Below are 72,089 nucleotides of genomic sequence, written 5' to 3'. Positions count from 1 at the left end.
TTTGAGCGGTTGGAGCAGGAAGATCAGAGATTGAAGAAGCACGACGGCCGTTGGATGGACATCCAACAGTCAGTGCTTGTGCATCAACCTTTTTTAGGAAAGCCTCAAATCTGTGGAAAACAGCATGCATCCCATCTGCCATTATTTCTAATAATTTACAGCCCATTTGCTAATTCTTAAGGTTTTTTTTGGAGCCCATATTCTTTTTGTTAGCATTACAACCCATATTGTGGCCACGGTTAAAAAATTATATGAAATTTTGCATATTTCGGTGCGGTCTGAACTGTTTTTAATCCCGAAATTTCGACTCACATTCAAACTGGTTTTAGAAATAAATGTATATCAATATAAAATCCAACAAATTCTCCACGCATAAAAATTAATGTAATTTAAAATCTTGAAATGAAAAAAAGATATTTGAAACTAATTGCATGTTTGATGTGTTCTAAAAATGCACAGCCCATTTCTCATTACTGATGGGCCATTTTTTCGGCCAGCCGAATGAAAGCTCTCCTCGTCTTGAAAGATTTGCAGCCCAACAGGCCTGACAAAGCGACTTAATTGGCAAATCACAAAAAAACTGGGTTGTGGCCGTGGACCCAGCTATCAGCCTCTCCACATACAGTACTCTTACGATGGAAATCGTTCCTTGACCACGTTGACCATGCTGCGCGGAGAGCACCACGGCGGTGGACGATGGCGAGGCCTAGGAAGGGGACGACACGGAGCCGGGGAAGATGCGGTAGTGGAAGCCCGCGCAGAGAGGAGTATGAGGGTTCACTGGTTCGGCTGCGGTGTGAGGCTACCGTCGCCGCAGGGCCTGGCCAGCGGTGGGAATAGTAGGGGCGGTGAGGCCTCTGCGGCAGCACAGTCAGCCACGGGAGGCAGGAGCATGCGGCACGACCGGCTGCTTTGGGCGGCTGGAGCAAGAAGACCAGAGGTTGAAGAAGCATGATACGTCTCCGTCGTATCTACTTTTCCAAACACTTTTGCCCTTGTTTTGGACTCTAACTTGTATGATTTGAATGGAACTAACCTGGACTGACGCTGTTTTCACCAGAATTACCATGGTGTTGTTTTATGTGCAGAAAAAATATATTCTCGGAATGACCTGAAACTACATGGAACACCTTATAATAAATAATAAAAAATCCTTGCTAAAGATGAAGACCAGGGGGCCCACACCCTTCTCACGAGGGTGGGGGGCGCGCCCCAGGGGGGCGCGCCCCCCTACCTCGTGCTCCCCTGGAAACCCTCCGACGCCAACTCCAACTCTATATATTTGCTTTCGGAGAGAAAAAAATCAGAGAGAAGAAATCATCGCGTTTTACGATATGGAGCCGCCGCCAAGCCCTAAAACCTCTCGGGAGGGCTGATCTGGATTCGTTCGGGGCTCCGGAGAGGGGGATTCGTCGCCGTCGTCATCATCAACCATCCTCCATCACCAATTTCATGATGCTCACCGCCGTGCGTGAGTAATTCCATCATAGGCTTGCTGGACGATGATGGGTTGGATGAGATTTATCATGTAATCGAGTTAGTTTTGTTAGGGTTTGATCCGTAGTATCCATTATGTTCTGAGATTGATGTTGCTATGACTTTGCTATGCTTAATGCTTGTCACTAGAGCCCGAGTGCCATGATTTCAGATCTGAACCTATTATGTTTTCATGAATATATGTGAGTTCTTGATCCTATCTTGCAAGTCTATAGTCACCTACTATGTGTTATGATCCGGCAACCCTGAAGTGACAATAATTGGGACCACTCCCGGTGATGACCATAGTTTGAGGAGTTCATGTATTCACTATGTGCTAATGCTTTGTTCCGGTTATCTATTAAAAGGAGGCCTTAATATCCCTTAGTTTCCAATAGGACCCCGCTGCCACGGGAGGGTAGGACAAAAGATGTCATGCAAGTTCTTTTCCATAAGCACGTAGGACTATATACAGAATACATGCCAACATTACATTGATGAATTGGAGCTAGTTCTGTGTCACCCTATGTTATGACTGCTACATGATGAACCGCATCCGGCATAATTATCCATCACTGATCCGGTGCCTACGAGTTTTCCATATACTGGTTTACGCTTATTTACTTTTCCACTGCTACTGTTACAATCACTACAAAATAGCAAAAAAAATTACTTTTGCTGCCTTTACTTTTGTTACCGTTACCACCACTATCATATTACTTTGCTACTAAACACTTTGCTGCAGATACTAAGTTTCCAGGTGTGGTTGAATTGACAACTCAGCTGCTAATACTTGAGAATATTCTTTGGCTCCCCGTGTGTCGAATCAATAAATTTGGGTTGAATACTCTACCCTCGAAAGCTGTTGCGATCCCCTATACTTGTGGGTTATCAAGACTAATTTCTGGCGCCGTTGCCGGGGAGCATAGCTCTATTATTTGAGTCACTTGGGATTTATATCTGCTTATCATTATGAAGAACTTGAGATATCCAAAAACCAAGATCTATCCCTCAACTACGAGGGGAGGTAAGGAACTGCCATCTAGCTCTACACTTGATTCACCTTCTGTTATGAGTAAGCTAGCGACACCTACACCTGCTTCTGCTATTCGTTCTGATATGTCGCATGTTATTGATGATGCCACTTCTGCTATGCATGATACTTATGATGAAACTGCTTCTATGTCTGATACTACTGTGCCCATTGGTGAATTTCTTGATGAACAAATTGCTAGGGCTAGAGAAAAAGAAACTATTGAATCTGAATACGATGATGATAGTGATGATGAAAATATGCCTGTTATCCCCGAGGGCTATCTTTTTGATATGGAATCGTCTGCAGCTATTTTTTCTTGCAAGGATAGATATGAGCTTAAGAGGTTATTAATTGAATGGAACAAAGAATCACTTAGAGATAAAATGAAACCCGACCCTGCTTTTGCTACTTCACCTATATGTGTTCCTGATAAGGATTATGAATTCTCTGTTGATCCTGATATAATTACTTTGGTGGAATCTGATCCGTTTTATGGCTATGAATCTGAAACTGTTGTGGCACATCTTACTAAGTTAAATGATATAGCTGCCCTGTTCACTAATGATGAGAGATCACGTTACCTCTATATACTCAAAATATTTCCGTTCTCATTAAAGGGTGATGCTAAGATATGGTTTAATTCTCTTGATCCTGGTTGTGTGCGTAGTCCGCAGGATATGATTTATTACTTCTCTGCTAAATATTTCCCTACTCATAAGAAACAAGCTGCTTTGAGGGAAATATACAACTTTGTGCAAATTAAAGAAGAGAGTCTCCCACAAGCTTGGGGGAGGCTTCTCAAGTTACTTAATGCTTTGCCTGATCATCCTCTTAAGAAACCTGAAATACTTGATATCTTTTATAATGGACTAACCGATGCTTCCAAAGATTACCTGGATAGTTGTGATGGTTCTCTTTTCAGGGAAAGAACACCGGATGAAGCTGAAATTCTATTGAATAATATGTTGACAAATGAAAATAATTGGGCACCTCCTGAGCCAGCTTCTGAGCCAGCTCCTGCTTCAATTACTGAGCCTATTCCTAAACCAACTCCGAAGAAGAGAGGTGTTCTATTCCTCAGTCCCGAAGATATGCAAGAGGAAAAGAAATCTATGAAAGAGAAAGGTATTAAAGCTGAAGACATTAAGAATTTACCTCCTATTAAAGAAATACATGGTCTTAATTCACCGCCTGTTGAATAAACTTATGATCTCAATTCTTTATTTATTGAAGAACCTCCTGACCTCGATATCCCGACACAGGTAGTAAAGGTAAATTCTCTATAGATATGATAAAGCTGAAGTTCCTCCTACTAAAATTGCTAGTCAGTGCTTGGATGAGTTTGATAACTCTATGTTTAAGCAAGACGACTTCAATGCTTATTTTGGTAGACAATTAAAATAAAATGCTTATATGATTAGATGCTTGGGTGATTATATGGCTAATATTAAAGGTGAACTTAAACTTGTTAGGAAACATGCTTCTATGGTTACCACTCAAGTAGAACAAGTACTTAAGGCTCAAAAAGAAGTGCTTGATGAAATGAATAGTAAGAAAAATGATTATGCTGTTAGAGTGGCTACTAGAACTGTTAGAATGACTCAGGAACCTTTGTATCCTGAAGGCCACCCTAAGAGAATCGAGCAAGATTCTCAGAGAAATAATATTGATGTTCCTAGTTCTTCTAAAAAGAAGAAAAAGAAACATGATAGAACTGTGCAAACTTCTAGTGAACCTATTGCTAAACCACCTGATAATCCAAATGATATATCTATGTCTGATGCTGAAACACAATCTGGTAATGAACATGAACCTAATAAAAATATTAATGATGATGTTCATGATGATGCTCAACCTAGAAATGACAATGACGTAGAAATTGAACCTGCTGTTGATCTTGATAACCCACAATCAAAGAATCAATGTTATGATAAAAGAGACTTTGTTGCTAGGAAACATGGTAAAGAAAGGGAATCTTGGGTTCAGAAACCCATGCCTTTTCCTCCAAAACCATCCAAGAAAAAGGATGATGAGGATTTTGAGCGCTTTGCTGAAATGATTAGGCCTATCTTTTTGCGTATGCGATTAACTGATGTGCTCAAAACAAATCCTTATGCTAAATATATGAAGGATATCATTACTAATAAAAGAAAGATACCGGAAGCTGAGATTTCCACCATGCTTGCTAATTATACTTTTAAGGGTGGAATACCAAAGAAACTTGGAGATCCCGGAGTACCTACTATACCTTGCTCCATTAAAAGAAATTATATTAAAACTGCTTTATGTGATCTTGGAGCCGGTGTTAGTGTTATGCCTCTCTCTTTATATCGTAGACTTGACTTGAATAAGCTGACACCTACCGAAATATCTTTGCAAATGGCTGATAAATCAACTGCTATACCTGTCAGTATTTGTGAGGATGTGCCTGTTGTGGTTGCAAACGTTACTATTTTAACGGACTTTGTAATTCTTGATATTCCCGAGGATGATAGTATGTCTATTATTCTTGGAAGACCTTTTCTTAATACTGCAGGGGCTGTTATTGATTGCAACAAAGGCAATGTCACTTTTCATGTTAATGGTAATGAGCATATGGCACACTTTCCGAGGAAACAACCTCAAGTTTATAGTATCAACTCCATTGGAAAAATTCCATCAATTATAATTGGAGGTTTTGAATTTCCTCTTCCTACTGTCAAGAAGAAATATGATATACTTATTATAGGGGATGTGCATATCCCCGCTGAGGTAACTTAGTGTTATTCGAAATTTCTCCGGTTTCATGATTATCGGAATGAGTTTGTTAATAAGACTTGATCAACCTTGTTAGTGGATTCTTTTTGATGAGCATGAGATGGATGAAACTAGAAGCACAACCTTCTGTACCCTTTCTATACTTCCTGTTAATTAGTAGAAATAAAGTAAAAATAGTATTTTTCTGTCTGTTTCCTGACTTATCCGTGCAATATAGAAATATCCCAAAAATAAAAGTCCTCAGAATGACATGCCAATTTAATATGATTTTTTCGGGAATATTTGAGGATTTACTGTGCAAAAATTATCGCGGGAGGAGCTGCCACATGGCCACGAGAGTGGTGGGCGCGCCCCCCTGCCTCGTGGGCCCACGGTGGCCCTCCTCCACTTATCCCAGCACCCATCTTCTTCTTCTGTCTCACACAAACCCGAAAAACCAACTCAAGCACGAGTTCCAGCGACTTTTGTTGTGATTTTCGATCTCCTTGCTCAAAGCACCTCTCGCAAAACTGCTTAGGGAGATTGTTCCTTGGTATGTGACTCCTCCATTGGTCCAATTAGTTTTAGTTCTAGTGCTTTATTCTTTGCAAATTTGTGCTGCATAGGTGACCATGTTCTTGAGCTTGCATGTCAAATTTATACGGTTCTAAGTAGTTCTAATGCTTGATATAGGCTCTAGGCACTTGTAGGAGTAGTTGCTATCAGTTTTATTGAAGTTGGTTCACTTTTGTTTGAAGTTACTAAAAATTTCAGATTATTTCAGAAAAATAATGAGGAGATTTTTGAGGGGCTCATCGAGCCAAAGCTCAAAGGAAAAGGCACCCAAGCCTAAGTATAATTTGCCTCGCACCGCGGAGGTTCGGGCGTGTGAATGGCCCTCCGAGGATTTCTTGAGAGCAGCCGGTACCTATGAAGATTTTCATGAATTGGCTCACAATGCAGGCCTCACCGCTTTCCCCCATGACCAATGCAATCAGTATCTCTTACTCACAAATACCTTTGTGCAAAACTTTCATTTTCATTCTAGGAACTCACCACCTACGGTGGAGTTTCATTTATATGATGAGCATAAGGAGATGTCACTTTATGATTTCTGCGGATCTGTTTAGTCCCTTTTGAGGGCAAGACAGAAGAACCACATCATGATGATGTGGAGGGATTTATTAATAATATCACTGTAGGAGAAACCAGGAAGGTTTCCAATGCACGAATCACTAGCATACATTTTCCCGTTTTATGTTACTTTGCATTATTTGCTAACCGTTGTTTAATTGGACGCGGAAACTGTGGAAACCTTAGTATCCCTGATATAATTATTCTACTCCAAGGTTTATACAGTGATAACACTTTTAGTATGGGTGGTATTATTGCTAGACGGTTAAATATGAACCGTACTAAGGGCCCCATCTTTGGAGGCATCTATGCTACAGGCCTAGCCGCACATTTTAACATACCTATTAGGCATGCTGAGAAGGAAGAAAAGGTGCTGCCCCGTGTTTATCTAGATCATAAAAGTATGGTGGCACATGATTTTATTGTTAAGAATAGGGCAGGGGAGCTTAAATATCAATTGTTCTTTAATAAACATCATCCTGAGACTATTACCTTGCCTGCTCCTTCTTTGTTTGATTTGACTGTAGGCACGTATCTTGTTCTGTTGACGGCTATTCACGCCTACCGGAACCCTGCACCAGCCGAGGAGCCAGAACCGGAACCACAATTTGATCCTTCACGACAGTCTAGCTATCAGTGGGATCCGGAGATGAATGCAAGCCAGTGGCAATCGAAGCCTTCTTCTTCCTCATCACAGTACGACCCCAACAACTATTATTATGGATATGAGCCAGGCCAGCCGTGGCCATAGGCCAACTTAGGCCAAAAGCCTAAGCTTGGGGGAGTACGTATTTCTCACCGACATTACATTTATGTTCACACACACTCATTGCTAGATGTCGGTGCTCATACTTTTTCACTGTAGTATCCATGCTAGTTTATTTTCTTTTTCCTTCTTTCTTCTTGTGTGTTTGTTAAACCTTAAGAAAAACAAAAAAAATTAGTAGTAGTTTATTTTTCTACTATAGTAGTAATAATTAAAAAGAAAACCCCCAAAATATTTCCCGTTCTTCTTTTGCTTGTTGGGAGTTTTCCCATGTAAATAGTTTTATTTCTTTTCTTTTCTTTGGGGGGTCAGTAGGAGAAGACCATAATTAAATTGTTGAAGTGGCTCTTATATGCATTATTGTTGATTTGACAAAGAGCCCATATTGCCTTGTCTTCTCCTGTTTATTGAATGCTCGCAGATTCTAGCTTAGTCCAATGCACGTACACTCTTATTATTATTCACACCGTTCGGTCATGCAAGTGAAAGGCAATTATGATGATATATGATGGACTGACTGAGATGAGAAAAGCTGGTATGAACTCGACCTCTTTTGTTTTTGTAAATATGATGAGTCCCTCGTTCTTGATTCAGCTTATTATGAATAAACATGTTTGCAATGACAATTAGAGATCATAGTTGCTTGTGCCATGCTTGATTAGCTATGAGTTATAATGATTTACCTTGTGTGCCAACATGCTATTGCGATGATTATGATGTGGTATGATGGGGTGGTATCTTCGTTTGAATGATTTAAGTGACTTGACTTGGCACATGTTCACGCATGTAGTTGAAACAAATCAACATAGCCTTCACGATATTTATGTTCATGGTGGATTATATCCTACTCATGCTTGCATCCAATGTTTATTAATTTTAATGCATGTACATGGCTGTTGTCGCTCTCTAGTTGGTCGCTTCCCAATCTTTTGCTAGCCTTCACTTGTACTAAGCGGGAATACTGCTTGTGCATCCAATCCCTTAAACCCCAAAGTTATTCCAGATGAGTCCACTATACCTTCCTATATGCGGTATCTACCTGCCGTTCCAAGTAAATTTCTATGTGCCAAACTCTAAACCTTCAAATAAACATTATGTTTTGTATGCTCGAATAGCTCATGTATCAACCAAGGCTGTCCTTATCTTCCGTGTTAGGCGGGTTATTCTCAAGAGGAGTGGACTCCGCTCCTCACTCATGAGAAAATGGCTGGTCACCGGGATGCCCAGTCCCATGCTTTATGCAAACTAAATCAAAATTAATTGCAAACAAAACTCCCCCTGGGACCTGATGTATGTTGGAGGCACTCGTTGTTTCAAGCAAGCCATGGATTGATGTTTGTTGGTGGAGGGGGAGTATAAACTTTACCATTCTGTTTGGGAACTGCCTATAATGTGTTTAACATGGAAGATATCGCCATCTCTTAGTTGCTACGTTGACAATGAAAGTATATCGCTCAAAATACAATTTAGCTCTATTTCAAAACCGAGCTCTGGCACCTCTACAAATCCCTGCTTCCCTCTGCGAAGGGCCTATCCATTTACTTTTATGTTGAGTCATCACCCTCTTATTAAAAAGCACTAGCTGGAGAGCACAACTGTCATTTGCATTCATCACTATTAATTTATGTTGGGTGTGACTATGATTGGATCTCTTTTACCATGAATTACAATGTCTAGTCAGTCCTTGATCTTTAAAGGTGCTCTGCATTTATGTTTTGCGGTCTCAGAAAGGGCTAGCGAGATACCATCTTGTTATATCATATTATGGTTGTTTTGAGAAAGTGTTGTCATTCGAGATTTATTATTATGACTTGCTAGTTGATTATGCTATTGATATGAGTAATTATGAGACCTGAGAATTATTGCAAATGTGGTTAGTTATGATCTATGCTGAAAACTTGAATGCTGGCTTGACATAGTTACAACAACAAGAGCAAACAGAGTTTGTAAAAGTTTTTCTTTCTTTCTTTCAGTTTGTCAACTGAATTGCTTGAGGACAAGCAAGGGTTTAAGCTTGGGGAGTTGATACGTCTCCGTCGTATCTACTTTTCCAAACACTTTTGCCCTTGTTTTGGACTCTAACTTGTATGATTTGAATGGAACTAACCCGGACTGACGCTGTTTTCAGCAGAATTGCCATGGTGTTGTTTTATGTGCAGAAAACAAATATTCTCGGAATGACCTGAAACTCCACGGAACACCTTACAATAAATAGGCCTTAATGTCCCTTAGTTTCCAATAGGACCCCGCTGCCACGGGAGGGTAGGACAAAAGATGTCATGCAAGTTCTTTTCCATAAGCACGTATGACTATATACGGAATACATGCCTACATTACATTGATGAATTGGAGCTAGTTCTGCGTCACCCTATGTTATGACTACTACATGATGAACCGCATCTGGCATAATTATCCATCACTGATCCGGTGCCTACGAGTTTTCCATATACTGGTTTATGCTTATTTACTTTTTCGCTGCTACTGTTACAATCACTACAAAATACCAAAAATATTACTTTTGCTGTCTTTACTTTTGTTACCGTTACCACCACTATCCTATTACTTTGCTACTATACACTTTGCTACAGATACTAAGTTTCCAGGTGTGGTTGAATTGACAACTCAGCTGCTAATACTTGAGAATATTCTTTGGCTCCCCTTGTGTCGAATCAATAAATTTGGATTGAATACTCTACCCTCGAAAGCTGTTGTGATCCGCTATACTTGTGGGTTATCAAAGCACTACGGCCGTTGGCTGGACATCGTACGGTCACTGGAGCTAGAATCGTTCATATTGACTAAGTTGACAAAGCCCTTCATCCCCGTCAACTTAGTAGGCCCACAAGTCAGCCTCCCACCAAGGTGGGTCCCAGCTAGCCGGGGAGTATTCATTTTTTGTGCGGAATAAGGAGGCACTTCCGGTGGGTCCGAGCTGACAGCGGGGGGAACGTTTTTTTCGCGAAATACGGTGGCCCATCCGGTGGGTCCCAGCAGTCAGGGGGAAATGATTTTTTCGCAAAACACTAGTTGCCCGTCCGGTGGGTCCCCGCTGTCAGGTGGAGGAATAATTATTTTCCGCGTAATAAGGAGGCACTTCCTTGCGGCTGCCGTGGACCCAGCTGTCAGCCTCTCCACGTACAGTACTCTTCAGATGGAAGTTGGTCATTGACCACATTGACCACGCCGCGTCAAGAGCACCACGGCGGTGGACGACGGCGAGGCCTAGGAAGGGGACAATGTGGAGCCGGGCAAGACGCGGCAGTGGATGCCCACGCGGAGAGGAGTACGAGCATTCACTGGTTCGGTTGCGGTGTGAGGCTGCCGTCGCCGCAGAATAACAGGGGGTGTGGGTGAGTGGAGGGATGGCCTAGCCAGCGGTGGGAGTAGTATGGGGGCGGTGAGGCCTCCACGGTAGCACAACCGACCACGGGAGGCAGGAGCAGGCGGCACGACTGGCGCTGCTTTGGACGGCTGGAGCAAGAAGACCAGAGGTTGAAGAAGCACTATGGCCGTTGGATGGACACCATACAGTCACTGGAGTATTGACTAAGTTGACAAAGCCCTCCGTCCCCGTCAACTTAGTAGGCCCACAAGTCAGCCCAACAATATGGTGGGTCCCAGCTAGCAGGGGGTATTCATTTTTTGGGCGTAATAAGGAGGCACTTCCTTGCGTGCGAAGATATAGCTGGTGGGTCCGACCTGTCAGCGGGGGGAATGTTTTTTTTCACGAAATACAGAGGCCCTTCCTGTGGGTCCTAGCTGTCAGGTGGAGGAATCATTATTTTGCGCGTAATAAGGAGGCATTTCCTTGCATGCAGCCGTGGACCCAGCTGTCAGCCTCCACATACAGTCCACTTCCGATGGATGTCGTTCATTGACCATGTTGACCAGGCCGTGCCGAGAGCGCCAGGGCGGTGGACGACGGTGAGGACTAGGAAGGGAACGACACGGAGCCAGGGAATACTCCGCAGTTGTTTCCCACACGGAGGAGTACGAGGGTTTACTGGTTCGTCTGCCGTTGCCGGAGAATAACAGCATTTGTGGGTGAGTAGAGGGATGGCTAGGCCAGCGATAGGAGTACGGTGGGGCCGTGAGGCCTGCGCGGCAGCATAGCCGGCCGCAGGAGGAGGGAGCAGGCAGTCCCGCCGGCGCTTGTTTGAGCGGCAGGAGTATGAAGAGCAGAGATTGAAGAAGCACGATAGCCATTGGATGGACATCCAATAGTCACTGCTCTCGTGTGTTGACTAAGTTGACAGGGCGTTGCGTGTGCGTCAACCTTTTTTTATGAAAGCATACGCGTCAACCTGTAGTAGGTGCACAAGTCAGCCTCAAATCTGTGGAAAACATAATACAACCCATCTGCCATTACTTCTAATAATGTACAACCCATATGCTAATTCTTAAGAATTTTTTTGGAGCCCATCTTCTTTTTGTTAGCATTACACCCCATATTGTGTCCACGGTTAAAAAGTATATGAAATTTTGCATATTTCGGTGCGGTCAACTGTATTTAATCTAGAAATATCGATTCACATTCAAACTATTTTGAAAAATAATTTATATAAATATAAAATCCAAATAATTGTCCACGCATAAAAATCAATGGAATTTAAGATCTTGTAATGAAAAAAAATTGAAACTAATTCCTGGTTTGATGTGTTTTAAAAATGTACAACCCATTTCTGGGCAAACCGAATGAAACTCTCCTCGTCTTGAAATATTTGCAGCCCAGCAGGGCCGATAAAGCAAGTAGGCCTTGTTTGGGTATTTATTTAAACAATATAGAACTGGGCTAGCCATTTTCAGCAAGAAAAAAACACAACTGGGCTCATGATGTGGTAAACATAAATAAAACCCTGGCTAGACGGGCCACAGCCCCCGCACAGCCCCGTTGGTACCCTGATCCGTCACTAAAACTAGTATAAATAACAACTGCTTGTTCCTCAAAAAAAAACTGCGTGACTTGCTGGGTCCCTGGTGTCAGCCGCTCGTAGTGTAATTCTCTCGTTTATTGACTACGTTGACAATGGCGTGAGCCCCAGATGTCCAACCATTAGGAGGAACCATATTTTTGGGCTTGTACTATAGAGGCACTTGCTTGCATACTGCCATGACGCTGGTGGGTCCCTACTGTCATCCTCTCCACGTACAGTCATCTCCTTGTTCCTCTTGGTTGTTGACTACATTGACAACGCAAGAGGGCGGCGCACTGCGCATGGCGAGCGAACCAAAGCCGCAAGGCGGAGGACGACGGCGAGGCCTCGGACGGAACGAACAGGAGCCGTTGAAGATGCGCCGGTCCAGTCACAGGCGGAGGGGAGTACGAGGGTTGACTGGTTCGGGCACGGGTGCGTGTTGGGGCTGACGTCGTCGGAGAATAACAGGACGTGTGGGGGAATAGAGGGAGGGACTGGCCAACGTTGGAGGGTACGTACGGTAGGGCGGCGGAGGCGCAGCCAGCCATGGGAGGCGGGAGCAGGCAGAGCCGACGGGGTGGTTTGGTTTGGGCGGCTGGAGGAAGAAGAAGACAAGATATAGAAGATACACGATAGATGTTGGATGTCAATCCAATGGCTGGTAGGCAGAATCGTTTGTTGACTGGCTAGTAAGTCGACACCACCTTGGATAGGCTATTTCCTCGCGGGTCCCAAATTTCAGAATACAAATCTGTCACGGTCATGTAGCCTTTCCTATGAAAATTTACAGCCCATCTGATGTGCTAGTTCGAAATAAGTTTGTGGGTGCTGGTGGGGGCTAATCACTTGGCTTCTATAATGCACAGTGAGCTCAAGCAGCCGGCGAGAGTGATGTTATTTCCCTTGGTTGGGATTTGTTACAATATTTCACTCTAAATTAAACGAATGACAAGCCATTTGCCTTGTTTCAAAGAAAATATGACAGTCGCAGCCGAGTTGAAAAGGGCATGAACATCTAACTCCAACTTACAAACTATACAAAAGCACGAGGGTTAATTGTTCATCAGGTTTACAAAAAAAAACCAGATTGAAAAGGACAAAAACATCTAAATCCAGCACTGTTTTCGGCAGTCACAGTCAAATGGATCGGTCAGGTCCATAGAAAGAACATCCTGGGTCGTAAAATTTACTGGATTATGACCACAATATGTTGTAAATAGAAGCCCAGCACGTTCAGAAGCTCTTTTCCCCACCTGAAACTCCTTTTTTTGCTCTTCGACATACCCATCCGTCAATTCAGTAAATATATGGGCTTTTGAATTGATTTTACTATTTAGTAGTGTGGATGGGCTGTTTTGTCTTGGGCCCAGAGAAACAATTGCTACTAGTACAGTGGAGACAATCTACAGCTACCCAGAAAAACAATTACTACTAGTACAATGGAGACACTCTACCACTTCTGGCTCCTCCTAGGTCATTGAAACGTCTCCCTCTACTGAATGCCGTTATACTTTTGTTCACCGACATGCGGGCCATGCAGCGCACGGGCCCAAATGCCATCCACCAAATTAGAAGGCAGTATGCAGGCAGAGAGTCACCCTAGTCGTAGCGCGGCAGTAACGAGTCGTCGTATCACAAAACCCCACCTCCCCGCAGTCTAAGTTTGACGGACGAAGCAACCATCATTTCACTCTTCGCTGAATCCCCTTCTCCCTCGCCGTCTTCAAGAAATGCAACACTCGCATCTGCCACTGTTCTTCTCTCCGAACGAAGGGAAGGTAAGAGGATCCGTGAAGTTGGTATATTTTTGTTCAGATTAAAAAAAGAACTTTTTCAAAGCAGTAACCGATCCTCACTCTCTTTTTTGTTTCATTGTCATTGCGATTGTGTTTTCCTTTCAGTGGTCTCCTAGTATTCGCCAGTTTCATGATGGGCCAAGGAGAACCAGGCAAAGATCTGCCGATATTGGAGCAGACGTGGGAGGCTGATCCTGTCAGGACCCCGATTTCAAGTCACATCGATCTAGCCAGTAACACTTCATATCACTTTGCGGCCTCACGCACGGTATTCCCACGGGTGTCGCCTTACCATGGCCCGGGACCGTTTGCGCCTTTTGGCTCACGTATATGATAGTGTCGCTAGCATCCATATGACAGGGAACCCAGGCCGACATGGCTAGTCGTGAACCCAAAGCGGCACCAACCTATGGGGACAGGCATACATGGATCACATCGAGCATGTCGGTCAGCAGCGTGTGAATCCGGGCTGTAGCACTGGGCTAACAGGACTCTGGGAACCCGGGCTGTAGCAGGCTAGGCAGGACTCCAGATGTCACCGCGTGACATTTCCCCAAAGGGACAGACACAGGAACAAAGTGAAACACATGCCGGCCAGTCAAGTGTCCTGAGCAGTAGTGTTGGGCTAACAGGACTCCGGTGAACCGGGCTGTAGCGGACTACTATGGCTCATGGAAGCACTAGATTACATTTCCCCATAAGAGAAGCTGCCAAGGATAAACAACTAGATTGTCGGATCCCACACATACCAAGCATTTCAATCATACACACAATATGCTCGATATGTATAAGTACAACATGGCATCACAACATAACTCTACAACTCAAGTATTTATTCATTAGGCTCCGAGGAGCAAGATATTACAAACATGGGTCTCATGACCCAACAATTATAGCATACAAATCAAAGCACATGCGGAAGCTTAACATGTCTGAGTACAGACATCTACAAATGAAAAAGGCTGAGAAGCCTGACTATCTACCAGATCCTGCTGAGGGCACAAGATCGTACCTGAGGTAATAAGCTAAACGTCGAAGTCCACGTGGAACTACTAGCGAGACTGAAGTCTCTCTGCAAAAACATAAATTAAGCAAACGTGAGTACAAATGTACTCAACAAGACTTGCATCAGAACTAACTACATATGCATCGGTATCAACAAGGGGGGTGGTGGAGTTTAACTGCAGCAAGCCAGCTTTGACTCAGTGGCTAACCTGGACTACGACTGCAAGCAACTCTCTTGAGGTGGCGCACACGAGTCCACATATTCACCATATCAATACACCACTATGGATCCGCTCCCGTCTCCCTACGAGAACGCCATCCATAGCACTCACGCTTATCTTGCACATTTTAGAGTATCCACTTCCACTTTTCTATGGACTGTTATAGGCAACCCAGAAGTCCTTTACCGTGGACGCGGCTATTCGAATAGTTTTATACCCTGCAGGGGTGTACTTCGTCACACATGTTTCCACCACTTAGCGTCTGCACACGACATGTGCTCGGCAGACTTCAAGCGAAAGCCGACGTGGGTGTAGACCACGACCTGACTAACCGCACAAGTCTCTAGTCCAGGTTTATCGCCTATTCAGGTTCTATCCGCAAGGAGATCCGGCCAGAGTTTCGCTCACAGCCCCAAACGATGTGTGCAGGGTTCCCGAGACACCAAATGGGCGCCCGGTACACCGTGCCACGGTGTATCTATCGCATGATAGCCCACCCCTAGGGTCAGCGCTATGCACGGCCGCCAACACATATCCTATAAACACCAGAAACTAGTTACAACTCCTGGACAGAGGACGAGATGGGTCAGTAAGTCGAGCGGGGTCATATTTCAGGGCCCAATGTGTGGTAGTAGCTGTTTCATGGATCACAAACATAGAACTCAGTTCCTGAGAACGGTTTCAATGAGACAACCCACCATGTACTCCTACATGGCCTCTCACCGCTACCTTTACCAAATCATGTTCACACATTTAGCTCACACACAGTAGGACATGTTCACAACTTTCCAATTCATCCCCGATGAATCGGACCTGACACAACTCTAAGCAATAGCAGGCATGACAAGCAAACATGAATGAGTAGGCACATCAGGGCTCAAACAACTCCTACTCATGCTAGTGGGTTTCATCTATTTACTGTGGCAATGGCAGGTCATGCAAAGGAAAGGGGTTCAACTATCGCAGCATGTAACAGTTGAATCGTTGTTGTCCTAATGCAGTAAAAGAGAGCAGGAGCGAGAGAGTGGGTTTGTATCGGAATGAACAAGGGGTTTTTGCTTGCCTGGCACTTCTGAAGATAGTATAGTTCTTCATCGGTGTCATTGAATTCATCGCTGAATCAACGTCTACTGAGGGGGGACAAACACCGGCAACTGAGAAAGAACACAATCAACACATGATGATATGCAACAATATGATGCATGCTATGACATGGCAATATGAATGTGTTTTGGGCTAATGCAAGCTAGAACATATTGAAATGAGTCCATTTGAACCAAAGATTCAAATGCAAACCCATTTTATGAAGTCATATTAGTGCATTAACTTGTTTCACCTAAACAGCAAGGTTAAAGTGTTCTAACATGCATGAAACTAGTACAGATGGAAAGATTGGATTTTTCTGATCATTTTTCATATATAATTTATCTTATTTGGAGTTATAGATAATTTTCTATGATTTTTAGAAGTTTTGGGCATTTTTTGGAATTTCCTGAATAAAAATAAATCCAGAAAATAGATTATTGCGTCGGCATGACATCAATGTGACATCAGCAGGTCAACACGCCAGGTCCAGGTCAAACCTGACCAGTGGGTCCCACTGGTCAGTCTCACAGTGATGGCTAGGCTCACAGACATGTGGGCCCGGTCAAAGGCCACGTCAGCACGGTCAATGCTGACGTGTGGGTCCACTGATTTTATTAGTTAACCTAATTATTTTGGTTATCCAGTAAACTAACAAGGCGGGTCCCGCTGGTCAGTGTCTTGTGTTAAATTAACAGGGTTAGTTAGCCCCTAAACTAATGACAGCCACGTTGGCTAACCGGCGATTAGCCACCGACGCTAAGCAGGACACGGCGGAGGTCCTCTTCCGGCCGTTTCCGGCGACGAGAGGTCGTGCGGATGGGCTCATTGGAGAGCCCTTGCCGGCACGCGTCGGATGGTGGTGGTGGCCGGGCCTGTGGTGGCCGGAGTCATCGCCGACGATGACTTTGGCGGTAGCCGGAGCTCGAGTGAGCTCGGGGCCGAGGCTACGGCGAGCGAGGTGGCGCGTGCGAGGCATCAACATGCTCTACGCGGAGCGGGGATCAAGTGGGGCACGACGGCCGGGCCGTTGAGTGGTCGAGGGCACGTCGGCGGCAAGGACAAGCGGCGGTGCGTGCGGGTGGACGCAGTGCGGCAGCTATGGCTTGCGAGAGAGGGAGAGGAGAGGGGAAGCTGGGTCAGGAGCTCACGGCGGTTGCGACGAGGCGAACGGAGAGCTCGGGGAGGTTCTGGAGCGAGCGGGGCGGCGAGAGGGATCTCCGGCGTCCGACAGCGAGGATGAGGATGATGTCATCGCTTAGGGCGTTCCGCGGGCGCGTGCTTCGTCTTGGGGCTCCGTGGCGTCGAGGCGGAGCCTCTGGACAGCACGGAGAGGCAAGGGCAAGGCGATGGCCGCGGTTGCGCTCGTCGGCGACGACGACAGCGCTCGGTGGTTTGCGTGCGAGAGAGCCAGAGGAGGAGGGGAGCTCGGGGAGAGGCTGAGAGGGCCTGGGGGGCGCGTGGCGTCTCCAGGGCGACGTCGGGGAGGCGCCAGCAAGCAGGAGGTGGCCAGGCGCGACGTCGGCGCTTGCCACCGAGCTGCTTCGTGCGCTGGCAAGGGGAAGAAGACAAGCGTGCCCCTAGTGGGCTGGGCCAGCCAGCTGGGCCGGCTTTGGTGGGCTGCACAGGTGGGTGGCCAGGTAAGTGGCCCAGGTAGGCGTTCTCTCTCTCTTTCCTAAATTGTTTTTGTTTTCTATTTTTTTCTGCAATTGTTTTGGCTTAAATAAAATGCTAAGACATTTCCAAAAATCATGAAACTAATCATGGCTATTGTTTATAATATATCCAACAGTAAACATTTTAGTTTATGATTATTTGAGCATTTAGAATATTTATAACATTTAAATGCCCAAATGCAAATATAATATGATTTAATTCAGAGCCCAAATATGTCATGGAAAATGTGCAACACCTCTGGTTATTGCTTCCAGCATTTTCCAGAAATGATGAACATTTTTGAAAACCATTTGGATTCACTGAGAATATTTTTAGTTGAACCTAGTGAATTTCATTTGGTGGTAGGGTTTCAACAATCCCCATTTCAAGTTTCTTTGGAATTAAAACATGACGGCATGAAGAACAAGCAAAGTCAAGCAAGGGCTGAACTGGGGCTGTGACAGATCCCCACGAGACAGAGAGCTCCAAGAAGATGGAGGCAACCACCGAGCCGACCCCAGATACGCTCACGGCCACTACTGAGATGGTCAACGCCCCGTTTGAGGTTACAGCCCCCGTGGCACTGCAGGAGTAGTTTCCCCCCTTCGAGGATGTGTCCCCCCCCCCGCTGAGCCGCCCAAGGTGATTTCCTTCTTTGTCGATCTTGATTGTGGTTTTTGATCTAAGTATGTGGTGATTTTTTTAGAAAAGGAAGTATGTGGTGATTAATAATGCAAAATTTTATTAGCTTCGATGCCATGCTATACATAGTGGTTTAAATAACTTGTGTTTCTTATACTAAAAAGTAATTCAAAATTTATTTTTGTTTCAATTAGAGCCCTGATGCAGACAAGGATTGTGTGGTTGTACATGTCACTCGCTATGAGGCGGACGACCTGAATATACGCACTGGGAAAACAGAGTTCTTAGGCTGTTGGATCCTGGAAGCCATTTGTGGTTATACCAATGAAGAGTTGTATTCCAGCCTCACTGTTGTCAGGCATGTTGTACAGGGTGTACTGAAGCACAAGAAGTTCAAAGCTACTCCTTCGTTTGTGAGGCATACTGTTCTTGTCAAGCTTACGCAGGAAGATGACGTGGCATGCCTCCACAAACAAGTTTATCAGTGGCAAGGCCACAAGGTTGTCTTCATGAAGGTTCACAGGATTGAGCTACTGCGGGACGTCCTCGATGATGTTCATGGCAAGATCCGTCTTGTGTCCAGCCCAAATTAGATCGAGGCATGAAATAGTTGCCCCAGTTAGTGTTTAATAGTAGTTTGGATTGTGTCTAATTATCCGAACCTTGCCTGTTATCGACCCCTCTAGGGCTAGTACTCTGTTTGAATCCGTCTATGGGAACTGCTGCTACTTTTGTGTGCCCGTGAATCATGTGAGAACCATCGTAATTGTTGCCGAAACAGATGCGTGCTCACTAGTTTTTCATGAATATGGCATGGTAAGACATAAGTTGTCATGGTTTATCATACAAGCAGTGTGTGTTTTGATGAAATAGAGCACTCATTCGAGAACCGTGCGCCGACGCATACATAAGCACTTGTAAACACTGTTGGTGCTACCCCACTTGTAAGCAGTTGTGCAAAACACGGCACATTGGCTCAGCTCGCTTCAACACTAGGCTATCGACCAGCTAACAATCAACAATCTGCTGTCTGACATATAAGCAACTATGTATCTTGTTACAGTGGTTCATGCAGTTAATTGAGGCCACAATGTAATAAATTCCAAACGTTCACACGCTAGTCCAGCGCTCATGTGGAACACTCACATTAAACTCGTCTTCATAAAGAACTTGAAAAGCAGAAGTTAAGCAATTTTATACATCTCAATGATTCATAGAACATAACAAACATATACTAGTTCACAGCAAAAGACAAAGTTGTGAGAAGGTTTACAAATCAGGAAAAAACAAGCAAGGCTTCTCTGAGCAAAGGGCCTCCCGGAAGGCTTAAATTTCCTGGAGTTCACTCTGGTTTTTTCTTGTTGCCACCATCCAGGGTTAGGTTCTCTCATTCCAGAATAACCAACTATAATTGTGGTCTCAGCTGGAATGCTGAACTGAACCATGCAGTGTACTGACCAGCTAAAATGCTTGTGCATTCCACTAAATTTAAGCACCGCTATTTGCAGAAATAAGTAGACCACAATGCCTCTTGTCCGCGCACCTGTCCAAAAAACCGCCATGCAGCCATGCCAGCTAGTCCTCGGTCCATGGATGAACTGGTAGAAAGTGCATTCTGGACTAGGATGCAGTTGTTTTTGCTCGTCCCTGCACTGCAATCAGGAAGTAAAACGTATGAATCAGCTTCTTTTAGATTGCGTTGGTCATTCTACCTTAGTTACTACCAATGTAGGGATACCTTGAAGACGGGAGGTTAGACGACGACAATGAGGGATAGCCATCTCATTTTTCGTAGTTGTACTAAAACTAAGGTGTGTGCTTTTGATTGCGCGGATAGAAACGATACGGAGACAGACATCCCGAAAAGATATGGAGACAGACATCCCCGTTTGCGCAAATACGAAATATGGTTATTTAAGCAGTGATAGATATTACTACTCCGCCCCGTTTCCTCTTAGAACCAAGTCTTAGATTCATGCTACAGCTTTCCCACTTTCTTCCCTGTTTGAACCAACGCTTTGAGTCGACTTTATGAACTAGCGTTACTTCTAATAATATTAGAAGTCTAGGTGGCTTCGGAACAGCGGACGAAAGTAGAAAAGGATCCACACGAAGGGAGCTAGGGCAGTAGAGCAAGGCAGGTTTCAAAGGAATATATACCTGAGGGTCATCGGCATGTGGCAAAGACGGCATCGGGAGACCGCATCTTGGCCACAATATCGCAGGGAGGAAGAAGGGGTCGGAGGCCCTCCCGAGCCGGCGCTCTCTCGGAGAGAACGGCACGGCCGCCGATCGAGACGCGCGGGCAGCCATTGGTCTCCTCCCTCGCCGCCAATGACATCGTGAATGATGCACCTACACCCTGCCCCGGTCGAGGTTGTCCGGCCGGATTTGTGACCAGCCGTGAGCTGAGAGAGAGTGTGGCCACCTATGTGTTGCTTAGATCTGGAGAGCATGAGAGAGTGAACGAGAGGAACCCTAGTAAAGCAAGCGCTAAGGCTCCTGCTTTTATATATAGTGCAGTGATTTTGTTGTACCAGCTTCAAAAAATGTGCTCCTACGTGTACCCACGAGTGGGTGTGAGAGAACTAGTGCATGTGTGCACTGCTTCTCTTCATGAGAGTACAATATACTATGCCCAAAGATCGTTCGCCGTAAGAGTAATAGTATAAGTGTGTGACGTGCGAGCTAAAATAAAATGTGCGCGCCGTCTTTTGTTTTTTAGAAGTTCTGAGGGTAGGGTGTGAAGAGCACATATGTGCGTGACGTCTACCTGTAGATAGACGGTGGGTGCGACGTACGAGTCTGCGAGGACTCAGGAGAGTTGTGACTCGTGAGGGTGCGTGTGCGTGAGAGAGAGGGGGGCACGTATCAATGCAATGCATGCATACGTAAATCATTATCCGACAAACGTTCGCCACAAGCCTTTTCCTGACGAACGCCGTAAGAACCATTAGATCGGCATCCGATAGTGTCAGTTTTGCCATGTCATTTAACAGAACAGCCACTCCTCCTACACACAAATCTTCCACGTGGGTGTTAGCAACTACCGTATGCTCCCTCCGTTCCGAAATGCAGTGCATATAGCTTTATTGAAAATTCGAACCTCGCAAACTTTTACCGAGTTTTCGTGTACCAAATTGCACATGTAGAATACCATGTATATATCATTTCATTCATCTTCGAGAGGTAACTATAAAGATGGGTGAGGAGTCTACAAAGAAAGACCATCGTATCACCCGCAGCAATTTCAAGCATCCTTTAGTGTCGAGGAATATCATAGGAACTCTATATGATATGATTTTTATAGGATTTTTTCCTTTAGAGCCAATTGGTTCATAGGAATAGATTCATATACTCCACATTTCAAAGGAAATAAACATGATATCATTTCTATATCTTTAGAGCCACTTGGTTCATATGAATGGATTCCTATACTCCCTTAATTTCAAAGGAAAATAAAGATTAGCGTATATTCAATAGAAAAGTTCCTATGATATGAACCAAATTACATCTCTTTTCTAATCCCTCCTCATAGGAATTGAGATACATGTCATCTCTAGATTCAATAGAAAAGTTCCTATGATGTGAACCAAATGACATCTCTTTTCCAATCCCTACTCATAGGAATTGAGATTCTCCATGTCATCTCTTTCCCTACAACTTCCATGTATACATCTTCTATTCCTAAATAGATAGTACAACCCACTAGTAGCTTTTTTTCCAAAATATGCAACTATGGCACACGAACTATATAGTGTGCCAATAACTTTGAAAGATGGTCGTTGGATGAAGCTAACCCGACAGTGCAGAGATAGGCAAATCCGAGCACTACTGGCCATTGGATATCATCAACATTCCACCAGATCTGCCACATGTACAATTTAGAAGACTCCATGGTTGAACTTAAGCATAATGCACAAACCTCAAAACACAAGCACTTCTCCTTTGTTCTAGAATCTTTTGTATCATAATTGATTTTTTTCTAAATGAATTGCCATTATTTATTTTTTACTTTATGATTTACAATGCACAACCCCATGAATCTTAACATTTTTATAAAACTAATTGATTTTGAATGAGATGAACTATAAGAACTAAACGAACATTTACATCATGCATATATGACTCAAAGCTTTACATGCTATAGTGTGTATTTATTCATAATTTGATTTTGAAATCTCATGCGTTCAATACATGTGTACCTTACTAGTTTTGAGTAGAGTAGCAGATTTCACGCAGCCCTGGGTATATCAAAATGCAGGGCCCATGCATCATTGCCATTCGGTCGAACCTACGTCCACAATTTTTTGTACGTACTATATCTCCACTGGTCCCCGAACCCAAAATGATGCCTCGTTCCCGTAAAACCAAGCGGCCCACACATATTTAAGGCGTCGACTCGAACCCGTTTACTACGACGTGGCCCCGCACGCCATAGTACTCCTACAAACCCTACCGCCGCACTCATCATCGGTTTTCTTCAAGAGGACGAGGGAGAAGCCGGTTTGTAGTGGAGGCGCTTTCAAAAAAAAGGATCTGTAGTGGAGACCCCTACCCTAGGGTGCCCTAGGTAGCTGCCGCACGCATCATTGTTTTCTCTTTTCTTTATGCTCTTGCGCCCTAGAGTGAAATGATGGTTGCTTCGTCCGTCCATCTTAATGCGAGAAAGGTGGGGCTTTGTGATTTGACCCCTCATCGCTCATTTTCTACTACTGCGGCGCTACAACCGGGGTGCCTCCAATTCCAACCGCTGCTCCGAACTGTAATTTGGTGCATCGCACATGGAACAAGACGATGGATGAGCCACATGTCGGCCAAAGGGGTCCTGTTAAGTGTGTCACCATTTCGTGTGCGGACTGACCCTGCTTGAGTTGCTACGCCAACACGACAGGAGCAACCTACCACTTGGTTTTGCTCCTTGGTGAATCCCGACTATATTGATCTAAAAAGATACGTGCTGAACTACCCTCTCCGTCTCGGTTTTTTTATTTTTAGGCGTCTCGGTTTATAGGGCCTGCACGTAGTTCTAGGTCATCCATTTGACTAACTAAATATGAGTTACTATGTCACAAAAAGTATATCATTGGATACTTAAGAGGATGTAGTTGTATTTAAAAATCAAGGGCGGGGCTTTTCCTGCGCGGTAGGCGGGGCAGTTCTTCCTAGTCGGTTCGACAGAGATGCGAGAAGACGAGGGAGTAGGCTGCTACAAACGTAGGGCTGTGTGATTTGACAGAGAGTTACTGCTGGACAGGTGGGCCCCCGTGATTTGACTTGCCATTATCATTTTAACTGCGGCGCTACGACCGGCGTGAGTCTCCCAATTCCTGACCACCTCCATACAGGTGCCTCTCCCAATGCTCCACCATGTAGTAGAGGCTGGCTCTTGCATGAGAGCCCACTTCTCCACTTTTTCCTTGCCTCTGTTTCCTCCACATATGCAAAAATGCCATGTAAAGCGCACTATTGTACTTACTTTTACTTGCTCCTACAGGTGCTTAAGCTTGCCACATAGGCATAAAGTCTGATGTGGCAAGTTAATCAAGAAGAGAGAGACTAGTTTGGTGACCCAAGGAAGAAACGGTGCTAAGCGCGTGTACCTAGGTGAGAAGACAATTTTGAGTCTATAGCTAATTAAATGAAGCAAACTTAGCAACACCATTTCATTGGAAGAGGTCACTCCTTGGAAAATGCAATAAATACTAGTACTCCCTATGTCCCATAATATAAGAACGTTTTTGGCACTACACTAGTGTCAAAAACATTCTTATATTATGGGACGGAGGGAGTACGAAGAAAGACATAGAGAGGAGTAAAAAAATACACTTATAGCCAACCTTATAGCCAACCTTGTTGTAGTATGAGTGACTAAGTGATGACTATGTATGACATGCCAACATCAGATAGCCTAACGCACCATGTTAAATCTCCAAGGGCGCGACCGCGCGAGCGACGCGACGGTCGTGGTAGGCGCGACCATGATACGGGCTGCTGGCAGCCCTTGGATCTGAGATCAAACGGTCGCATGCTAAGTTGCTGAAAATTTGCAGAATAACCCTCTAGGATAGGATATTCACACATAGGTCTAGAATCACGCCATGCAACCGTTCGATCTCAGATCCAAGGGCTCTCGGAAGCCCGTATCATGGGAGAATGGAAAGCCACTACCCTGCCGTTCGCACGCTGGCAGTTCGCTCCTACTCGTCCCTGCACGTCCTTCAATACTATGGTGGTTCGCTCCTAGTCGTCCCGTCCATTCACATTACGGCAGTTCCACTAATCCTAACCCTCCTCCCAAATCCATGGCGTCCCAAATCTCCACGATCGACGGTTAGTACAAGGTTAGAACCATCACCGGTGACGAGTTCGACGTCATCTACACCCATTCTTCCGCGACGATGAAAGGATGCCTTTCTCGCTTCAGACGCATGTTCGAAAACTCAGATGATGAGTGGGTCGCTGGGCTAGATGTTGAGTACACCACGGTCCTGGGACGGGAGAAGGATCTAAAGGACGAAGAGAGGAAGAAGCCTGCCGTGATCCAGGTTTGCGTACATATGCCATGCTGACGTTGAGTGCCAGGATTTTAAGAACTTCCTCAAGGACAAAACAGTGAAATTTGTTACTGTAGACTTTAAGAATGAAAAAGAAGTCCTGGGTCAGATAGGCCTCGTTGTAGGCAACCCCTTCGACTTCCAGAAGAATCGGCTGGTGCCCTCTTGTCAGCCTTCAATGCTGACCCTGGCAGGAGCCATGGTTCATCCTTCGTACCGTAAACTGGAGAAACCTCATTACACGTTCCATCGTCATGCATGTCAGCGGAATGTACTAGATATAGACCACATCCACTACGCTGCAATGGATGGCTACCTTTGTTTCAATATCTACAAGGGTTGGATGAAGAGCAACAGCCAAGTGTGCGGTTCAAGCAAAGAAGTATCGGCCAAGAGGAAGAGGGACAAGGACGAAGTCGAGGATGTGGACGAGGACTCCGAGTAAGGTGGCAGTGTCGTTTCTCATGGTGGTTCTGAACTTCTAATGCAGTGTCTACCAGATTAGTTGCATAGTTTAATTTCAGGTGTGCTTAGTTTAATTTGAGGGGTGTGTTGTGCTGAGCCCCCAGCAGAACTATGTTATGTTTCTTCTCGTTACTTTAACTCTTCAGTATGTACATACCACTAGTATTTCTTTAATAGAATTTAGCACCCCAATTAAGCACGTACTAGCTTTTTAATAGTACTATATGCATAATTTGGCGACGAGCGCTCTCTATATGTACCACCTTTTTTAATTTCAATTTTTGCTCCATTGCGCAATCCATCGATAGTACTACTGTACAAAAGTATACATTTTTTAAAAGGCTAGAGTACTGTTCATCACATATATAGCCAGTTAAATTCTCAACCTAGAACGACGTGCATGCCATGTAGTAAACCGATACAGAGGAAGTATAGTAAAAATGAGGTGATTTTACCGAGCGATCGACGGGGGAGCATGGCCTGTCATGCGGTCCCACGTGTCATGATGTACCAAGGCGATGCGCGTGTCCCTCTTGAGGCAGAAGCAATACTACGTGGTTTGAGATGATGGCAAACTGAAGTGTGAAATAATGGGCTTCATCCATCTGGGAAGGTGCGGCATTGTGATTTGACGTCTCATTGCTCATTACTACTACTGGGCCGGTACGAGTGGGGTGCGTCCCCCTGCTATTCTGCACTGTTATTTGGTGCTTGACACCTCGACCCGGTTGCTATATGTCCCACATGTCGGCGATAGGAAGTACATAATTCATGAAAGGGAGCATCGACGGAGGAGTATACTACATAATTCATGAAAGGGAGCAACTTAGTTTTGGAAAAATCTGTTTTTACGGAGTACGTACCCCCTAGAGTTTATAGGGCTCATCTAAAAAACATTCGTTTTTCTATTTGGTAAGTCTCAATTCTACTATACTAGTAGTAGTACCATTACATGTTGGATTTCGAGGTGCGTTAGATCACCCGACGCAAGCAGTGTCAAGAGGAAACCACTACTTTGCCATGGCCGGCACCGGCTCGAGTTCATCCTAACATTCCCCTCTTCCGTGGAGCCCATGCGGGGTCGATGAAGGTCCTCGCAACAAAAGGATCCGGCAAGACACCTGCTGTGTACGTCAGCGTCGCCTCCGCGGTGGCCTTCATGGGACCCAAGCGGCGGCGGCCTCCCGTGTTCTACTTCTCCTCGATGATGGCGGCGGACGCGGAGGCGCTGGCCACCGACTCGTCGCTCTCTGTGCACCCGGCTTCTGTTGCTGCTTGCATGGCGCGGCCGCTGGCATGGGAGTCTCGGCCACAGAAACGGGAGACGCGGTACGAGGCGGCGGCGTGGACGGCAGCAACGACGCCCGTGCGCCGCTCCTCGTCGAGCTGGCCTGGAGCGGCGAGTTGCTAAACCGCGCGCCGGCTTGGAGCGGCAACTGGCTCCGTTGGGCGAGGGGAGGGAGGTGGATCAGCGAGCTGCATAGCTCGTATCCGGCGGGCTACCCAGCCGGCTTGGATGTGGAATAACTACTCTTCGTAAGCCATTGTAAGAGTGGACAAAATGGTGGAGGAGATAGGGGAGCGGCGGAGGTGTGCGATTCTTGGCCGTCGTTTGGCCTCGTTTAAATAGGAGATTAAATAGACGGCGGACAGGAGGAGCTTGGCCGGCGTTGCGTTTAACATCGGCCCGGTCATGAACGGACGTGTGTCCAGAGTGGGTTTCTCGGCTTCCACATGGGCGGGTTTCATGGGGGCGTTTGAATGCGGCACGGAGGCGTGTTCACCCGAGCGTGCCACGAGTGGCGCCCTCGACTCTGACCTAGGACGCCACGCCGTTCTTCCACTGACGTGTGGGCTCTTTGGGTGCATGGCCTGCATGTCAGTGACCCAACACAGGCAGTGCACAGCAAAGGAACCTTTGGTGGGCCAGGGCGATCAGAAGCGGGCATTTCATAAACCGATGATTGTTCATTGAGTGTGACGTCATCTTTTTCATGTAGATAAGCCTACTATGTTGATAGCCCGTTCGATACGTTGTGATTCATAAAGACCGCTGCAAACATCAATGTTCTGCTTATCATAGATAAGATTGATTAATACCCGTAACAATCCATGTCCTTAACAAAGGGTGCATGCACGTATAGGTTGAGCGTGTGTCTTGCGTCGTGTGCTGTGTGCATGTAGGCGTGCGAGTGTTGCGTGCGTGCAAGGGTACATTTCAGTGTTGCATGCATGGGTGCGTACGTGCATGTGTTCGTGAGTGCATGTGTACATGTCAGTGTTGCATGCCAGCATGCGTGCATGTGTACGTGTCAGTGTTGCACGCCTACATGCGTGCGTGTCTTGCGTGCGTGCATGTGTATGTGCGGGGTAAGGCTACACGTCAGGCGACTGACTTTTTCATCTCTGGTGATTAGATTTTCCAACCGTTGGATACAAAATCAAGGGCCTCCAGTTTATCATCACTCCACCCCCCTAAGCCGCCAGCCACCACTGGCCGAACCGCCAGCCCCCGCCGCCCGCGGCCGGCCCGCCCTCCCCGAAACCACTCCCCACCGCCGGTCCGCCGCCGCACCGGCCATCCCTCTAGTCCCCCCCCCCCCGCCGATCTTTTTCTCCGGGGATCCCCACCCCACCGCCCAATGAACGCCCCACCAACCACCGATGACTGCCAACCAGAGGTCTCACGACTTCAAATACCCACCGACCACTAATTTATTACCATTTCTGTCCTTCATATACGCGCTGACGGGTGGGCCCTATGGTAATGTGCGCTGCTGAATGTGGACCGTTTGACTGGTCAATTGATCGTGTTATCAACAAATTACGGAGCTGTATGGTGAGCCAGTGACCGTATGATCACCCTAAAAAGTACTCCTATTTTATTAATATAGTACAGACTCAAACTACCATTTCTTTCTTTCATATACGGGCTGACAGGTGGGCCCCACGGTTACGCGTCCCGATGGTGCAACACTAGTTGCGACGCGTGGAATGTTTGACTGGTCAATTGATTGTGTCATCAACAAAATACGGAGTTGTACGGGTGAGCCAGTGAACGTATAATCATGATATGTATTTGTTTAACACGGTGCAGACGCAAGGGCTCATATATACGCGCAAGCACTCACCGCTATAAGCGCACACACGCGAACCCTACCCCTATGAGCACCTTCGAGAGAGTGGGCCAGCATATATGATCTTGAGATTTTACGAAGTCACCATCGGTGCCTTGTAGTCGAGTGGAACGTCTCCTCCCACTAAACACACATCGCCGGAAAATACTGAAATTAACACAAGATAAATGCGAGCACCGGGACTTTAACCTTGGTGGGCTCGAGAAACCACTGTCCTCTAACCATCCAACCACATGTTGGTTAGCACGACAAAATGTATGTGGTGACCGTGATGAGCTTATTCTGAAGTCCAGTGACCATATCGTGCTTTCGCTTCAAATACAATGACCGTAAGTGTCGTCAACAAAATACGGAGCACGCATCAAATGCAAAGTCCGTCAGTGTCATCAACAAAATATGGAGACGTATCATGAGCTAGATACCATTGTACTATTGTATATGCTTATTTTCTTAGTGTCCGATTGCGTGTGTGGTGTGGTGGGCACATCATTTCTAGTTGTGGTGGGTCAAGATGAAGACTCATGGGTCGGTTCCATCCTACGCCACATATAGGTTGGACCAAGACGTGTTATACGAAGACCCATGTGGAGGACTCGGCGTACAACACGAAGCTACCTAAGTTGCGGAGGACTCTATCCCCACTGGTGATAAGCCGACTATATATGATCTGTAACCCTAGGCCCTTAGTATGTTATACAAGCTTGGGGACTAGTTCGTCGATAGTATACACACATGCACAATGCCTAGTATTCACGTGTACTTTGTACACACCCCTATCACTAATATACAGTACCAGGAGTAGGCTCTTTGTTCAACTGCAAGGGTCCGATCCGAACTAGGGTAAAACTTTGCCTCGTATTACCATCCAGCCTAACAGCAAGGGATATCCTACCGAATGATACGATGAAATCATATCTGCCAACTACTAAGAGAGAGGTGTGTCGGGGGGCAATGTGTGCGAGAGAGGCCTAAAGATAATGTGCGTGCGGGAGACACATAGGCACATATATGTGTGTATAGAGGGCTAGTAGAGACCGTGCATGTGTATATATGCATGTGAGAGAAATAGTGTTTTGCAACTGAGATTAGTGAAAAGAGTGGTACATAGTAGTCAGAAAGAGAGAGAGAAACAGAGAGAGCATGTGCGTGAGACACCCCGACACCCTGAGAGAGATTGTGAGCATGTGTGAAAGAGAAATGTCGATGCATATAAAGTGTGTGCACTTATGTGTTAGATAGAGAGATATATAACGCGTTTGTGAGAACGGGGCGAGGCATAGTGAATCTACGTGTAAAAGGCGGTTCTACGCATTAAATTAAAATATAAATGGCATTATTATTTTTTGATGAGATCATGAATTTTGCAAATTGCGTATGGATGAAAATCGGTCTATCAGACACCCATACTCTATTGAATTCTAGCATGTGCATGTGTTTATTTCATATTATTGATCCATAGAGTGAGAGCGGCTTGAAATACAGGCAATGGATGCTTTTGCAATTCATATATAAACATTAATTAGTGCACTCCATGTTTTTAGTGTGAAGCACTTTATACATTTGTCACTTGCATGGATACATTCCAAATTGCTAGCTACGAAATAGAATACATGTCTAATTCAACATAAAGGGGGTTTCAAATATTCGAATTCATAGGAAGTGCATTCATCTATTTGAACCCGAGATAATGGCATTTGTAAATAAGATGTAAAAGGGGGCATCAATCTTTGTTGTGAGTTTGAACATGCTATATATATTCATACGCATATCTAACTTTTTTTGCAACCAAGGAGATTATATCTGGAACCATGCATGAACTGAGGTAAGTTGCATATTTTTTAATATATACTCGTGTACAATGTATATTCAAATGTACCCCCTCCATTCCAAAATAATCGTAACTTTAGGATTTTCAAGAGTAAATATTTGTGAAGTTTGACAAATCCTGAAAGTTCAATTCAAGAGAACCGAAAACATTAATGCTTCTGCTCCCAAATATTGAACGAAGCGCCAAATAGGCCTCTGGTCACCCGAAACCGCGCGAGACTAATGTTTTTGTGGTAGGAAATGACTGTCCTGACTCTGGCCCGTGTAGCCTATCGGCCCGATGTCCAAAGGTCTAAACCGGGGTAGGTTTGTAACTTCACCAAGACGCCAGTCTTAACCGCCTCCGAGAAGCATTCATACGTCGTGGGCGCCTACCCATGCGCTTAGCCGAAATCTATCCCGCCCACATTTGGGACACCTGACATGACTGTCCTACCCCCAACCCGCAATATGTCCGAAATTTTAGATGGGGGCAAAGTTTATAACTTTCCCCAAATTTCAAACAAGCGCGTCTCAAACTGAAACATTGTTCCCCCTTAGTTCCCTGCCTCCCTCTGTTTCCCCATTCATACTCCGTGGGCGCGAAAACGTCCTCTCCACCAGCCGCGAAACCCCAGCTTCCTCCGTCCTCCACCCCATAGCGGCCAATCCACCACCGTCCTCCTCCATCACGCCGGAGCCGGTACCCCGATGTCGTTGTCCAACGCAACCGTAACCGCAACGCCCTCAAGGACTTAGCAGATGAAGCCGAGGCAGAGCTGCCTCCACGACGCCGACGCCGATGTGCGCCATACCAGAACCACTCCGACCACGCCGTCCTGCGCCTCACTACTGCGGCTCCACTGTCGCAACTGTCCACCGCACCGGAGTTGTTCCCGCTATGCCGTCGTTCGCCGCCTCGGATCTGCTTCCCCACCACCGACAGACGGCCACCGCACCACGCTCAACAACTTGGCCATGGGTTCGTCCAAGGCTACACCGTCCTCCACAACTTCTGGTTTCCGGCGGCACTGCTAGCAGAAAGAGGTACTCCTCTTCCCTTATTCGTGCAAATCTTACATCTCCGCTCACACCGTATTCATCCCACGAAAGAAACTAGTTGAGCGCTTCTTACTGCATCTTCTTCGTGGTACTAAATGCACAAGGTTTCCTCCCTTTTACTATTACACATTTGCTAGAGGTCATTAGCCCGCCTGGATTTCAATTCAGGGTCAGTCGAACCGCAATTAAAAGAAGCAGCACCCGCTTAGGCGCGCGGAGCACCTAGTCCGCCTGTTCCTCGGGGAGGCGGCGCATCGGTGTCTATCATAGGGGTGTGGGCGCAGGAGCTACTTGCGCCCGATCTGGAGGTCGGCGGGGCTTGAATGGATGGCCGGGGGTGCAAAGCACGGCGGTGCGGTGAGGTCGAGGGGAGGGCGCAGGCAGGGGAGGAATACTGGGCCGATGGTCGCTGGCGTTTCGAGGAAGATCATCAACACTGACTGGCTGGAGGTATATGAAGGCGATCTACCCGTTCTTTGTACATTGGACGGTGCAGAAAAAATGGACTGACCTATTTGCTTTCAGTCGACTGTTATTTTCATAGAATCCTGTAGTAATCTAGTGTGCCATGCATGTTGTAGAGCTATCATATGTCTCCCGTCATTTATTTCTCATCGACCTGCTATCTGCTACCTTTACACTGTACTAATTGTGCACACACTTCACCCATACTCACACTATTGTTTTTTATGCATGGGTATTTCAGACTCTGATGCAGTGTTGATGAATGCAGAAAAGAAAAGACAGAAGTCACTCCAGTGTAATTCGAAGATAAGCACTAAGCGTTTCAACGCTCTAATGGGTGCAGTGTCAGCAGTTGGAGACAGTAAACGTAGCTCTGCAGTTGATGATCTCAATTGCCACACACAACCATCCCAGGTGCTTGCTTTAACTTCGCGCTGTCAAATGTGGTTGCATGTTGCATATGGTGTCTAGCTTGTATTGCTTCCAATTTGGTTAAATTGCATCTGCTTACTTTACACATTATACCTTTGATAATGACATGCCTTCCTGTTTTTGATACATACTACATATGTCTATTAACCATGTTCGTACATCAAAGTAATGCTCTTTTGTATCCCTCGTGAATCACTTATAATGAGACAGTCACCCGAGTGGGTTACTGTGAGACGCCCTACTCGTTTAAAGAGTGCAGTGTCATCCTCCCCACATGATTCTCAAGAAACAGCAAGGCTAAATGAAGATAGTCAACGTAGCTCTCTAGTTGATCATCGCAATTCCCCCACACCACCATCGCAGGTGATTGCTCTTACTTGGCAGTGTGATATGTGGTTGCATGTTGCATATGGTGTCTACCTTGTAATGCTTCTAATTAGGGTAAATTGCATCTGCTTAGTTAACACATTATACCTGTGCATATGACATGCCTTCCTGTTTTTGGTACATACTACGTCTTTCTATTAACCATGTTCTTACATCAAACTACTTTTCTTGTGTATCCCTCATCAATGCTCCTAATTTGTTAAATTGCATCTCCTTAGCTTACACATTATACATGTGAATATGACACGCCTTCCTATTTTTGGTACATACTACATCTGCCTATCACACCATGTTCTTACATCAAACTACCGTTCTTGTGTATCCTGCGTCTATCACTTATGATGAGACAGTCACGCGCGTGGGTTAATATGAGCCGCAATACTCTTATAAAGAATGAATTTCATCCTCTCCACATGATTCTCCAGAAACAACAAGCCTAAATGAAGATATTGAACGTAGCTCTGTACCTGAAGACCACACTTCCCCTACACCACCATCACAGGTGCTTGCTCTAACTTCGCAGTGTGATATGTGGTTGCATGTTGCATACGATGTCTATCTTGTAATGCTTCTAATTAGGGTAAATTGCATCTGCTTAGTTTACACACTATACCTGTGAATATGACATGCCTTCCTATTTTTGGTACACACTACATCTATGTGTTAACCTTGTTCTTACATGAAACTACCTCTCTTCTGTATCCTGCATCAATCACTTACGATGAGTCACCTTTATTCGTTGCATATTGCATATTATTTCTAGCCCGTTGCCATCTATTGCTTCTAATTTTGTCAAATACATTTGTTAGGGCACCCTTTTAATTTGGCAGAGTGATATTGGTTTCATCTTTCATATGGTTTCTAGCTTGCATCGATTCTAACAAGTTCAAGCACCTTGTGCTTAGTTTACACTTTATACATCATACATGTCAATATGTCATGCCGTCCTGTTTTTCATACATATTCCATCCTCCTATCATGCGGCCGCCTTACATGAATGTAGTGTTCGTCAGTATCATGCATCAATGAGTTCTGAAGAGCAAATTTTATTCCTTTTTCTTGTGGGTTTGACTTGACAAGGCAAAATCAAGAAAGAGGAAGGAAAAGAGTAAGGAAGGCGATGATGGTGGTCCTCTGCACCAACGTAAATGGAGCATCTGTACCGATTCTCCTTGTACTGATAGTGCATTACAAGATCCAAGTCTCCGCTCCCCTACTCCACCATCCAAGGTGCTTGCTCTAACTTGGCAGTGTGATATCTGGTTGCATGTTGCATATGGTGTCTAGCTTGTATTGCTCCTAATTAGTGTAAACTGCATCTGCTTAGCTTACACATGATACATGTGAATATGACATGCTTTCCTGTTGTTGGTACATACTATATCTGTCTATCACACCATGTTCTTACATGAAACTACTCTTCTTGTGTATCCTGCATCAGTCACTTAGGATGGGAAACCTTTAAGTTGGCAGTGTGATATTGGTTTGCGTCTTGAATATGATTTCTAGCATGTATTGATTCTAGTTTGATGAACGCCACCTATGACGAGACAATTTTAACTTGGCAGAGTGATATTGATTGCACCTTCCATATGGTGTCTTGCAGTGTTTCTAATTTGTTGAAGTGCTTTCTGCTTAGTTACCACATCATAGGTGTGAATATGTCAAGCCGTCCATTTTTTCGTACATATTCCATCCTCGTATCATGACTTTGCCTTTCATCAGAGTAGTGTTCGTCAGTACATGCATGAATGAGTTCTGAAGAGCGAATGATATTCCTTTTTCTTGTCGGTATGACCTCACAATGCAAAATCAATAAAGCTGAAGGAAATTGGCAAGGCATTGGATGATGGTGGTCCTTCCGAGCAACTGAAACGGAGGTTCTCTACAGATTCTACTCCGCCATCCTCCCAACAAGATTCGCAATACAATGCAAGGCTAGATAGTCAACTTAGCTGTGTAGATGATGAGCACATCTCCTCTACTCCACCATCACAGGTGCTTGCTCTAACTTGGCACTATTATATGTGGTTGCATGTTGCGTATGATGTCTAGCTTGTATTGCTTCTAACTTTGTTGAATTGCATCTGCTTACTTTACACATAATTCCTGTGAATATGACATGTGTTCCTGTTTCTACATCAGACTACTATTCTTGCATATCCCGCATCAGTCACTTATGATAAGGCACCTTTAAGTCGCCACTATGATATTGGTTGTGTCTTGCATATGATTTCTAGCATGTACTGCTTTTAATTTGTTGAAACACCATACAGTTTGAACTTGGCAGAGTGATATTGGTTGCATCTTTCATATGGTGTCTAGCTTGCAGTGCTTCTAATTTGTTGAAATGCCTTCTGCTTAGTTACCACATCATAGGTGTGAATATGTCACACCATCCTATTTTTCATACATATTCCATCCTCGCATCATGTGTTTGCCTTTCATCCGAGTAGTGTTCGTCAGTATCATGCATGAATGAGTTCTGAAGAGCGAATTTTCTTCCTTTTTCCTATTGGTTTGACTTCACAATGCAAAATCATTACAGCTGAAGGAAATTAGTTCGGCAGTGGATGATGGTGGTCCTTCGGAGCAACTCAAACAGGGGGTCTCTACAGATTCTACTCTGCCATCCTCCCAACAAGATTCGCAAGACAACACAAGGCTGGACAGTGAACGTAGCTGTGTAGATGATGAACACATCTCCCCTACTCCACCATCATAGGTGCTTGCTCTAACTTGACACTATTATATGTGGTTGCATGTTGTGTATGATGTCTAGCTTGTATTGCTTCTAACTTGAATTGCGTCTTCTTACTTTACACATGATGCATGTGAATATGACACGTGTTCCTGTTTCTAGAGCATACGTGCACATGATGAGCACATATCCCCTACTCCACCATCACAGGTGCTTGCTCTTACTTGGAACTGTTATAAGTGGTTGCGTTTTCCGTATGATGTCTAGTTTGTATTGCTTCTGATTATGTTGAATTGCATCTGCGTAGCTTACAACTTATACCTGCAACGATCACTTACCCATAAGACACATTTAACTTGGGACGATGATGTAGGTTGCATCTTGCATTGTCTTCTAGCTTGTACTGCTTGTAATTTCTTGAAATGGCACTTACGACGAGACACTTTTTACCTGATAGAGTGATATTGGTTGCATGTTCATATGGTGCCTAGCTTTCATTTCTTCTAATTTTGTCGAAATGCCTTCCGCTTACTGTTTTTTCATACATATTCCATCCTCCTATCGTACGTGTGAATATGAAACGCTGTCTTTTTTTGTATACATTCCATCCTCCTATCCTGCGCTTGCCTTACATCAAAGTAGTGTTCGTCTGTATCATGCATCAACTAGTTATGCAGAGCTAATTTTATTCATCTTCTTGTGGTTTTGACTTCATAAGGCAATATCAGAAAATAGGAAGGAAAAGAGTAAGTTAGGGGATGTTGGTGGTCCTCCGCACCAACGCAAACAAAGACTCTCTAGATTTGCCACTGCTACTGCTAATGAAGTTGAAGTCCCAAGTCTACATGATGAGTTCATCTCCCGTACTCCACCATCGCAGGTGATTGGTCTAAGTTGACAGTGTGATAATTGGTTTAATGTTGCATATGTTGTCTAGCCTGTATTTCTTCTATTTTGATTAAATTGCACCTGTTGAGTTTATACGTTGTACATGTGCATATGACATGGCTTTCTGTGTCTAGAATACACTGCATCTATCTATCATACCATGTTCTTACATCAAAATATTGCTGTTGTGTATCCCGCATCAGTCACTCATGATTTTGGACGCTTTTAACATGGCAGTTTGATAGTGGTTGCATCTTGCATTGATTTCTATGTTGTACTGCTTCTAATTTTTCGAATTGCCACTTATGACAAGTCACTTTTAACTTGGCAGAGTAATATTGGTTGCATCTTTCATATGGTGTATAGCTTGCATTACTTCTATTTTCTTGAAAATCTTTCTGCTTAGTTTGCACATCGTAGCTGTGAATATGTCATGCCGTCCTGTTTTTCTTACATATTCCATCCTCATACGGTTGTCTTACATCAAAGTATTGTTTTCTGTATCATGCATCAATGAGTTCTGAAGAGTGATTTTATTCTTTTGTGTTGTGGGTACAGCTTGACATGGGAAAGTCAAAAAAGAGCAAGGAAAATAATATAGTAGGGAGTGTTGTTACTCGTCGGGTGAAACAAAAAAGGTTCTGCCGTCGAGATTCTGCTGGTACTTATAGTGCAGTAGAAGGTCCAAGTCCACCGGCTAAATCTACAAACACAGTATCACCTGCTCCACCAGCTGCAGCATCCGCTTCAACTATACTAGCATCTCAACCAGTTACTCGTTTGTTTGCTCCGGAACTGGCAGTTCCCAAGCTTCCTTCACACCTAACACTACTTTCGAAGCACTGCTGACACAACAGGACTTGGCAAGATCAGATGAACCTCATGAGCATCAACACCAAGACGGTACCTAACCGAGTCAAGTTGCAGTTGCATGCTCCTTTATATGTACTCTCACAGTTTGATGTACACTAACACTTTCCATATTCGTTGTTGAACTAGCACCACAGCGCAAGCGGAAACAGACATCAGGGATAATGCTTGACAGATTAACAAAATCTAAAGGAGGAAGAATGGAGATCCATTTTGAGGCATGTTTAAAAAGGCCACGTGATGCTACAGAGTTAGCCAAGTTAGTATCAAAGGCAGCCGTTGCCATTAGGTGTCGTGCACGTATCCTCCCAACGTGGATCCAGTACAGGAATGAGAAAGGCAATACCCAGTTTAACACCTTCCTTGACCATTTATCCGTAAGTAATGTTATTCATCGCAATTAGTAATATTGTCTTGCTCTGTCCCATACTTTCTAGCTTCCTCCTAAGAAGACTCACATTCTTTTTTCAACGGATGAGGTTCAAGTTGGATCCGAAAGATGATGCAACTAAACAAGCATGCACTCATGTTTTTCAGTCTGCTCTGCGACAGTATCGGTACCACTTTAGAAAATCTCACTTTGAAGGCAAGGCTAACAATGAAATTGCCCAAACATCTCCAGTGGAATATATTACAGATGAAGACTAGACAGCCCTCGTTAAACAATGGTCTGATCCAAAGTATCAGGTAGGCTATATGTATTTGATCAGACCACATATTGAACTTGTATTTATGTATGTGCCTTACAAGTGTATCTTCTTCTAGGCTAACTGTTTGAAGAACAAAACCAACCGTTCTAAAGTGAAATTCCAACAGACAACAGGATCTTGTAGCTATATTGCACACTGCGAGGCTCTTGTAAATAGCTGCTACTTCCTTCTTCTTTTTTGTGCCATATTATCGTATCTATATTGACTTGTTCCAAATACAGAGGAAAGCCCGTGCGGACCAAAAAGAACCTGAATCAAATGCAGTGCAAATCTTCAAGGATTGCCACACCAGCAAGATGAAGGGCATGAGAACACCAGTTCAAGCCGCTGTTGTAAGTCCTTAGGCCTCCTGCCTTGAACTGATTGGTACTATGATGTGTTCATTTAACTAATTGGTTTGCAGCCAATGTCAGTTACTCTGTTCACTTTTATTCACAGTTGTCTTAACGTATCATTTCACCTTACATGGTTTAAAAGAGATGAAGGATATTCTTTTGGTCTTGATCTATAGTCTAGTTGTTATGTTCACGTGCGCACACAATGATAAAATAGCCTGTTTGTTTTATATCTGTTTGCCCATGATATGAATGATGTCATACTATGTTCATCCTACTTTAAACCATGTCTCTTTATCCTTAGATGTCAATGAATGTGAGGAAATAGACAATACAGTAGGCATGATACATGGACATATGTTCCGAAAGTGATTTTATTATGTAGTTGGCACGACAATACATGCTAATGTATTACAGTAGTTCACCAAAATAAGTTATATATAAACGTTTAACCTACTTTGTTTGTTTTTATATCATTAGTAACTTCTCTGGTACACTAATCTACAAGTTCAAACTTTCAGGAAGCTATGGAACAAATGATTGAACAGCCACAACCACCTGAAGGTGACGAGGCTACTACAGGCACAATGCACCTCTTGCTGCAGTGCGTCAGTATCTCTCCACTAACAGTGCAAAAAGCACCTTCCTGCGTAATTCTGGGTTGGTTGTCAAGGTAACCTCGTCCAAATCGCCTACTGAACAAAATCTTCCTGCTAGACAGAGTGATATATCTGTGCTCCAGACACAAGTCCAATCCCTAATGGACGTTGTTTCGGAAACAAGAATAGTGGTTGAGAAATGTCGTCAAGATATGAATGGTTTTGAAACCAGACTATCAGACATTCGCTTCGTTGTTCAAGAGCAATGGCGGAAAAAGGTGGAGATCGTGCTGCTCCATCAGATTCTACAGCCTGAAACATTAGCACTCAGGTCAAATGATCTGTGCTTCTATACATCTAATGGTGCTTTTATCTGGAAGGACTGTAAACTTTATGCCAACATGCCTTTTGTTGTATGGTTGGAATTTATTTTGTTGTGATACAAAATTTATGATGCCGCCTCAGGCTGCAGTAATTACGACGCTATTTTTGTATAGTGTAGGTTTATCTTAGTAATGTATTCGGCCGAAAGCTTCGTAGGAACCCAACATGCCAACATTCGTCGGGCCCATTCCAATTGGGCTAAAAACGATTACGGGCCGAAATTGGCATGTAGCCCACTAAAAATGTATGGGCCTAAATCAGCATAAGCTTTAATATTTTTCTGGTAGGCCTGTTGTAACACCCTCGATGCGACTATAGCTCCCACGTGTCGAGGCACGACTTAGAGACATAATCGCATTGAAGGCATATGTCGCAAGTTAGGCAATCTTCACAACATCCCATGTAATATAACATTAAAGGGGAGATAACATAGTTGGCTTACACTCGCCACGTCAATCAAGTTCATAAATAACATTACATCATCCAAACACTCATGGCCCGACTACGGCGCCAACATAAAAGAGAACCCAACATGCGACACGGTCCCGATCACCCCCAACTAGGCACCACTACTGATCATTGGGAAAGGAAACATAGTAACGTTGAGAGTCTTCGGCGAACTCCCACATGAGCTCAAGCGCGTCTCCTGGAGAAGAATCATCAGGCCCTGCATCTGGTGTAATAGTAATCTGTGAGCCACAGGGACTCAGCAATCTCGCACCCTCGCGGTCAAGACTATTTAAGCTTATAGGTAAGGCAAGGTAAATATATGTGGAGCTGCAGCAAGCGACTAGCAAGTATGGTGGCTAACTTATTCACAAAAGAGAGCGAGAAGAGGAGGCAAAGCGCGAGCGAGAAACTAGAGAGCAACCTGCGCAAACATTACTCCAACACCGTGTCCACTTCCCGGACTCCGCCGAGAAGAGGCCATCACGGTAACACACTCAGTTGATTCATTTTAATTAAGTTAAAGTTCAAGTTATCTACAACTGGACATTAACAAATTCCCATCTGCCCATAACCGCGGGCACGGCTTTCGAAAGTTCAAAACCCTGTAGGGGAGTCCCAACTTAGCCCATGACAAGCTCTTATAGTCAACGAAGTAATAGACCTTCTCCCAAGATGTTCCGATCAGACTCAGTATCTCGGTTCTTCAAGACATTTCGACAGGTTAAAACAAGACCAGCAACACCGCCCGAATGTGCCGACAAATCCCGATAGGAGCTGCACATATCTCGTTCTCAGGGCACACTCAGATGAGCCAGACGTCGGGTAAGCCAGCCCAGAGTTGCCCCTGGTAGCCTCGAACATCGCTCAGTTGGACCAACACTCAGAGGAGCACTGGCCCGGGGGGGGGGGGGTTAAAATAAGATGACCCTTGAGTCTGCAGAACCCAAGGGAAAGAAAAGGCTAGGTGGCGAATGGTAAGACCAATGTTGGGCATAGCTGGAAAAGCTTTAATTAAGGCGAACTATCAAGGGGTTCCCATTATAACCCAACCGCGTAAGGAATGTCAAATCCGGGAACATAACACCGATATGACGGAAACTAGGGCGGCAAGAGTGGAACAAAACACTAGGCGAGAGGCCGAGCCTTCCACCCTTTACCAAGTATATAGATGCATTAAGATAACAACATAATATAATGATATCCCAATAAGTAAATAAATGTTCCCACCAGGAACGACCTCCAATCTTCACCTGCAACTAGCAATGCTATAAGAGGGGCTGAGCGAAGCGGTAACATAGCCAATCAACGGTTTGCTAGGACATGGTGGGTTAGAGGTTGGACATGGAAAATTAGGAGGCTTTAAAGCAAGTGGTAGGCATCGTAGCATTGGCATAGCAAAAGAGCGAGCAAACTAGCATAGCAAAGATAGTAGTGATTTCGAGGGTATGATCATCTTGCCTGCATAGTTGTCAGAGTTGATTGGATCCTCGAAAGCAAACTCAACGGGCTCCTCGTTAGCGAACTCGTCTCCCGGCTCTACCCAAACAAGACAAACAAGCAACAAGGATACAATCAACCACGTGCAAGGATCAAGCAATATGATGCAATGATGATATGCTATGCGGGATGCGACGCGGGATGCAAAAAGCAAGATATGACAGGAAACGCATGAACCTGGCCTCAACTTGGAAATCCAAGTGTGCCACTGGAAATATGAGATGAAATTGCTTGAAAACGATATAAAGAACGCCGGAATCGGAGTTACGGTTTGGAAATGGCAAGCGATTCAAATATGCCACCGGTCTGCGATTTACAGCAAGTAGGCATCTAAATGCAATGAGATGAACATGCTACAGCACCCAAACATGACAACAAAATACATGGCAGGGATGCATACAAGATGCTTAACAAAAATCTAGCACTTAGCTATGGCCAATTCATCCATTAACAGGTTCAAACAAGCATGGCAAAAATGCAAATGGAAAACAGATCTCAGACTTAGTGAAATTAACACTTGTCTGGAATTTCAGATCAGGTAGCCCTCTTCGGAGCAGCAAAACTACATGCTACAGGATCTGAACATGGCAAAGTAAAGCATGGCATGGAGCTACTCAAAGAGCTTAACAAAAGTCCCTTAGTGACCTTGAGCCAAAAGGGATCAGAAAATACAATTGCAAGCATGTGAACATCGCAAAAACATAATCAGTTTTCAGACTTGGTGAAAACTGGCACATGCTGAAATATAACTCAAGTAGGCATGTTTACGAGCTCGATACACTCACTATGGTGCAAGTCATGGCAAGACAAGCATACCCCCATCAAGAAGGCACAAAATATAGCTATACATGGCAAGAAAAATAGCATAGCATGCACGGATCAACTACAACATCATCGGCAAAATTGCAAACAAGTTGACAATCTGCCCAGATTCACAAAGTATCAAAAGTAGAGCTCGATTGACTCAAGCTAGGGTGATCCGTAATTGCAAACAAAGACATGGATGGATAGAGCACTACAATATTAACAAAACATCCTTACTGATCATCCTCAAAAGAGGCACGGATCACTAGGAAACAACATGAACATATGGCATCATGAGATAAACAGCTCAAGGACTTAGTGGAAATGCCAAGTCCCTGAAAACAGAATTAGCAAGTGCACCACTTTGCAAGCTTGCACAAGTCACCTCACACATCACAAAAATACATGGGTTGCACCTCTGGAAAGATGACAAAACCCTTAAGAAAACATATGTAGAGCATCAGGGCATATCATGCACACATTAATCATGGCAAAAATGACAAAAAGCTAAATGGAGTAGCAGATCTGACAATTAACTCAAGTAGCCCTCTTCTAACAGAATTTCGGGCATCAAGATGAACTCAAATGAAAATGATGCAATGGAATGAAATGATGTACTCTCTGAGATGAACATTTTGATATTCTATATGCATGAATGGGAGCTACAGATGCAAAGTTACGGGGCCGAGAACATGAGCACATGGATCTGCAATTCCTGGGACTTGGAGGAAAAAATCACCACCTAGGGTTTCACTGTTCATAGATCTGGATCGGGCAGAGGTCACTGTAGCACGGCGGCGCGGAAGCCGAGGAATGACGCCGGGGCTCGCCAGAGGAGGTCGTGGAGGGCGCTGGGACGGCGAGGCGTCGAGGAGGAGGGAGGAGGATGACGGCAGAGCTAGGGATCCGAGGAGGCGGTGACTCGGACGACAGGGCGGCGCGTCGGGCGGCGGGGTCCCGCGGTGGCGCGGCGGCTTGGGCAGGCGGCGATGTGGCGGCGGGGAGCGGCGGAGGAGGTGGCGCGGGGAGGCCACGTGGCAGCCCCTCAGTGGCGGCGGGCGACGGCGGCGTTTGTCCGGCGAGAAACGGACATGTCCGGCGCGTGAGGTGGATTTTTTTAGGGTTTCGGGGAGGAAGGAGATCCGAAAACGGAGGGGTTCTTTAAATAGAGGTAGAGGGAGCTAGGAGAGTCCAAATGAGGTGCGGTTTTCGGCCACGCGATCGTGATCGAACGCTCTAGATGATGGAGCAGAGTTAGGTGGGTTTTGGACCAAATTGGAGGGGTGTTGGGCTGCAACACATACGAGGCCTTTTCGGTCCCTCGGTTAACCATTGGAGTATCAAACGAAGTCCAAATGATACGAAACTTGACAGGCGGTCTACCGGTAGTAAACCAAGGCTGCTTGGCAAGTCTAGGTCCAATCCAGAAATGTTTAATCCCCACACATGAAAGAAAGCTAGAAATGACCACCGGAGGAGAACGAAGCACCGGAATGCAAAATAGACAACGGGGAAAATGCTCGAATGCATGAGACGAACACGTATGCAAATGCAATGCACATGATGACATGATATGAGATGCATGACAACGACAACAACACATGGAGACAAAAACCCGAACCCGAGGAAATAAATATAACTTAACGCCGGAAACGGCAAGAGTTGGAGTACAAATAGGGAAAGTTACATCCGGGGTGTTACAACACTCCACCACTACGAAAGGATCTCGTCCTGAGATCTAGGACTGAAAGAACGCCGGGTACTCAGAACGAAGGTGATCCTCGCGTTCCCAGGTAGCTTCACGGTCGGAATGGTGTGACCACTTGACTTTGAGAAATTTGATTGACTTGTTGCGAGTCTTGCGTTCAGTCTCTTCAAGAATAGCAACTGGGTGCTCACGATAAGAGAGATCTTCTTGGAGCTCAATGTCCTCGAAGTTGACAGTGCAGTCAGGAGTCTTGAAGCACTTTTGAAGCTGAGAGACATGGAACACGTCATGAACATTTGCAAAGTTTGAAGGAAGCTCGAGTTGATAGGCGAGGTCGCCTCTCTTGCTAACAATCTTGAAAGGTCCCACGTATCTAGGGGCAAGCTTCCCTTTGATACCGAAGCGACGAGTACCTTTCATAGGAGAGACACGGAGGTAAACATGATCTCCGATCTCGAAAGCCAAATCACGGTGCTTACTATTATAGTAGCTCTTCTATCGGGATTGGGCTGCTTTGAGATTATCACGAATGACTTTGCACATTTCTTCTGCCTCTGTGATTAAGTCATTACCCAAAAGCTGACGTTCACCGAATTCAGACCAGTTGAGAGGGGTACGGCACTTCCTGCCATACAGAATTTCAAATGGGGCCTTGCCCGAACTTGCTTGAAAACTGTTGTTGTAGGAGAATTCAGCATAAGGAAGACAATCCTCCCACTTCATGCCGAAGGAGATCACACAAGCCCTGAGCATATCTTCAAGAATCTGGTTGACACACTCGACTTGACCGCTAGTTTGAGGATGGAAAGCTGTGCTGAAGTGGATGTTGGTGCCCATGGCCTTCTGAAAAGAATCCCAAAACTTCGATGTAAAGATGCTGCCACGGTCTGAAGATATCACTTGAGGAATACCGTGCAGAGAGACAATACGAGAGGTATATAGTTCCGCCAATTGAGCTGCAGTGATCGACTCTTTGATAGGAAGAAAATGAGCCACTTTGGTGAGTTTGTCAATGACAACAAATATAGCATCATTGCCACTCTTGGACTTTGGAAACCCAGTCACGAAGTCCATTTCAATGTGGTCAAACTTCCATTCTGGAATGGCAAGAGGTTGGAGGAGACCCGCTGGCCTTTGGTGTTCTGCCTTCACTCTTCTGCAGACATCGCATTCATTCACGAATTGAGCAATCTCGCGCTTCATTCGAGTCCACCAATAAGCCTGCTTGAGGTCCTGATACATCTTCGTGCTCCCAGGGTGGATGGAGAGGAGAGAATTGTGAGCCTCGTTCATGATCACTTTACGGAGGCCACCTTTGGGTACAACAATACGATCCCCGAAGAAGAGAGTGTCCTTGTCATCAAGGCGGTAGCACTTGTACTTGGGCTGACTCTTGGCAATCCCAATCTTCACCTTTTTCACCATAGCATCAAGAAGCTGGGTTTGGCGAATCTGGTCTTCCAAGGTAGGAGAGACTTGAAGGTTGGCGAGGAAACCTTGAGGAACAACTTGCAGATTAAGTTTGCGGAAAGCTTCACAAAGCTCGGGTTGATAAGGCTTGAGAATCAGACTGTTGCAATAAGCTTTCCTGCTCAAAGCGTTAGCAATCACATTGGCCTTGCCTGGAGTATACTCAATACTCGGATTATACTATTGAATCATTTCGACCCATCGAGTTTGCCTGAGGTTGAGATTAGGCTGAGTGAAGATGTACTTGAGACTCTTGTGATTAGTGAAAATGTCCACTTTTCTTCCCAATAGAAGATGTCTCCAAGTCAAAAGAGCATGCACAACTGCCGCCAACTCGAGATCATGAGTGGGGTAGTTCTTCTCATTAGGCTTCAACTGGCGAGAGGTATAAGCAACAACTTTCTTCTCTTGCATCAAAACTGCGCCAAGACCTTGGAGAGAGGCATCGCAAAAGACCTCGTACGGCTTGGATTCATCAGGCGGAGTCAGAACTGGAGCAGTGATCAATTTCTCTTTCAAAGTGTTGAAAGCAATATCACACTCCGGAGACCAAACGTACTTGACGTGCTTCTGGAGAAGATTAGAGAGAGGCTTCGTGATCTTAGAAAAGTTTTCAATGAATCTTCGGCAATAGCTTGCGAGACCGAGGAAGCTACGGAGTTGCTTCACGTTCTGAGGAGGTTCCCAATTCACAATTGCAGACACCTTCTCAGGATTCACGGCAATGCCCTTGGCAGAGATGATATGCCCAAGATAAAGAACCTCATCGAGCCAAAATTCACACTTGGAGAACTTGGCGTAGAACTGATGTTCGCTGAGCTTATCGAGAACCAAACGCAAGTGCTTGGCATGATCTTCCTTGTTCTTGGAGAAAACCAGAATGTCGTCGAGATAGACCAAAATGAAGTCATTGGTGTAGGCGTTGAAGATGAAGTTCATCATGCGAGAGAACGTCGGAGGAGCGTTGACGAGGCCAAAAGACATGACAGTGTATTCATATGAACCATAGCTTGTCCTGAAAGCCGTCTTGGGAATATCTTGCTCACGGATTCGAATCTGATGATAACCCATACGGAGATCAAGCTTGGAGAATACTTGGGCACCCTTTAGTTGTTCGAACAGCTCATTGATGTTGGGAAGTGGGTATTTGTTCTTGATGGTCTTCTTGTTCAATGGACGGTAATCAACACAAAGTCGGTCCGTTCCATCCATCTTCTTCACAAAAAGAACACCACAACCCCACGGAGAAGAACTAGGCCGGATGAGACCCATTTTCTCTTGAATATCGAGTTGCTTCTTCAGCTCCTTCAACTCTTCAGGTCCGAGATTGTAAGGATGTTTGCACACAGGTTCTGTGCCAGGCTCAAGATCAATAACGAATTCAACTGGCCGGTGCAGAGGCATTCCTGGAAGCTCTTCTGGAAAGACGTCTTGATATTCGCAAATGACTGGAATTTGAGAGATAGCATCCAATTCGCCCTTCTCATTGAGAGAAAACAGGCAGATAGTATCATCACGAGCGGCAAAGACAATTACATCCTCAGACGAATGAGTCCATTGAATCTGCCTGGCAGCACAATCAAGATGCGCCTTGTGCTTAGAAAGCCAATCCATTCCGAGAATAAGATCAATATCCGAGTTACCAAGAACCACCAGAGAAGAGAGAAACTTGTAATCGCCCAATGTGATAGTAACATCTGGGGCAATAGCGCTTGCATTCATGAATTTACCCGGAGAAACAACAGATAACTGTCTAGGCAAATCTTGTAAAGGCAACTCATGCTTAGAAACAAATGGCCTCGAGATAAAACAATGCGATGCACTAGTGTCAAAAAGAACTTTTGCAGGAATATCATTAACAGGAAGGTTACCCATGATCACATCTGACGAGTCCTCTGCCTGAGCTGCATTCATCAAATTGACCTTGGTAGACTTGGGGTTATGCTTGACCACAACTGTACTTGCCGATCTGACAGGAGGAGGAGGAGGAAGACGCCTCTGGTTGAAACACTTGTTGGCATAGTGACCCTTCTATTGGCACTTGTTGCACGTGACCTCTGAAAGCGGACGGTGATACGGAGCAGTCGATCTTGGAGCTTGAGACGAAGTCTTGTTCTGAAAGCCAGGGTTGGGTGGGTGGGAAGAACCACTGCCACCTTTGCTCTTCTGCTGATACGGCTGACGGAATGGAGGAGGAGGAAGCCAAAACTTCTGCTGCTTGGCCACTTGAGTAGAGGAAGAAGGAGTAACATTTCTGACTCGCTTCTTGGAAGCATCACACCTCAACTGAGCAGCCTCTTGCTTCAGTGCCATGTTGTAGAACTCATCGTATCGCAAGGGCTCGAAGAGGACAAGAGCGAGCTGGATTTCTTCTCTGAGACCACCCCTGAACTGGTATATCATGCTCTTCTCATCAGGGATGTCCTGCTTGGCAAAGAGGGCGAGCTTCTGGAACAACTTGTTGTAGTCATAGACAGACAAAGAGCCTTGCTTTAGGTTGCGGAATTCCTCACGCTTGCTTTCAACCACGCTCTGGGAATATGATGAGCTCGGAAATCTCGACGGAAATCATCCCAAGTGATAACACGTCCACCTCTGGAGTCCTTGCATTGCTGGAACCATTCTGCAGCTAGATCTTTGAGTTGGAAGGAAGCAAACTTGACAAAGTCCTCAGGCCTGATGTTACTGCACTCGAAATGCTTGCACAGATCCACAAGCCAATCGTCAGCATCAGTTGCCTCAACACAATTGCTGAAAGTCTTTGGCCCGTTAGCAAGGAACTGGTTGAGTGTAGCAAAGTGATTCTGATTGTTGCCTTGATTCCCTTGGTTGCCTTGATTGCGCTCTTGGAGAATTTGCATGATCAACTGTGTGTTTGCATTGGTTGCGGCCATCACAACTTGCCATGCCTCCGGAGGAGGTGGAGGTGGTGGCGGATCAGGATTCGGAGTCGTGCGCGTTGGAGGAGCCATCCTGAAGAGGTTGACCACCATTAGCACATTGACAGACAAATATTGAAGCTGAATCCAATGGAATGAAAATTGCAACATATAGTCTTCACATCCGAACAAAATGAACGAATGCATTCCTCTTGAAATGGTCACATATCCATAAATTGAGAAGCCACGTAGAATTAAGGTAGAGAAATAAATCAACAAGGTACGGATCAAGAACGAATAATCGGTAAGAAATCCCAATCTCGAACCAATATCCGTGGAAGAAGAACTAGAGCTACTAGAATTCCCACCTATGAAACTCCCGAACCTTTCCGGTTATGCAATCAGGTGTTGGGGATACAGGGGAAGCATAATATCTCACCCAAATCTAGGAAATCCTACATCCAGCTGTATCCGTCCTTCAACACATAACCAAGAAACCTTCGGAAACCATCTACCTCAACCTTCGAAAAGCATCCGTTATACAAGTTATGGCGATACTCCCGAACTCCCGCCCCAGAACTGGGTGGCGTCAAGGTTATCTCACCAACGAACTGCATAAAAGAGATTTTCGATGTCGGCGTACTAAACTCAGGTATTCCAGAACTGCAACGATAAAATTATGATGACAACACCTCAGAGCTCAACTCCCCGGGACACTTCCACTAAACCCCTGACAGGAGGCACCAAGACAATGTTCTCATCATAAAACCATCGGAACGATTCCAAGATACCCGCGTGATCATAAATTTTTTTTAGTGAAATTTGAGAATAGAAGAGTCAAAACTCTACGTCAGGATGCCTTACCAGAGCGATGAGGAGACTGGGAAGTAAAAAGAATTCCTAAACTCTCCGATATATAAATCCTAAATGACTCAAAACATTTTTCTAGACACAACTCGACCGCTAGTAACGATCAAGCAATGGGGCTCCTAAGGTCGGGGAAGGCTCTGATACCAACTTGTAACACCCTTGATGCGACTATAGCTCCCACGTGTCGAGGCACGACTTAGAGACATAATCGCATTGAAGGCATATGTCGCAAGTTAGGCAATCTTCACAACATCCCATGTAATATAACAATAAAGGGGAGATAACATAGTTGGCTTACACTCGCCATGTCAATCAAGTACATAAATAACATTACATCATCCAAACACTCATGGCCCGACTACGACGCCAACATAAAAGAGAACCCAACATGCGACACGGTCCCGATCACCCCCAACTAGGCACCACTACTGATCATCGGGAAAGGAAACATATTAACGTTGAGAGTCTTCGTCGAACTCCCACTTGAGCTCAAGCGCGTCTCCTGGAGCGGAATCATCAGGCCCTGCATCTGGTGTAATAGTAATCTGTGAGCCACAGGGACTTAGCAATCTCGCACCCTTGCGATCAAGACTATTTAAGCTTATAGGTAAGGCAAGGTAAATATATGTGGAGCTGCAGCAAGCGACTAGCAAGTATGGTGGCTAACTTATTCACAAAAGAGAGCGAGAAGAGGAGGCAAAGCGCGAGCGAGAAACTAGAGAGCAACCTGCGCAAACATTACTACAACACCGTGTCCACTTCCCGGACTCCGCCGAGAAGAGGCCATCACGGTAACACACTCACTTGATTCATTTTAATTAAGTTAAAGTTCAAGTTATCTACAACCGGACATTAACAAATTCCCATCTTCCCATAACCGTGGGCACGGCTTTCGAAAGTTCAAAACCCTGCAGGGGAGTCCCAACTTAGCCCATGACAAGCTCTCACGGTCAACGAAGGAATAGACCTTCTCCCAAGACGTTCCGATCAGACTCAGTATCTCGGTTCTTCAAGACATTTCGACAGGTTAAAACAAGACCAGCAACACCGCCCGAATGTGCCGACAAATCCCGATAGGAGCTGCACATATCTCGTTCTCAGGGCACACTCAGATGAGCCAGACGTCGGGTAAGCCAGCCCAGAGTTGCCCCTGGTAGCCTCGGACATCGCTCAGTTGGACCAACACTCAGAGGAGCACTGGCCCGGGGGGGGGGGGGGTTAAAATAAGATGACCCTTGAGTCTGCAGAACCCAAGGGAAAGAAAAGGCTAGGTGGCGAATGGTAAGACCAATGTTGGGCATAGCTGGAAAAGCTTTAATTAAGGCGAACTATCAAGGGGTTCCCATTATAACCCAACCGCGTAAGGAATGTCAAATCCGGGAACATAACACCGATATGACGGAAACTAGGGCGGCAAGAGTGGAACAAAACACTAGGCGAGAGGCCGAGCCTTCCACCCTTTACCAAGTATATAGATGCATTAAGATAACAACATAATATAATGATATCCCAATAAGTAAATAAATGTTCCCACCAGGAACGACCTCCAATCTTCACCTGCAACTAGCAATGCTATAAGAGGGGCTGAGCGAAGCGGTAACATAGCCAATCAACGGTTTGCTAGGACATGGTGGGTTAGAGGTTGGACATGGAAAATTAGGAGGCTTTAAAGCAAGTGGTAGGCATCGTAGCATTGGCATAGCAAAAGAGCGAGCAAACTAGCATAGCAAAGATAGTAGTGATTTCGAGGGTATGATCATCTTGCCTGCATAGTTGTCAGAGTTGATTGGATCCTCGAAAGCAAACTCAACGGGCTCCTCGTTAGCGAACTCGTCTCCCGGCTCTACCCAAACAAGACAAACAAGCAACAAGGATACAATCAACCACGTGCAAGGATCAAGCAATATGATGCAATGATGATATGCTATGCCGGATGCGATGCGGGATGCAAAAAGCAAGATATGACAGGAAACGCATGAACCTGGCCTCAACTTGGAAATCCAAGTGTGCCACTGGAAATATGAGATGAAATTGCTTGAAAACGATATAAAGAACGCCGGAATCGGAGTTATGGTTTGGAAATGGCAAGCGATTCAAATATGCCACCGGTCTGCGATTTACAGCAAGTAGGCATCTAAATGCAATGAGATGAACATGCTACAGCACCCAAACATGACAACAAAATACATGGCAGGGATGCATACAAGATGCTTAACAAAAATCTAGCACTTAGCTATGGCCAATTCATCCATTAACAGGTTCAAACAAGCATGGCAAAAATGCAAATGGAAAACAGATCTCAGACTTAGTGAAATTAACACTTGTCTGGAATTTCAGATCAGGTAGCCCTCTTCGGAGCAGCAAAACTACATGCTACAGGATCTGAACATGGCAAAGTAAAGCATGGCATGGAGCTACTCAAAGAGCTTAACAAAAGTCCCTTAGTGACCTTGAGCCAAAAGGGATCAGAAAATACAATTGCAAGCATGTGAACATCGCAAAAACATAATCAGTTTTCAGACTTGGTGAAAACTGGCACATGCTGAAATATAACTCAAGTAGGCATGTTTACGAGCTCGATACACTCACTATGGTGCAAGTCATGGCAAGACAAGCATACCCCCATCAAGAAGGCACAAAATATAGCTATACATGGCAAGAAAAATAGCATAGCATGCACGGATCAACTACAACATCATCGGCAAAATTGCAAACAAGTTGACAATCTGCCCAGATTCACAAAGTATCAAAAGTAGAGCTCGATTGACTCAAGCTAGGGTGATCCGTAATTGCAAACAAAGACATGGATGGATAGAGCACTACAATATTAACAAAACATCCTTACTGATCATCCTCAAAAGAGGCACGGATCACTAGGAAACAACATGAACATATGGCATCATGAGATAAACAGCTCAAGGACTTAGTGGAAATGCCAAGTCCCTGAAAACAGAATTAGCAAGTGCACCACTTTGCAAGCTTGCACAAGTCACCTCACACATCACAAAAATACATGGGTTGCACCTCTGGAAAGATGACAAAACCCTTAACAAAACATATGTAGAGCATCAGGGCATATCATGCACACATTAATCATGGCAAAAATGACAAAAAGCTAAATGGAGTAGCAGATCTGACAATTAACTCAAGTAGCCCTCTTCTAACAGAATTTCGGGCATCAAGATGAACTCAAATGAAAATGAGCACATGGATTTGCAATTCCTGGGACTTGGAGGAAAAAATCACCACCTAGGGTTTCACTGTTCACAGATCTGGATCGGGCGGAGGTCACTGTAGCACGGCGGCGCGGAAGCCGAGGAACGACGCCGGGGCTCGCCGGAGGAGGTCGCCGGAGGGCGCCGGGACGGCGAGGCGTCGAGGAGGAGGGAGGAGGAAGACGGCGGAGCTCGGGATCCGAGGAGGCGGCGACTCGGACGACAGGGCGGCGCGTCGGGCGGCGGGTCGAGCGGCGGGGTCCCGCGGTGGCGCGGCGGCTTGGGCAGGCGGCGATGTGGCGGCGGGGAGCGGCGGAGGAGGCGGCGCAGGGAGGCCACGTGGCAGCCCCTCAGTGGCTGCGGGCGGCGGCGGCGTTTGTCCGGTGAGAAACGGACATGTCCGGCGCGCGAGGTGGATTTTTTTAGGGTTTCGGGGAGGAAGGAGATCCGAAAATGGAGGGGTTCTTTAAATAGAGGTAGAGGGAGCTAGGAGAGACCAAATGAGGTGCGGTTTTCGGCCACGCGATCGTGATCGGACGCTCTAGATGATGGAGCAGAGGTAGGTTGGTTTTGGGCCAAAATGGAGGGGTGTTGTGCTGCGACACATACGAGGCCTTTTCGGTCCCTCGATTAACCGTTGGAGTATCAAACGAAGTCCAAATGATACGAAACTTGACAGGCGGTCTACTGGTAGTAAACCAAGGCCGCTTGGCAAGTCTCGGTCCAATCCGGAAATGTTTAATCCCCACACACGAAAGAAAGCTAGAAATGACCACCGGAGGAGAACGAAGTGCCGGAATGCAAAACGGACAACGGGGAAAATGCTCGAATGCATGAGACGAACACGTATGCAAATGCAATGCACATGATGACATGATATGAGATGCATGACAACGACAACAACACATGGAGACAAAAACCCGAACCCAAGGAAATAAATATAACTTAACGCCGGAAACGGCAAGAGTTGGAGTACAAGTAGGGAAAGTTACATCCGGGGTGTTACACCTGTGCCCATAGTGGGCCTTTAACAGGCCTAAACATAATTTGGGCCCTCAGTAAAAATAGGCCATTTACAGGTGTAAATATCTCGAGCCCATAAAAAATATGGGCCTTTAATAGACCGAAAGTGAGATTGGGCCCTGATTGTGCCAAATAACCCACTCGACTTAGCAGGCCGAAATGGTGGCCCATTTACGATGCGGATCTTTGACAGGCCGAAATTCGGACGGGCCGTAAATGCGTCGACCTAATACACAGGCCTTTAACAGGCCGCAACTTCGGTCGGGCTAGATTATCGTCATTTTTATATGGGCCGTTAATGGGCCTGATATGATGTTGGGCCACATATGGCCCATGGTTTACGTCCGGCGTTAACAGGCCGAAAATGACAATAGGTCGAAACTGGCCCAAAGCTATAGTGGACCTCTAACAGGCCGAATGTTAGACATGGCCGAATATGACCCAAATCCTTCATGGTCGTTTATGGGCCGAAAGTTTTGATGGCTTGTAAATGGGCCCAAATGAAGCCAGACCTTTAACAGGCCGGAAGTACACCGGGCCGTAATTCGGCCCAATTACTTAGCAGACTGTTAACGGGCGAGAAGTGACCATGGGCCGCGTTGATGACAAGTTTAGGACAGGCCGTTGAGGGGCCGGTTTGATAGAGAATGTTGGGCCTTTAGCTGGGCCGGCCTATTATGGTCTGCAGAATCTTGTGGGACTTTAGCTCGGCTGGCCCATTGTGGTCCGCAAAATCTTGTGGGCCTTTAGCTGGGCCGGCCGATTATGGTCTGCAAAATCGTGTGAGCCTTTAGCTGGGCCGGCCCATTATGGTCTGCTAAATTTTGTGGGCCTTTAGCTGGGCCAGCCCATTATGGTCCGCTAAATCTTATGGGCCTTCGGTTGGGCCGGCCCATTTAAACTTTGTGGGCCACTTTTGGGCCGGTCCATGTGTCAACATATCGTAGGCCCATCTCGATCGTTGGATGAGTGACACCTGTGCCAACGCGGAGCTGACGCGTGGATCCGTCAGCCAATGAGAATTTTACACGTGGAAAATCGGCATTGGTCGTGGCTGTTAACGGGTTATCGGATCCAAAATCCGACCCGGTAGCTTAACGGCGTTCCGTTACGGTGGATGCCACATGTCGGTCACCCTTGACGAAAGCACTTCTGTAACGCGCGATTTATCGTCATGGAAGTGGACACTTCCGTGATGATAATTTTGGCAATGTCATGGAACACTTCTACGACAGCACAGGTATGACTATCTTGATTCTGTCATAAATTTATCATGGATGTACATGCATGACAGAAAACGCGACCTACTGTGACAAACACGTATCATCACGGAAGTGTATTTTTTTGTAGTGCATCTTATCTGCTCCTAATAGGAATGGCGAAAGGCTGTCAAGGGGATCCATGACCCTGCCCCTCAGCCAGAGAATCGTAACCGGGATCTTGACCCCGGATATGAAGAAGATCCGGACATATTTGTGGAGCTTGAGGAGGGAACATTCTATCAAATGAGCTACGATGGTACATATGTACCCATTATTGCCGATTACCCCGGCCTCCTTCCAGCTTCCCACGTAAGTAATCCAAAGACACCTTATCCAAAAGAGATCTATCCTTCCTTCTCACCCACCGCACTATCCTGTGCTCAAAAGGGGAAGGGTTCGGCGCGCCGTACCGCTCCAGGGGTATCTCCGAAGAGAGCGTCCCCCCACCAGGCGAGCCTTCCAAGAGGAAAGCAAACGAAGACACGGCTGGGCCTTCATCGAAGAGGTATGAATTTGCCAATGTGCTCCTGGGCAGTCATGTCCAACCATGACCTTCCCGTTTTCCATGTGCCAGGAAAAAGGTGCGCCGGACTATATCTGGAGGTTCGAGCGGCCGTACTTCCCGCAGCCAGGATTCAAATCCTGCCGTGAAGACGGGGGCTGATGCGGGGGCGACACCAGACTGTCCTCCAGCCGAGGACTCGGATGATGTATCCGTCACCAACTCGAAAGTGGAGAGTGCCATGAATCATCGGCGCCGCCGGGCCATTTTACAAGACCCTGGCTTTTCAGAAGAGTCATTTAACGCCTTCAGCTCGACCGATGCATACATCCGAGGTGCTCGAGATGGGCTTAACAGGGCCACAAGGCAGCATTTGAAAGATGTGCATGTAAATTTGTTTTGTCTGACTATGATAACCATATGCCAGTAGCCCCCGAGACTTAAAGGAGTTGAAACAACTGATTTAAGGATCAATGTACAACCAGGTGCTTACGGAGAAAAACACCCTGCTAGCTCAGGAACTATAAAAGTGTCAGCGCCGGCTGCTTGCTGCCAATGCCAAACTGGAGAAATACAAGGCATCTCCTGGTAATATTTCCCTCTATCGAGAATTCATAATGATACACTGATAGTGTGAATCTGGGTGCTTATCTTTGTGTTGGGTTGTTAGACCAATTACGAGAGCAGCCGGACGCTGCTCAAAGCGAAGAACACGGAGCCAAAAAGCTACTAGCAGTGGGAGAGCGTGTATTCACAAAAGTCGTTCAAGAGAAAAAGAAACTCCAGGATTCGAACACCAAACTGGGCGAAGAACTGAAATATGTGTGAGCTCAGCTAGCGGACTCTGTGAAGGAGAACAAGAGGCTCTGAGGCGGTATATTCAGTACGTGACCGCTTTTATCTTATAACAGTTTGGAGGTAACAGTAGCTGATATAGCTGTAATTGCAGGTGTATTGATGAACCACCCCGAAGAGTAGGTGTCTGGATCATCAAGTGATCTTCTGCAAGGGCTGACGCAGTTGCACGGGCAAGCTCGGTAGGCGATGCGGAGTGTAGCCAAGGCCTTATGGCCATCCGACCCCCTTCAGGAAGTATGGAGAAGCTGGTAGAGCTGTTCAAGGGAGCGGGCGGCATATCTGACTGTGGAAGATATCGGCCTGCCGAGCGGGTGCGCGAGAGGCCTGGGCCATGGTGAAGATGCGATATACCAAGCTGGATCCTAATCACATGGCCCGTGTCGGACCGCTAGGGCCGAATGGGGAAGAAATTCCCGTTAGTTTAGTATATGACCAAGTTGAGGTGGCTGCCAAATATTCCCAACAGATTGTAAATTAGACCGCCTTTTGGACGGTATAGAGGAGGAAGTGTTTGAGTCGTGAGTGACTATGTACTTTCCTTCTAGCTGGATAATAAAGACAATTGTCATCGCCGACCTTTTCGCTTCGACCTCTGGACCCGAAGGTGCGGAGTGTTTCCGAATACCCTAGCGGTAGAATATACTGGGGTATGCGTGGAAACCAGGCGTAGGGGTCATAATTTCTCGAACAGACAATGTGTATCCGGCTAGTTATGTTATATTACATTATGTAGGAAACATCTTCCAGAGAGAATAGTTCCATTAAGGGTTCCTTTCCCTGGGTGTGCATGCATTTAATGCGCATGTCCGAACTATGATTGAAAAAAAAATCATAGAGTAAGTAACATCCGGGGTTCACAATGGATTGAATGCGGAAACACCTTTAATTCACCGACCGAATATTCCCTTAAGAACGCTAGCTTTCGGCTTCACCCAGTCTGAGGTACACATCCGGATGACCCGGCAGTAACAATCCCAGAGGTGCTCCCTTTATGCCCTAGCCGAACTAACGGGAACGTAGGGCATAAGCACAGGAGCCAGGCAACCCAGCTTGGCCAAAACTTAAGTCATATCGATGCATATAATGGCGAAGAAAAGGTACATATGAAAAAAACCGCATATGTGCTGAGCTTGATGCTCGAAGAATAGTCGCAAGCTTCTGTATGAGAAGCCCCCAGGTATAATGAACAAACATATTTAGAGATGTACGCATCAGGTAGGGATGGTCTAGCCATACTAAAGCCATAGGGCTAAAGAGAAAACGAAAAAGGTAAAAAATGAAAAGAGAGAAGAAATAAATGACAGTAATAACATGAGGGAGGAAACGAACACAGAGTTCGGCGTTAGGCATAAAATCATCATAGTCTGGCCGCATTCCAGGGGTTCGGCTCTAGGTGATTATCCGATGCATCACGTAGGCGGTACGCTCCTTCGGTGAGAACTTCGTGAATGATGAAGGGACCCTCCCACTTGGGCTTGAGCTTGTCCTTTTTCTTCTCCAGCAAGCGTAGAACAAGTTCACCGATGTTATACGTCTTGGCCCGTACTTATCTGCTTTCATACCTGCGAGCCTGCTGTTGATAAAATGCGGAACGGGCTTTTGTGACGTCGCGCTCCTCCTCCAAGGAATCTAAGCTATCCTGCCAATCAAGCTCGGCTTCCCTCTCTTCGTACATACGCACTCGAGGTGAATCATGAATAATATCGCAGGGTAACACTGCTTCCGCACCGTACATCATGAAGAAGGGTGTATATCCGGTAGTGCGGTTGGGCGTGGTTCGCAGCCCCCAGAGTACGGAGTCAAGTTCGTCCACCCAGTGCTTGTCCGATTCCTTCAAAGACTGCACTAGTCTGGGTTTGATGCCGCTCATAATAAGTTCATTAGCCCGTTCGACTTTACCGTTTGTCTGCGGGTGATAGACAGAGGTGTAATCGAGCTTAATGCCTAGATTAGCACACCAGGTTTTCACCTCATCGGCTGTAAAATTGGAGCCATTATCGGTGATTATACTGTGCAAGACGCCGTAACGGTGTACCACGCCAGATATGAGATCTATTACTGGCCCCGCTTCGGCCGTTTTGACTGGTTTGGCCTCTATCCACTTAGTGAATTTATCCACCATGACCAGCAGATACTTTTTCTTATGACTTCCGCCTTTAAGGGGTCCGACCATATCGAGCCCCCAGACCGCAAAAGGCCAAGTGATGGGGATTGTTTGTAAGGTAGTGGGGGGCATATGGCTTTGGTTGGCAAAGAGTTGGCATCCGACGCAACGTTGGACAAGGTCCTGTGCATCTGCTCGGGCTGTCGGCCAATAAAACCCTGTACAGAAGGCCTTGCTAACAATGGTCCGAGCTGCGGCGTGGTGATCGCCGAGTCCGGCATGAATTTCAGCCAAGATCTGCCGCCCCTCTTCCTTGGATATACATCGTTGGAGGACACTGGTAGCTCTTTTCTTATATTGAACCTTGTAGGCCTTTGAACGCTGGACAATGCAGCGGGCCTCATTCTGGTCCTCAGGAAGCTCCTTCCTATTAAGGTAGGCCAGGAAGGGTTCGGTCCGTGGGGCAATGACTGCCATGATGAGATGCGCCGACGGTGTTATTTCAGTGGCTGAGCCCCCGACGACATCGGTGTTTCCGGGATCTGGGGTTATGTTTGGATCCAGACTAGTATTGCCGTTTTCCCCCTGCCACACCACGGATGGCTTAAAAAGCCTTTCCAGGAAGATATTAGGTGGGGCGGGGTCGCGCTTAGCGCCGATACGAGCAAGAACATCTACCGCTTGATTACTTTCTCGAGCCACATGATGCAACTCGAGCCCCTCGAACCGGGCCGACATTTTTATGACTGCGTTACGATACGCTGCCATCTTCGAATCTTTGGCATCGAAGTCTCCATTTATTTGAGATATTGCCAGGTTTGAGTCCCCGCGCACCTCTAGGCATTGTATGCCCATGGAGACAGCCATTCGGAGACCATGTAATAGGGCCTCGTATTCGGCTGCGTTATTGGAGTCTGTGTATAGTATTTGGAGGACGTACTGAATGAAGTCTCCAGTAGGGGACGTTAATACGACGCCCGCTCCTAACCCTGCCAGCTTTTGGAGCCGTCGAAATACATGACCCAATTGGTGTATGTGTCGTACTCTTTAGGGAGTTCGGCCTCTGTCCATTCGGCAATGAAGTTGGCCAGTACTTGGGATTTGATAGCTCGACATGGTTTATATGAAATGTCAAATGTGAGGATCTCGATGGCCCATTTGGCAATCCGGCCTGTAGCATCACGGTTGTTTATAATGTCATTGCGTGGTACTTCGGAGGCCACCATGAACGAACACTCCTGAAAGTAGTGACGGAGCTTTCGGGATGCCATGAAGACCGCGTATGCTATCTGTTGATAATGAGGGTATCGGGATTTGCATGGTGTAAGGATAGTAGATACGTAGTATACTGGCTTCTGAAGCGGGAATTTATGCCCGTCCTGTTCTTGTTCAACGACGAGTACGGTGCTTACCACCTGATGTGTTGCTGATATGTATAATAACATCGGTTCATCGGCGTTTGGTGTGGCTGGGATTGGATTTCTCGCAAGAAGGGCTTTTATTTCCTCTAGTCCGGCTATTGCTGCGTCCGTCCACTCGAAGTGGTCGGTTCGCGGTAGAAGGCGATAGAGTGGCAGTGCCTTTTCTCCCAATCTGGAGATAAAGCGGCTTAGAGCTGCTACGCAACCCGCGAGCTTTTGAACTTTTTTAAGGTCTATTGGCTTAGCCAATTGTGACAAAGCTCGGATTTTGGCTGGGTTTGCTTCAATTCCTCTATTGGAAATGATGAAGCCCAGTAGTTTTCCAGCAGGGACGCCGAAAACGCATTTTTCGGGATTGAGCTTAATGTCATACCCGCGGAGGTTGTCGAATGTGAGACGTAAATCGTCTATTAGTGTTTCGACGTGCCTAGTTTTTTATGACGACGTCGTCCACATAAGCTTCAAATGTTTTGTTGATCTGTTTCTCCAGGCATGTTTGAATCATGCGTTGGTATGTGGCGCCAGCGTTCTTGAGCCCGAAGGGCATGGTGTTGAAGCAGAATGGCCCATATGGGGTGATGAATGTTGTTGCAGCTTCATCGGATTCCTTCATTTTGATTTGATGGTATCCGGAATATGCGTCAAGAAAACATAATGAGTCGTGTCCTGCGGTGGCGTCAATGATTTGATCGATGCGGGGGAGGGGGAAGGGATCCTTGGGGCATGCCTTGTTGAGGTCTTTGAAATCGACGCACAAGCGTCAGGATTTGTCCTTCTTTGGTACCATCACCAAATTTGCTAGCTACTCTGGATGTTTTATTTCTCTAATGAATCTGGCCTCGATTAACGTGGCTAGCTCTTCCCCCATAGCTTGGCATTTGGGCTCAAAAAAGCACCGCAGTGTTTGCTTGACCCACTTGTGTCCCTTCAATATATTGAGGTTGTGTTCGGCCAACTCGCGTGGGATTCCTGGCATATCGGAAGGGTGCCAGGCGAATATATCCCAATTCTCGCACAGGAACTCTCGTAGAGCGGCGTCAACCGTCGGGTCTGGTTGTGCTCCGATGGATGCTGTCTTCTTGGGATCCGTTGGGTGGACTTGGAATTTGACTATTTCTTCTGCCGGTTTGAATGAGGTGGATTTGGGTCATTTGTCTAGGACCACATCATCTCTGTCCACCGTGGAGTGCAGCGCGGTTAACTCTTCGGCCGCGAGGGCTTCAGATAATGCCTCAAGGGCCAGGGACGTGGTTTTATTCTCGGTGCGGAGTGCTATGTCCGGATCACTAACTAGAGTGATTATACCGTCGGGCCCGGGCATCTTCAGCTTCATGTACCCGTAATGGGGTATTTCTTGAAAGCACATAAATTCTTCTCGCCCTAAGAGGGCGTGATATCCACTGTTGAAGGCCACCTGGAAGGTTATCTCTTCGGACCGATAGTTCTCCGGCGTGCCGAATACCACGTCGAGTGTGATTTTTCCCGCACATCGTGCCTCCCGACTGGGAATGATTCCTCGGAAGGTCGTGTTGCTTTGCTCGATGCGGCTCTTGTCTATTTCCATTTTTCGTATTGTATCCTCATAGATGAGGTTTAGTCCGCTGCCGCCGTCCATGAGAACCTTGGTGAGCCGAAAGCCATCCACAATTGGGCTGAGGACCAAGGCGGCTGGTGTTCGTAATGTCTTGTGTTTTGGTTCATCGCCAGCGTTAAAGGTTATCGTTGTGTTGTTCCAAGGGTTTATTGTTGCGATCTGGCAGACTTCGGCGAGTTCGCGGAGTGCCCTTTTGCACCTATTGTTTGAAGTGAATGTCTCAAATATTGTCAGGACTCTGGGTTTGTTGTCTTCTGGAGGGTGTTGCTCTGGGGTGTCTTTGGGGAGGATGTCCTCGCCGTTTTTGGCTACCTGCTGGAGTATCCAACATGCTCTAAGGCTGTGGGTTGGTATGGTATCCGGTGTGGTGTGTATTTTGCATGGGCCAACAAGCCATCCCTCCAGAACAGTTCCGCGCCGCGTAATGGGTTTGCATTTTTGGCTATTGGTCTGGGCGCGTTACAGGGGTGCGCCCTTTTTTCCTAGACCAGTGGTTGAGTTTGGATCGATAGCTCCCAGATTGTCTGATCTCTCCAGGCGCTCTCCATTGCATTGTACTTCTGTACAATAGTTGCCAAGTCAGCGAAGTGTAGTATGCTCATGAGAGCGCTTATGTATGGGTGGGTGGGTGGCGTTGGATCTGAACCCTGACCGGATCGATGATCCGGAGTCTGAGGTTTTTCTGGACTGAACAGTCTGGGCTCCGGAGTATCTTCTGATTGTTGAAGCCCGCCGTCCGACTCTAAGTTCGGAGGACGAGGCGTGTCTTTTTGCTGGTAGATATCCGGCTTCTCGAGGTCGGAGATCCGAACATAATTCGTCCTCAGTATAGAGGAAAGGTTATCTTGCTCCTCGACTACCGCTATCTGGTGGGTGATTGGTGGAGAATTAATCTCTCTCTGGTCAGGTTTAAGCCCAATCTGATCGTAGTCTGTAGCGACTCCCAAGGTTGCGATGTGATCTAGGAGTTCGTTCAAAGACGATAACTCTGTCGGATCCATCCGTTTGGCATATTCAGAATCAACACAAATACATTTTTCGATGACTTGGGAGGTCATCCTTGTCGGCTCAAAGGCCGAGCGGGCGATCATGGTAAAACCGCCCAGTAGGAGGATTTGGCCCAAGGCCAGAGCTCCTCCTGAGGTGATATTTTCCTTGACGATAAGTCGAGCCAGCAACCTCTACGACAATGGCATAGTGGAACTCTCAATGAAAGCACCAATGTCGGTGTCAAAACTGGCGGATCTCGGGTAGGGGGTCCCGAACTGTGCGTCTAAGGTTGATGGTAACAGGAGACAGGGGACACGATGTTTACCTAGGTTTGGGCCCTCTCTATGGAGGTAATACCCTACTTCCTTCTTGATTGATCTTTATGAATATGAGTATTACAAGAGTTGATCTACCACGAGATCGTAATGGCTAAATCCTAGAAGTCTAGCCTGTATGACTACGGTATTGAGTATATCCTTTCCGGACTACACCCTCCGGTTTATATAGACATCGGGGGGATCTAGGGTTACATAGAGTCGGTTACATAAGATGGAATCTTCATAGTTGTTCGCCAAGCTTGTCTTCCATGCCAAGGAGAGTCTTATCCGGACATGGGTGTAGTCTTCGGTCTTCATATCTTCACAGCCCATCAGTCCGGCCCATAGATAATAGGCCGGACGCCCGAGGACCCCTTAGTCCAGGACTCCCTCACCTGTGCCTTGGTAGAGCATGAGTAGAACAGTGTCTCCAATTTTCCAATATGGATGCATTACCACGAGAAGCGAGAACATGTTAATTTTAATGGTTCCATTTTTGCGGGAAATGCAGTACCTTGCAATCACTTTGGCGTCATTAGCAGGCACAAGTGTAATTCGACCACGCCGGGAAATCGATCCAGGAACGGCTACAGGGGGCAATTTCCATTGACATGTAGAATAAAAAACAATTGTAACATATCGTTCAAGATATATATAGTTTAGGAGCATCAACATTAAAATAAGACTTTTATCCAGCGCTTTGTGCACACAATCAGTCTTGTTTAGTGTGTGCACCATAGATCTAATTAATCCCATCCAAAATCCAGCGTTCATACGCTATGCTATCTCTGTCAGATTATCAACAAAGTTTATGACATGCTTCAAGTCCTTCCATTGAAATTTGGTACGCTTAGTAACATAAAGATCGTTCACTATGCATCCAACATATCCTGCTTAAAAGGTGGAAAGGTATTATTTATTCAAAACATGGCAAAAGAATATATAGTCCGCATAAATTGGTAAACAGAATTTGTTACTGCCTAGGAACGGAGTCAGAATATGATATCACAATTGGTTGCTTAAATAGTAATCAATTGGCTGCTTAAATAGTAATATGACAACATGGAGAAATTTGAAAGGACACTAACCTCGATCAGACTTTGATCGGCTGATGATGTTGGGGAAGTAAACATCCATGTTAATTAGACCAGGCGGTGGTGCACGCACTAGAATTTTATTGCTAGCTTTCAGTTCATAACACTTAGACATTTTTCTCCAAAGGTCCGCATTAAAATAGGAGTGACCATCTTTATCAAGTTTTACACTAACCGTCATTGTAAATCCATGTTGCGTTGTCAATATGACATCCTAGGAGTCATCAGCAAAGTAAAGCCCAAGATTTCCTTCTACTCATGTTCTTGCAAAGCAAGGGATGTACTGCTTGAAATGAAAATTAAGATCGTAAATTAGATATATTGAAATAACCGAGCAAGATGCAAATATGGGAGTAACTAATAGAACATATCCATATATAGATGCAAGCAAAGTACAAAAATATAGAATTAAAAATAGGTAATGTAACAAAGATTTGATGCAAAATATAGATAATGTAGCAATAGACGGTATATGTTCACAAATTTAGGCCATGCCGACCATGGTAGGTTGATATTGAACATACCGAGCGCTCCCTGAAGTCATCTGGAATGGTGAGATAGAACTTCCTTTTCGACTGGCCACGACCAGAGTTGCCCGATGTGTGCTCGCACTGTGCACACATGAATGAACACCCATGAATCAGCTAGAACAAAAATGATTCCACGACGATTTCCGCCGGTTGATTAACAATGACGGACGGACTGCGATAAGAGATGAGTGAATATTTCTCTAATTAAGTTGATTACCTTCTCCACAAGAAAAATCCCCGGCCCAATCCCGCAGAAAACCCCAGTCGACCAGAGTCTAGAATGTCGATGCAGATAGGCACCAGAAAGCGGTGGAGGCGAAATCTGGTGCCGTTTGGAGCGCGACCTACGCCCGCCGCCAACAGCCGTCGAGCTTAGGGTGCCGAGTTGCGGAGGAGTATGTGGCGAGTGAGTGGGGACGAAGTGGGCGAGGGTTTTCTTTTCCTTTTGCATGTGTGGGTGAACACACACGGTTCACAGAGGCGACAGAGATGAATCGTGTGCGATAGTAAATCACCAAGATTGAATGGGAATCCAAATTTCCTTTGTCCTTCATCCATGAGTTTTTTTCTACGATGAACATAAACCCTGATAATCACCATGTTCAAATTTGACACTTTTCCAGGTTCATTTACAATATTTAGGGGATTATGTGCATTTTGTAGGCATTAATGCACGTAATTCAAATTCAAACAATTGGATCATGAAAGGGTGCACAAGAACGGTCTAGAAAAACCATACTCGTGGTATTTAGTAATTTCTCAAGCCTTTTACTAGGAATGGGCAGAGATTTCAATGGAATGCGTGGCAATAGTCAACCACAAATGCGTCATTTACTGGGTTATCAACTATATAACAATGAAATATGTGCTTGAAAAACATGACGGTTGGCATGGTGCCATGGTATGGCCTCACCGTGTCCTGGTTAAAAGCTGAGAAGGTTTGATTTATGTCATCATGCACACCCTTCATAAATCGAACCATCACCGAGGAAGGTCAATGCTTTCGAGAGGGAAATCACCAAGATTCAAGAGGAATCCAAATTTCCGTCCTAGTTAGTCATTCAGTTTTTTTCCAACGATCAACATACCGCCTCAAATGAAACGTGTTCAAAATTGACATTTTTCCGAACTCATTTACCATATTTAGGGGATTGTTTGCATTTTCTAGGCATTAATTATGCACATAATTCAAATTCAAACAATCGGTGCATGAAATGGTGCACAAGAACGGTCTGGAAAACCATGCTCGTGCTATACAAAATGAAACACATGGTTGGAAAACATGATGCCTGGTGTGGTGCCATGGTATGGCCTCACCATGCCCTGGTAATAATTGGAGAATGTTTCCTTATGTCGTGATGCGCGCCTTTCATAAAACGAACCATCATCCGAGGAAGTTTCATGGTTTCGAGGGGGAAATCACCAAGATTGAAGGGGGATCCAAATTTCCTTTGTCCTTTGTCCAAGAGTTTTTTTTCTATGATGAGCATACAACCTGCAAATCACTTGTCCAAATTTGGCACTTTTCCAGGTTCATTTGCCATATTTAGGGGATTATGTGCATTTCCTAGGCATTAATGCGCATAATTCAAGTTCAAACAATTGATGCATGAAAGGGTCCACAAGAATGGCCTAGAAAACCATGCTCGTGCCATTTAGTAAATTCTCATGCCTTTTACAAGGAATGGACAGATATTTCTATGAAATGTGTGGCAATAGTCAACCACAAATGTCTATTTGTTGGGTTTACAACTATAGAAAAAATGAAATAAATGCTTAAAAACATGACGCCTGGCATGGTGCCATGGTATGACCTCACCATGCCCTGGTAAAAATTTGAGAAGGTTTGGCTTATGTCGTCATGCACGCCCTTTGAGGGATTTGAGCATTGATTAACATGTGTGCCCGTGTGCGTTTTTTGCGTTAATCATTAGAAGATCACAATACACACGGTTTATATGCTGTACCCTTCTGCGTTTTTTGCTTTAATGACCCATAAGTCAGTTACCTGTGTGATATTTCCTAATAAACCAGGCGTACCATTGACTGAAAAAAATCAAGTACACATGTACATTTTTTGGAGACGGGATGTGCCAACTTTCCTTTTTCTCACACATGAGTATTTACGCGTTTCGTCTGCGTTGTGTGTTTCCCCCGCCCAAGTTTCAAATTTCGCACCAAAATTTTCATTAGGCGCGCGATTTTAGAATGTATTCCTCCAACCACATCCCCTTCCCCTTAGTATCCCCCCTTCCTCGCGCCTCCCCTACCGGCATCTCAAACCGCCGCCGCCGCAACCACAGCTTCAACCACATCTACGTTCTGCTTGGATCCAGTCAGGTAACCCACCGATCTCTATTATGTCCCCGCCCTGATTGCTTAAATGGCGCCTATGAAACATCCTCATGCCTCCAAATCCCCCTCCCCGGCCAGGAGCTGATGGTGGTCCATGGCACGAGGGCCGCTGTGCATGTTGACCCTAGCGGAACACCTCGCCTCTGTCGCCGCCGACATGGTGCAGGCTCTGGCCCAGATGAAGTCCCCTAGTAACTACCCCCAGGACTTAACAAGTAAGATCTGACCAGCTAAATCTTACCAATCCCACTTGCAACGGCTATGATTTGTACGGTTGATGTATTAAGCATGTCCGTGCCTTGTTTATTTCAGTACTACACACTGTGTGATGTTCAAATATTACCGTGTCCAGCTTAATTTCACCAATACCAGCAACAAACTTACAATACATGACTCAGGATATCACTAGAGATGCGGCCCATTTGCTATTTTTAGTGGATGCTAACCCTGTTGCACTTAACATGCATGTCCATGTACTTACGCGGGGTCATAGCGGCCGATGCTTTTGTTCGCCGTCGAGGTGAGCTGCATCCCATGTCTTACAGTATTTCACATAATTTGTGCAATTGCAGTTTAACTTCTACCCATTTACTGGTTGCCTGTAGGTACACATGTCAGTGGCACTGATCCACGCTTCAACCCGGAGGAACAGCTAGACTCCGCCGTTGCTGACTTTGGGCGAGCTCTGGCCAAGATGAAGTGCCCCAGCAACTACCTCTCAGGACTTACCAAGTATGTACTCACCAGTTCAATCTTACCAATACTAGTTGTAATTAATGGCTATGTTCTGTATGGTCGATGTATTAAGCATGTTCTAGTAAACATGCCTAACATGTTTTTGCTACTTTCCCTACCTTTTTATAGACATCTGGGCCATTCTCTGCTCTGGCAGCACCTGCCTTGTGATGTTTAACTATGCCAATTGCATTTTTATCAGTACCGGTTTCAATGTCTATTAAGCCTGTTGCAATTAACAGTTGAATCCATTTTTAAACAGTTGCATTTCAATGGCTACAAACTTACAAAACATGACTTAGGATGTTGTTAAGCCTGTTGCAATTAACAGTTGTATCCATTTTTTTAATCTGTCCATTTGCTACCATGCTACTCTTTGCAGTGAAGATATACTAGAGATGCTACCCCATTTGCTTTTTTTGGTGGATGCTAACCTTGTTGTACTTAACATGCTTGTCCATGTACTTACGCAGGGTCATAATGGACGATGTTGTTGTTTGCCGTCATGGTTAGTTGCATCCCATGTCTTACAGTATTTCACCTAATTTGTGCAATTACAGTTTAACTTCATTTATATATCGGTTGCCTGTAGGTACACATGTCAGTGGCACTGATCCATGCTTTGACCCGGAGGAACAGCTCACATCCGTCGCCACTGACTTCAGGCGGGCTCTGGCCAAGATGAAGTGCGCCAGCAACTACCTCTCAGGACTTACCATGTATGTACCCACCAGTTCAATCTTACCAATACCAGTTGCAATTAATGGCTATGTTTTGTACTGTCGATGTATTAAGCATGTTGTAGTAAACATGCCTAACACGTTTGAGATATTTTCCCTACCTTTTTATAGACAACTGGGCCATTGTCTACTCTGGCAGCACCTGCCCTGTGATGTTTAACTCTGCCAATTGCATTTTTATCAGCACTAGTTTCAATGGCCATTAAGCCTGTTGCAATTAACAGTTGTATCCATTTTTAAAGAGTTGTATTTCAATGGCTACAAACTTACAAAACATGAATTGGGATGTTGTTAAGCCTGTTGTAATTAACAGTTGTATCCATTTTTAATCCGTCCCTTTGCTACCGTGCTACTCTTTCGAAATGAAGATGTCACTACAGATGCTGCCGTTTTATTACCATTTGCTATTTTTGGTGGATGTTAACCTTGTTGTAGTTAACATTGGCTTTCCATGTACTTACACAGGGCTACAATGGGTGATGCTGTTGTTTGCCATCGAGGTTAGCTGCATCCCATGTCTTATACACCATCTATTCCTAAATATAAGTATTTTTAGATATTCCAATATAGACTACATAAGGAGCAAAATGAGTGAATCTAGATTCTAATCTAAACTATATCTATAATTCTATATACATCCGTATGTAGTTCATGTTGAAATCTCAAAAAATACTTGTACTTAGGAACATAGGTAGTTGTATTTTACATCATTTGTGCAATCTCAGTTTAGCTTCTAACATTTACTGGTTGCTTGTAGGTATATATATGAGGGGTACTGATCCATGCTTCGATCTCTTTTGCATATGGGGTAATGAGATATTCATGAACAAGCGTCAAGTGAGGAAACTAAGAAAGATTGTTAGGCGAAAGAAATGGGTGATTGGAATTAAGCTCTTTATTTACACTTTGTCGAAGACAAAAGTGAACTATAGGATGGTAAGTAATGTGTTTCCTTTTCCCCCTGCCCACAACAAGTTACTCTATTAGACCTTAGTATCTGATATTTTTCTCTTTTCAGTGGTTTCCGAAGCTATTTACTGATGATTACCTTTCAAACTACATGACCGGAGTGGAGGCAACTAAGGTTAAAGTGTATAATTCATGCTACCATGATAATGCTCTAGAAGTCTTCCTGGAGGCGGTGAAGGATGGGCAGGCGATCGTCACAAGGGGTTGGAAAAAAGTGGTTCATTTCTATGGCATGCAGGAAGACACATTATGGGCATTCCGCTTCTTCAACACCGTCGGCAGTCAAAATGATTTACACTTATCTCTTCACCTTTACCGCCTTTAAATACCGCGGTTCACCATAGTTAGTTGCTGCCTAATCCTGTAATTACTGAACATATTGTACTGGCAATTTTATTTATGGATTAGTTGTTGAACCATTGTGCTGAGAATTTGAATTGCATGTTTCGTATTTCAAAATTTCCAATTAGAATAATAAATTATAGGCAAAAATAAAAATAGAGCGGACGGTCATGGACCATTGCAAACGGTTCTAGCAGTAAAAGCGCTTGTGATGGATAGCCCAATGCCACACAGGTTTCTACATCAAATCTTGTGTGATGTAGTTAATGAAAGCAAACAGTTAACCAAGGCAGAGCATGTGTGATAGTTACACCTTTCACACACGAGCGTATACATAAAACCGTGTGGGATGTACATCCGAATGGAAACGTTTTCCATGGATTGACTGTGTGGAATGTACATAAGAATGGAAACGTATTCCTTGGATTGACTGTGTGTGATATACATACGAACGGAAATGTTTTTCTGGGATTCACTGTGTGGGATGTACATACCTACGGAAATGATTTTCTCGGATTACCGTGTGGGATGTACATACCTACGGAGATGATTTTCTCGGATTACCGTGTGGGATGTACATACCTACAGAAATGATTGGGTTTCGATGCCTCGCCCGATCGCACACAGCCCTAGCCTGGGTCCCAGGAGGGCCTATCCCTGACTATTTCTGGGTCGTGTGGGAAGGACACCCTATCGCACACACTCACTTGGCGACGGTTCCAAATGTCGTTGCGGAAAGAGGTAAAAAACCGTTTGTTTAGGACCGACGCGCACTAGTGGAATATGTAGGAACCAATATGAGCATCCAGGTTCCGCTATTGGTTATTGACCGGATATGAGTCTCGGTCATGTCTACATAGTTCTCGAACCCGTAGGGTCCGCATGCTTAATGTTCGATGACGATATGTATTATGAGTTATGTGATTTGATGTACCGAAGGTTGTTCGGAGTCCCGGATGTGATCACAGACATGACGAGGAGTCTCGAAATGATTGAGACATAAAGATTCATATATTGGAAGGCTACATTCGGACACCGGAATGGTTTGGGTCATTTCGGATAAGTTTCCGAGTACCGGGGGTTACCGGAACCCCCTCCGGGAAGTTATTGGGCGTTATGGGCCTAGTGGTGGAAGAGAGGAGGCAGGCCAAGAGGTGGCGCGTGCCCCCCTAGCCCAAACCGAATTGGACTAGGGCTAGGGGGTTCGGCTCCCCTTTCCTTCTCTTCTTCCTCTCCTTCCTTCTTCTCCTACTTGGACTAGGAAAGGGGGAAACCTGCTCCTATTAGGAGTAGGAATCCCCCCTTGGGTGCACCCCTTGAGACTGGCCCTCCTCCTCCTCCCCTCCTTCATATACGAGGGAGGAGGCACCCCATAGACACACAAGTTGATCTTTAGCCGTGTGCGGTGCCCCCCTCCACAGTTTTCCAAGACAGTCATATTGTCGTAGTGCTTAGGCGAAGACCTGCGTCGGTAACTTTATCATCACCGTCAACACGCCGTCGTGCTGACGCAACCCACCCTCGGCATCATCTGAATCAAGAGTATGAGGGATGTCACCGAGTTGAACATGTGCATATCGCGGAGGTGTCGTGCGTTTGGTACTTGAACGGTTGGATCGCGAAGATGTTCAACTACATCAACCGCGTTACTAAATGCTTCCGTTTTCGGTCTACGAGGGTACATAGACACACTCTCCCCTCTCATTGCTATGCATCTCCTAGATAAATCTTGCATGATCGTAGGATTTTTTTTGAAATATTGCGTTCCCCAACAGTTGCGTCCCAACAGGCGCTATCGTTTTACGCCCCTAGCTAGGCATAAAATTTTAATGATGCTCACATAAAAGATAATAATTGAAACACAAAGAGAGCATCATGAATCATGTGACAAACACATTTAAGTCTAACATACTTCCTATGCATAGGCATTTTATAAGAGACTAAATTATCAAGACAAGAAGAATCTAGCATATGCAAGGAAGGAGAAAGAAACAATAGCAATCTCAACATGAAGAGAGGTAATTTAGTAACATGAAAATTTCTACAACCATATTTTCCTCTCTCGTAATAATTACATGTAGGATCATAATCAAATTCAACAATATAGCTATCAAATAAAATTTTCTTTTTATGATCTACATGCATAAAAGTTTTATAATCTTCAAAGATAGTGGGATTAACATCAACTAAAGTCATGACCTCTCCCCACCCACTTTCATCAAAAAATTCATAAGATTGAACACTCTCCAAATATGTGGGATTATTTTTACTTAAAGTTGACGCTCTTCAAAACCCACTTTCAATATTATCGCAAGCATATTCATCATGAGGTTTAAATAAATTTTCAAGATCATAAGAATCATTATCACCCCAATCATGATCACTGCAATAAGTAGTGGACATAACAAAACAAGCATCCCCAAGTTGGGGTTTTGCATATCACTAACACAATTGACATTAATAGAATTTATAATAACATCATTGCAATCGTGCTTTTCTTTCAAGGAGCTATCATGAATCACTTTATAAATTTATTCGTTTAACACTTCATCACAATTTTCAGATTCATGAATCTCAAGCAAAAATTCATAAAGATAGTCTAATGAACTCAATTCACTATCAATTGATTCATCATAATTTGATCTTTTGAAAATATTAGCAAGTGGATGAGGATCCTATCAATAGATTTTTAGCAAGCGAAGATACAAGCAAATAGAAGGCACATGGCAACACAAGCAAACATAAGATCGAACAAGAAAAAAGGCAAACGAAAAGAAGGCAAATAAAACGGTAAATTTTTATGAAGTGGGGGAGATGAAAACAAGAGGCAAACGGCAAATAATGTAAATTGCAAGAAGATGAGATTTGTTATTAGGAACCTGGTAGATGCTGATGATGTCTCCCCAGCATCGGCGCCAGAAATTCCTTTTGATGTCTGCTAGACTACGTCGGTATTTCCCCAAAGAGGAATGTGTGATGCAGCACAACGACGGTAGGTATTTCCCTCAATGATGAGACCAAGGTTATCAAACCAGTAGGAGAACCAAGCAACACTACGTAAACAACACCTGCACACAAATAACAAATACTCGCAA

The sequence above is a fragment of the Triticum urartu genome, chromosome 6A (genome assembly GCF_056163025.1).
Source record: "Triticum urartu cultivar PI428250 chromosome 6A, HENAU_Tu73, whole genome shotgun sequence".
Classification (NCBI taxonomy): domain Eukaryota; kingdom Viridiplantae; phylum Streptophyta; class Magnoliopsida; order Poales; family Poaceae; genus Triticum; species Triticum urartu.
This window is presented reverse-complemented; position numbering follows the sequence as displayed.